The sequence below is a fragment of the Raphanus sativus genome, chromosome 7 (genome assembly GCF_000801105.2).
Source record: "Raphanus sativus cultivar WK10039 chromosome 7, ASM80110v3, whole genome shotgun sequence".
Classification (NCBI taxonomy): Eukaryota; Viridiplantae; Streptophyta; class Magnoliopsida; order Brassicales; family Brassicaceae; genus Raphanus; species Raphanus sativus.
In genome coordinates this window covers 10,586,238-10,640,525 of record NC_079517.1, presented here as the reverse complement: position 1 = coordinate 10,640,525, position 54,288 = coordinate 10,586,238, and the positions used below count along the sequence as shown (strand labels likewise).

Below are 54,288 nucleotides of genomic sequence, written 5' to 3'. Positions count from 1 at the left end.
TAAAATTTAATACTGTATTACTCTAAAATAACAACGTAACGCTAAAAAAGACAGTCAAAAGAGTCCAATACTGTTATTTATCTATTTTTTAATGTATAAGCAAACGGAAGATTCAGTTAAATCTCTGAGTTGGTTAATAAATGTGAAGACTATAAAGATTATTTAACAAAATAATGTTAAACATACCAAATTTAGTTTCTTATTGATGGCTACAAATCTACTCAAAAAGAAAACTGAATATTATTTTCTCAAAAAAAGAAAACTGAATATTTACTTTCTTTATTGATAATTACTTTCCCATAAGTGTCGGTCTTTTCATTAATTGGTTCATTTTGACCGTCATTGAAAAAAGTGAAATGTCTATATAAAATGAGAATATAAAGAGCATGAAAGCTTGTCCAGAGATTAAAAAGAAAAGAGAGACAGAGAGAGAGCAGAAGATAGAAGAGAGAGAATCTGAAGAAAAACACATTTCAACAAACAAAAAGGTTAATAAAAATATTTTATTGATTCTTCTTTCTGCGTTCTTCCTCTTCATCCTCTTGTATTTGTTTAATTGTTTGTTTGATATTTATGTTTTCTCTTCTAGAGATTTGCGTAGTCTTTGTAAAAAATCGAGTTTTTATTATATATAGTCAAAGTAACTTTGTTTCTCTCTGCTCAAGGGTTTAAGCTGTGTGTTCTGGGTTCTTACTTTTTGTTCTTCTCCTTGTTGTTGTGTCTTTTTCTCTTAAGAACAGGAACAGTTAGCGTTTGTGAACGCGGATTTATGTCGGCTGGATTTGAATCAAAAGCTGTGATTTTGTCTTTGATTAACAACATCATCTCTTGTCCGATCTCATCATCATCTTGTTCGAAACTTGGTCTACCTGTTACTTCAAACGCTCTTCACTTCTGCTCTAAGCAGAGGCTTGTTCTCGAGACTCCGTCTCTTTCCATGCGCTTAAGACCCAAAAGGTATCATCTTTTTTTTCATTTATTTTAAGAGATCTTAGAAACTAAAGGTTTGATTTTTATGTCTCTCAGGACTTGTTCTGGCGTTGAAGTGTTTGGGGGTTTTCATATAAAACAGCAAAAGTTTTCTTTTTTCATAGTTCGCTGAGATTTTCAGACAAAACCCATTTTGATCCGAAGAGTGTTGATACAAAGTTTTGATTTTTTTTTTTTAATAATTTTTCTGGGTATTTTTGAGGAATTGGGTTTTTTTTTTGTGACGTCAGCAATGGTAGAGATAAGGAAACAACAGTCTTTGGTTGATACGAAGAAACAAAAGAGAAGCAACTCTTTGTTATCTTTATCAACCCATCCTCAAGATACCCACCAACCTTTGAGAAAAGTTAGGATCATCGTCAACGATCCTTACGCAACTGATGATTCCTCTAGCGACGAGGAAGATGCTACTAAGAACCCTCGTCAAGTGAAACGCATCGTCCGTGAAGTCGACTTTCCACCTCTGGAACCTCGTGTTGAGCCGCCTTCAGTGTCTTCTTCACAAGACAGCACCAAAACCACCAGCAAGAAGGTAGTATCAGTATCAGTACCAGCTGCTCTTCGTCCCAAGAAGCGTGTTGGTGTTAGGCAGAGGAAGTGGGGGAAGTGGGCTGCTGAGATTAGACATCCCATCACTAAAACCAGGACTTGGTTGGGTACTTTCGACACCGAAGAAGCAGCTTATCAGGCTTATCAAGACAAGAGGAAAGAGTACGATGCACTTGTCGGCATCACTAATGATGACTCTGTCTCTGAGACTAGTCAGTGCTCTCGCTCTTCTCCTCTTGAGCAAGACACTTCTGCTTCGGTTCTCACTTCTGTCAAGCCTAACGAAGAAGAGATCAAGATCGCTACTTCAAATAATGTTGATTCGAGCAGCAAGGAAGTGCTGTTCGATTTCAACTTTGCTGATCTACCGATCCCTGATTTTGGTTTCTTCGAGGAACCAATGGCTGCTGGTGTGAACGAGCATGATCTGGACTTTGATTGTTTCTTCACTGATGATCAGCTTGTTGATGACTTTGGTCTGCTCGATGACATTAACGGATTTGGGGACAACGGTCCTAACGCGTTGCCCGACTTCGACTTTGCAGATCTTGGGCTCGACCTAGCTGGTTCTGGTTTCCTAGGCGATCAAAACGCTCCTCAACACATCACTTGCACCATGAAAAGTTTTGCAACTTGAGTTTTTAATGTGAGAAAGAGTTATATTTTTGTTTAATTATTAATGTTTTTTTTTTAGTATTTGAGACATACATAATGTGTGTTCCGGAGAGAAGTAAGATCTTAAGACATAAGTAGCCGGGTTTTGTATTAATGAGTTTATTTTTTATTTAGTTTTGTGTCTTATAATTAAAGATGAATCAAAAACAGTTTTGCATTTCTTGTGTTTCTCTCTAAGTATGGTTTTTGACTTTAATTGCCATTACTACATCCAGCAAGTATTATCGGAGGCTTCTTTAATTTTGTTATTCCATTGTTCTTATCGCCTTACCAGTGGATGTAACGTTAGATTCTGACGTGTGTTGTGATTCTACGAATCTAATAGAAAGGGACAATTCATTTGGCTTCTGTCTTCACTGTCTCTCTGCTTATTCGCCGGGCCATCACAAACACGAGACAGCATTCTTCTAAATTAATTTTATTATATGGTTTTTTGTTATGAATTATAGTTAATATTGTATATGCAGTTGAATGAAATAGTGAAAAGATGAGAGTGGGAATTAAAGAGGGAAATGCACGGAAGTGTCAACAAGGCAGGTGTTGGTTTTGTCAGGTTATTCAATTGAGCTACAAATATAAATAACAGCTGTATCGCATTTTGGAATATAAATTATATTAAAAAGTTAAAGGTGATTGGGAATGAGGAAAAAGTCAAAAGATGATTTTTATACTCTAAACTAAACTTGGTAGTATTTTAGTAACTATCCTCTCCCCACTCTCTTCCACTATTTTGTGGTTGCACATGCGATTGTATGGATCTTTTATGTACGTACGTGTGGCAATTGGCATGTCTCACTCACGTGATCTATACTATTAGAAAGGAGAGCTTGAAGATGATTTTTATACTCTATACTAAACTTGGTAGTATTTTAGTAACTATCCTAGGGCTGGACAAATTAATCGAACCCGAAAATCCAAACCGAATCCGATTCGATAAAAACGAATCCGGATTGATCCGAATCCGACATAAATACTGAATGGATCTTGTTTTATGGTATTTTGGGTTATGGGTATTATCCGAACCGAACCCGAATTTAAATAGATATCCGATAGAACCCGAAATATTCAAAACTCCAAAAAAATCTTGTACCAAACATGATTTTAATTTCTGATATGTATCCAAAATACACTTAGATATATGAAACATCTAAATTATTATCTATTACATAAATGTTGGTGGTTTTATAACATGGAAGTTTATGGTTGAAGATTGCGGTTGAAGTTTGAAGTTTTTATATTTTGGTTTTGTGTTCATTGAACAATGCTTCTCATTTCATGAGAAATTGGTTTTCGTCTTATGCTTTCATTTATTTGGTTTTATTTCTATCGATAGATATGTTTACTTTTTCATTTGATTTTGAATTATTAAGGTTGATGTTCTTTTCTATTTTTGAAGTTTTATTTAAGTTTTTGGTTTTTGATTTCATTAAATAATATGTTTCTCATTTGGTTTTCGTTTTAAATTTGCATCATTCTATAATTGTTTTCTTTGGTTAGTGATAAAATTAATGCTTTTACTTACTTACTTGTATTGCAAGTTACTATTTATTTAGATTTGTATTGGTTACATTTAGTATAAACGATATCCTCAAGAACCGAAAGTCCGTTTGAAACCTAAATCCGATAGTATTTCGGGTTATACCAATACCAAAATAATTTACCAACCCCGACCCGAACCGAAGAGCACCCGAACCGGTCCCGAACCGAAGTTTTAAATTATCCGAATGGGGCTGGTTTTCGGTAACCATGAAAACCCGAACCCGACTAAAATAGAACCGACACCCGAATGGTACCCCGGTTGCCCAGCCCTAAACTATCCTCTCCCACTCTCTTCCACTATTTTGTGGTTGCACATGCGATTGTATGTATCTTTTATGTACGTACGTGTGGCAATTGGCATGTCTCACTCACGTGATCTATACTATTAGAAAGGAGAGCTTGAAGTGCACATGCATGGGCTGAGGTGAGGTGATGAAGTGGAGGGATCTTGTGAAAAGCTTTCTTTAACTCTGGAACATATATTTATATAAATATTCACATTCTCTTACAGATAATCAAAATGAATCCAAGTGTTTTGTGAGTCTGTGAGACTATTAGCTTGACTTGATGCTAAAGAAAATGTATTGGAGTTTGGGCAGGAAGAGATGTAATTTTCGGCCCAAGCCTTTGTTTATCTCTTGATTTTTATCTATCCAAATATGGAGTGGCTTGGTGTTAGACTGTAAAACACTTCCATGCACAATTGGAAGCGACCACTTAGATCATCTGCTAATTAATGCTTCACAACAGCAATACTTGATCAAGTCTTCAAGTAGATTAGAGATATAAATGTTTCTCATATTGAAGCGTTTGCAGTGGTCAAGGTCGATCTAATGCGAATAGTTGAGGGGAGATGCTTTGGTGGCACTGAAACGGCACTGGGTCAGTGAGCATTTACACAAAGAGTTCATCACATTGGTTGTGCCTTCTATGATTGGATCAAACAATCTCTTGAATGTTGTGATCCTGTGGAACATGAAAAAGAGAAGCCGTGTGGAATACAGAATACTCCATCCATCCACGCCGTTCACTGCTTCGTCAAAACTTTCAATCGTCAGATCAGCTTGGAAAGTAGAAGAGTGGGTGGTTCACTCCATTCGGGCTCTCTCTCTCTCTCACCATCATTTATCAAGAAGTTGCTTCAACCGTGACGTATTTCAGTCAAATATATATACTTTGGCCCAAATACTTGAAAGCAAGAAGATAAAATTTTCAAAGGCTCATTGGGCTTGAATTCTTTCTTTTTGCATGCTAATTGTACGTGAAGTAGTGATATAGAGACACTCCGTACTAGTTCTTTGCTCTTTATTCGTGTGTGTTCGGAATCGCGCTAGGCGTGAGTCGGGCGGTCGGTCTGAGCCTAGCGAGTTGTAGGAAAATCGGAGATTACTCGCCGATTACTCGGGGATTAATTTTTAATGATTATTTAATTTTCTGCTAAATTATATATATGAATATACGATTTCCATAGACTGCAATGAAATGTTTGATGGCAGAGTGGTTTCTCAAGTTTGGGTGTTAGCGTCACTCTGCGAGTTCGATACCCGGATCCCGTATTTTACCTTTTTTTTTCATTTTTCATCAATGGCATAAGTGTAATTTTAGTCATCTTCTTCCCCAATGCGTTTTAGGGTTTCTCAGTCGAAATTTCAGAGCCGCCACACCTTTGTTTCACCGATTTCATCAGTTTCTTTTGCGTTTTTCTTGATATTTATGCTTACTACTCATAGATTTAACATGTAGAACTTGATTATAAGCTTAAAATCTCAAAATTTCGAATTTTTTTTCACCACTCCGAGTTATTGGCCGAATAAGACAAAATCGACTCGGTTCCCCTCCGCCTAGCGTTTCCCCGCCGTTTAATCGGACTGTGCGACCGCGTTTTAGAACCTGACTGTTATATGTAGTCATTAAATCAAGTAACAAATCACACTTTTAGATATTTTGCAAGTACATATCATGTGACAAGTGCACTACTAAAACAAGATTTACAAACTGAATTTTAAGCGGATAGTCCACATGTGATATGTAACTTCAAATGATCTATGTAAAAGAAACTAAACCCACCACATAAATGAGACTAAACCAAAATCTTCAAACTTATATATAAATGATGAAGACGAAGCGAGGAGTCTCACTTAGTCTCGTCGGAGGATCAAAGACAACCAATAGAGGAACAACATAAGAAGCCAGAGGAGAAATGACAACCCAATTGCCGGAGAAAGTTGTCAGGGAGAGAGCCGTTAGAGAGAAACATTGAGAAAGGAAAATCATTATCTATTGGTTTCGGATTGTTTTAATAAATAAAAAAAAGAAAGATTGAGAAAGACATGTTAGTTAAGAAATATTTAGGGTTAGGTGATTTTGTGTAATGTTTTAAGTTTAGTTAGAATTATTTTTATTATTTGTCATTTTTTACTAAATCATTGCAGTTGGCTGCACGGTAAAGACTCAGCTAGTTTTTTTAAAAACAAATCAACTGAGTTTTTAGAATTCATTCAGGTGATCTATCTTGTACATAGTAAATGCACTAAATAAAGCATCATAAGCATCTTCATCCAAATAAATCATTTGAATGAACAATAGAACATCATCTAGCAAGAAGTAAATGGAGACTTGTAACTAGTAAATATAACTTTTAGTAAGTATTTGAAATTAAAAAAATACTTGAAATTAAGAATATTTATTATTTTCAAGCCAAATATCAATTTTCGTAATTAAAAGTAAACGGATAAAGCCGCAAGTACTACCTGAAATCTCGGTTGTTTATTTGTGTCCACTCTTAAGTCTTAACTTATCAATCATCATTAGTGTAACATAATTCACAAAAAACTTGAGAAAAATACATCCTAATTTATAAAAGGCATAAATCAGTCAACCTAATAGTATGAAAATAATTCTGAGCAATTTAATCACAAATAATTTGTTTCCTTAATCATTTGAATTAAAGCTAGGGGACAAAAACAAAACGTTTAGGTCAAATCTTTCACCATATCTGTATAATTGATAGAAAACAACATAGATAGGGAAAATACATGGTCCAACAGTGACAAAAAAATTATCATCAAAATCAAAAGAGATGGTTGGGAATATGGTCTCCTTAATCACTGCTACTTACTATTCAGTTTTCTTCAAAATGAAACCAAGGAAAATCACAGCCATATTTTCAGTTTATTATTCACAAATTACTAAATATTTTGAATTATGTTATTTTCGTAAGTTTGATCATGATGCAGATTGTAAAATAACTCTCTATACGAGGAAATTCTACAAGATAACGGAGAATTGATTAAAATTCAGGAAATTTTTTTTCGACAAAGAAAAACAGGTATATTGTCCTTTTAGACTAATTTCAAATTTGTAATATATTTGCCTATAATTCCATTTTCTATTTATAAAATAAATTAAGTAAATATTTTTTCAAATTAATTTTTGTTGGAAAAATATGAAATATTGGTGAAATACCTATATTGAATTAGAGGTATTTTTTGGTTGATAAAATGTTTAAAACAAAATTTAAGATTTATTTGTTTTATTTTAGGTTACATCATCTACGTAAATTGATGTAATCTAAAAATATTTGAAATACACATTATACATTTAACCTATCACTCTAAAATATGTGAACACATAATCTATACATTCCTTGGAAATCTAAAATCGGTGGAAATTGAGTTCAAACATGTTCAATATGTTATGTGAATTCTACGGATAAGTACAAATATTTCAGAAAATATGTGAAGAAAATATTTGGAAATGTTCAATTTTCATGTTTGAAAATTTGATTTTGCACCAAAAATTCGTTTTATTTTTTTATAGATAAAAGATAATTTTCCATATTTGAAAAATATATTTTATATTTTAATTTTTAAGAAATGTAGATTTCTATAAAATTCAAAATTTTAGATTATTTTTAGCAAATCTCCTGAATAATATTCACTAAAATATATTAAAATATTCATATCTATGAGAAATATAAAAATAAGTATATTAGAATAAATAAATACTAAAAGTAGTTATTTATTTAAATATATTTATTTCTGATTTGAAGATTTTATTTGTTTTTATATAGTTAGATGTTATTATAATATCTAAATATATTATAATGAATTTATAATTGTAATTTCGAATTTATAATTGAAATTTAAGGACATTATTGGTATTTTGAAAATTATTAACCTAATGGGACAATTAGTAAGTGAAATATAGTATTTTTGGCCTAAATGAAAATTTTCCCTTAAATTTCTTCTTCATGTCGACATGTCCGTATGTTTTTTGATATTTTGTATTTTATTAGGAAAAATTTGTGAAATTACCTACGGATGAAATGGTTATGTGACTTATATATGTCTCGTCTTGATCTTGAGCGCATTCAAAAGAGATCCCTATTATCAACGACTTGTACCTTTTAATTTTAGTCACATAGAGGCTAGAGCAACTGGTCAAACAAATAACATGTTTACTCATGGGATCAAAACTTGTTTTGAGCTCATTTTCAACAAAATTGATGCTTGATTCGCAAGAATTAAATGATACTCTAGTGATAATGGTCAAATTATCACATTTGAAGATTGGTGATAATTTCATGTCACTAGTGGTTTATCTTTGTGGTCGAAGCATGTTTTGACTCGAAACAACTTGTGGCCTCCGTATAACGGACATATCACATCTTTTTTTTTTCCATATCACATCTTATATTCAAACATATATAATAATCTTGCGTGATATGATATTCATCTAGTAAATATTATAAAGTTGCTACAAGTCATCTAACTTATTTAAAAGGAATCAAAATGATTTACACTTAACATATATAACATTCGTTGATGTTAACATTCACATGCTTGTTCTATATGATAAGTATAGGGTCAAACGCATGTGTCACTTTTGGGTTACTTGCGACAAAATAGGTCTCATTCCCAAGTTAATTAAGTGGCCAAAGATATGGACATATTATATATAGCTTGTTTTCTTTTTGCCAACGTATATAATTGTTTTGATATGCATTTTTCCACGTACAATCAATTCTAATTTCTTCCAACGACAATTCATAAGTATTACTATATTTATGGATATGCCTTACACGTATTAAAAAAAAAGTATGGTATAAACTGACTAGCTAATGGAAGTTTTTATTTAAGTAATTTTGTGTACAATGAAGAAGTGAATCTATCACATATGATAAGTTACATAAGAATATCTTACAAGGAAAAAGTACTTAAAAACATTACGTTTAAAGGTTCACCTATAATAGACTGATCTATGTGAAAAACGTTTAATATCTTTTATGATTCAATGTTAAACAATTGATAGATTGAAAAATTTTAATCAGAGAAATGATTTTAAAACATTTAAGAGTAAACTGAAAATAAATAACCTGACTAGACATTTTAAAACTACTGAAATATGCATGGAGGAAACAATATTCACTAAAACTATAGTTTCAGATACTAACAGTTTGTTTATTGAAGGATTTTTAGGGTGGATTTTTAACGGAATATAAGAACCGTCTTTTTTTTAAGAGCCAGTTCTTAGTTTTTTTAGTTAAAAATTAAGAAATAGATTTTTATATTCTGCTAAGAACTCCACTCTAAAAATCCCCCAATAAACATGTTCTAGCAACAAAACATGCAAAAAACAAAACAAAAAGAATCCGAAAAAGTTGCAAAACGAAGTTAAATGACTTTAAAGAGTTAAAATGGTAACAACATATAAGAATGTTACTAAGTTTGTTATTTTATAAAAAAATGATCAAAATATCTATCTATTATTATAAAGAAGTATCTTTTTTTTCTTTGGTCTTTTTTTTTTTGTCACTGATTTTTCTTTGGTCTCCACATCATTAAGTAGAGTAAGGAGAGCCTTCCACATGTCCTCTTCATTTTATTTTATTTTATTTACGTTTCGATTTTATATGGATTATTATGATTAAATTAGTTGGACTTAGCATTTAGTTATTTTATTTGTTAAAAATCAAAGGCCAATCCGAATGAAAGGAAAACAGCTAGGGTTCGTTCATCGTCTTCTTCAATCTGACTTCGTTATCCAGTGTCCATCTTCATACGGATCTATCACGCCATTAATGGAGTCTCAGGAGGTTGTGTGAGGCAAATCTTCATGCAGAGTATTTGGGTCAAGCTTCGTTCGTGTTGGATCGTTTGAGATTGTTTTCTTCCGTAACTTTACAAGATTCATCAGCTTTTAGAACTATCTTTACTTCTTCAATCCACAACCAGCACGACTAATCATTTAATGCTTCGTATTTCTCTTCCAGTTGGTGTATATAAGGCCAGTCTTCATTCACTGAACATCATCCCCACAATTCCTAAAAACACTATAAACATTTTATCGTGATCGTATCGTGTTCAGCCTTCAAATTGTGTTTGCATTGACAGTGAGTTTCTGTTGTTGATTTGGCGACGGAGAACGAGAATATAGAGATTGAATTCTTCTTCTCAGTTTGAATATCTTCCAAACTATGGTTCTGATGTCTCAGAGGTACTGATAAAGAAGAGAGCCAGAGGTGTCCACACGGTAAGCAATGATCTTTAGGATTTTCTTGCTAATACCATTAATTTGTTTCTTCAATTACTAAAATTATAATTGACTGGAAATTTCCACCTCTCATAAACATATAGAATACATGTTCCACTTGAAATTTGGAATTATTGACCGAAATGTATAATAACAAATGCAAAAATAAGTCATTTACCATTATATTTTGCATTGGTTTGGAAAACGTCAACTATCAATTTCAAAACAAAACAAAAATTCTAAAGCGTCGTGTAAAACAAAACGGAGGGAGTATCTAAGTTTACCCCGAGTCTTGAGAAATAAATTAAGTGCAAGGAACAACGTTTGCCACATGCAGACTGACAAAAGCATCAAGTAATAAATACGAATTTGGTGTTAAAAAAAAACGAATTTTTGTAAATAGTGAGAGTTACAAATTACAACTAATTCATACAACCAGAAAATTCAGAAACACAGAGAGATATACACGTATATATACAAATTGAAGAATAAGTGTTGGTTACATTTATTTATTGTTGCTAAACGTCTTATAAGGTAGTTGGCAGGCAGGCAGCTAGTTTTTTTCTTTTTTGCTAAACTATTAATTTGTGTCTTCAATTATTAAATTTTAATTGGCTGGAAATTTCCACCTCTCGTAAAACACATAGAATACATGTTGTTCCACTTGAAACTTGGAAGTGTTGACTGAAATGTATAATACTGCAGCTAGTTGGTCTTCTCCGTGTATTGATTTTAGAGTATTTGCACCCCATACACACAAAATCTATTTATTTGCATTTCATACCCTATTTCCCCCCCCCCAATTTCTTTCCCCCCATCTTTATCATTTTCCCTCCATTCTATGACATCCCATTTATTTTAGGGTATTGAGCTAATTTGCTCTTGATTTTATCACATCACGTTATCTCTGTGCGGGACCATTATGTTATATACTTTTTTTTGGTAATCCCATTGTGTTATATACTTATTATGGTTTTGATGACTTCGAAAAAAATTATCAACTGAACTAAGTGAAAATTCCCTTAGTTATCCATATTTGCTGAGCATGGTTTCTTACTCTGTCTTTGTTTGTATGGACTATACGAGAGAAAAGAGAAAAGAGAAAAGAGAAAAGAATACACGAAATCATGGGGAAGGGCGCAAGAGATACAACATGATTCCCAAACTCAGACTGATTCGTAATTTCATTTTTTGTTTGTTTTCCTTGCTATTAATGTTTTCTTTTTTGATGATCCTGGTATCTAGATATCCTCGAAAGATACCTGATTAGCATCTAATAACTGTTTACCAGAGTTAAGTAGAAGAGTCCGTCGAAAGCATCTAGAAAGCCACCATTTTCATCTATTTTAATCGACGATGGTCGAAACTCGAATTTAGATGGTAGAACTCATAGCCTTGAGCCTTTTACCATCACACCACAAGCACCCGATTATTGCTACTAATGTTCGGTCACAATAGATACTCTTTGTATCTAGATTTTGTTTTATGTAGACCCTAACGAATCAAATATTTTCAAAGGGTGTCAAAATGAGTTATAACTCATGAGTTGGCTTAGCTCAGCTTGATTTTTCATGAGCATGAACTCTATTTTCTGGGATCATTTATTAAACGAGCTTAATGATCAAGCTGAAATTAGATCACGAGTTATATGAACGATTTTTAATGAATATGAGATGACTCATGATCTTGGTCAAAACTATACTTTATATATATATATATATGACTTTTATTTTTTTATGTAAGAAAATATAGTTTCTATTATTTATTTTCTAAAACTAAAGTGTAAAACCAAAAGGTTTTAAATATATATAAAATGAAATTTTTTAATATCATCCCTCATATCATATATCTTTAAAATTAAAGTATAAAACAAAATATTTCTAACACTCTCACGTGGAATATGTATCTTTACGATTTGAACAGATAAAGATTTTTGAATATGTATCTTATTGTTTTATTTTTAACACAAAATATGTTTTGGATTTTAAATATTTAAAATTTAAATATTATATTATAAGAAAATTTATTCTATATTTTATTTTTATTATTTTTATTTTTATATTTGATCACGAGTTAACTCATTTAACTCATGATCTAAATAAGCTGAGTTCGAATTTACATATTGAAACTCATATAATAAATGAATCGAGCTGAGCTACCTCATGAAAGATCTAAACTCACTATGAACTGAGTTGAGTTCAGCGAGTTAATTCATTTTGACATTCTTTATTTTCACCCACCAACTTCATAGTAAATCTCTTCTTTCTATAAAAACAGTCAGCCAAATTGTAAAATATCTTCTGTTTGAATGAATTTTATAGTGAATATATACATAATCATCAATTGTTGATCAACTTCAAAAAAATTCTCATAAATCCATATTTTCACACACAATACGAAACATACTCATCTAGTTGTATGCATGAACTGTGGTCATTAATATTGATCAAATATGGAATTCATCTTAATTCACTTTGCAGTGGTAGTTAAATTGATTATAAACTCAATGGATGGGCATTTGCAAGTTTTATTTCTGTTAAAAGTAAATTCGACATTTGGAAGTATAACAATGTTTAGATTGTAGGATTTTAGTTTTGAGTTAGGAATTAGAGTTTAGAATTTAGGATTTTGTAAGTTTTATTTTTAGACTTGGGAATTTATTGATCTGGCATCTAGAATCTACTATAAGGTTTATAATTTCTTAAAATATATATTTATTTATTTATTTATTTTGAAAGGCGATGGAAGAACTGTATTAGAAATCGGTGTACTAATGAAACACAGCCTCATTATAATCATATTAAATGAGATGCTCAAGTACATATCAAGCAGTTGGTGAACAGTTCCAAACTAAACTGCTTCATCAAAATTTGTGGGCATTAATGATCTCAAAATGGGGCTACGAAATTCGTCGTAACAATTATGCAGATTCATTGACTATAAAGGTTTATGATCTCAATTTCTGTAGAGTTTTCTCTAATATGGTTATTTCACACAGGTATGATAAAAATGTAAAGATCATGCATTCTTATTCAAGTATGGGATAAAGTTTTATACATATTTGGTAAAAAAGATTTGGGTTTTATTTGAGGATTTGGTGGAATCGTCGGATCTTGAGATTTGTCTGCTTTCAGATTCCAAGTCAAACATCGCAACTACTGTTTGATTTGCCTCATGTTTTCCGAAACATGGATCGCAATTAGATTTGTCTAGTTGCATTTTCCAAGTCAAACATTATAACTACTGTTTGATTTTTCCCTCGTGTGTGTTTCCACTTTCAAATTACTATCGGGTCCAACTAGTTGAATTTCTTAGTAAATAACTTAAATATTAAGATATTAACCGGTATTTCACCGTTCTTTTGTCCATTTGGTTCAGTTAAATAGTCTCATCATGTATTTCACCGTCGCTTTGTCTACTTGGTTCAGTTAAATAGTCTCATCATGTTAATTGTTTGCAGTTTTTCAACTAGTTTTTCGTTTTTGTTTTTTTTCCAGAAACTACTTTTTAATCAATCAAGATTTGTGAGAAATTAATTCTCTATAGGTTAAGAAAACTAGTTTTTAAAATAGCTACCCTTTTCTAAACAGAAACTAAATTTTTTGTTTTCTTTCAAATAACTAGTTGTTGTTTCATGTTGATTATTTTATTTTTTACTACAAATATTATTATTTAATAGTAATGAGCCTTGTAGTTTTCTAGCAGTGTTACCATTATTTTTCATATGTCTCTGGATGTTAGATGTTAATTTAACATCTTAGTGTACCCCTTTCTACAAAATTATTTAGATGTCTGGATAAAATAAAATTGAAATTTGGTTAATCTAAAATAAAAATATATTGTTTTATTAGATAGTACTATATACGTAAGAATCAATGTCATATCAATTTTAATCAAAACTAAGATTAATTTTAATAAATCTAGTATAATATGTGAATGATAATTTACCTAATAATAAATTAATCTTTATATTTTTTTGATGTATTAGTGAACTACAAAATAACTCATAAATTTTTATTTTATCGATAAAATAAATCTTACTAATTAAAAGTTAACAATTAACATAATATGTATACATTTCTGTCGTTGGGAAATTAGTTTTCATCATTTACTATTGCATGCCAATAAACTAAAAGACCTAACCAATATAATACTTTTATTTTTACCTTTTTGAAGTAATGATTTTATTAGTCACACACCCAAAATTTAAAATAACCATCCAATCAAATTTTTTAAGGAATGGATTCTTTTAATACAGACAATAAAGTTCAGTAAAAATAATTTGTTCCACATATATGATAAGAAAATATTATAAAAGAACATTTTTTAAAAAAAATTGTCAATAAAATTAATTATTTAAAAAATGTTTTATGTAAAGTTTACATATTTTTTAAGAGATCTATTGGTATTATTTATTAAAGTGTTATTTATTTTAGTAAGATTAAGTTTTTTAAAAAATAAATTAACTTCTATGTGAAGTTCCTAAAAATAATAAATAACTTTAAAATTAATTAAATTACTAATCAAACTTTAGAGAAAACAAATTATACAGAAATTAAAAAAAGTTCAAAAACAAATAAGAAAGATAAACTAAAAACCAAAAAAATAGAATCTAGAATCACCATTCAAGTTTTTTGAAAAACAAAAATCTATATCAAAAGAACCTATAGAAAAATCAAAAACCAAAATCTAAAGTCTAAAAACCAAAAACTAAAATTCAAAAATAATATAAACAATCATCACCTTAATCTCGGTTTTTGAGTTACTTTTGAAACATAACATTAGGGAGCTCGTATGTATTACCTTGTGTCGGAACATAAGGGAGTACGTGGAACCAAAATATCTGAAAGCTTAGACCAATATCCCCCTAATATCTTTGCTAAAAGGCTCGAGTTTTCTTCTCAAGCTTTAGGATGCAACTAAATTGTTGATTTTTAGAATGAAATGCTGTAGAAAGATTTATTCCATTAATTTCAAAAAAAAATGATTCACCATTTGACATAAATGGATAAAATATTCATCCACCATCAACTCCACAAAAAATAGATAAAATACAAAGATAAATAATTTCATAACAAATTTGGTTATGAATGAATGAAATGAATTTCATTTCTTTTTCCTTCTTCTGTATTTCATTTCTATCATTCTATTTATTTTAATTTCGTCAATTTTCTAATTGTTTTAACAGTTATAGCCTTAGACTTTTAGGTCGTTTTCAGTTTTTATGAAAAATACTTGATTTTTGGATGATGGCACAAGAATTAAAAAATACAATTATCTAAAAAATAAAAATAAAAATAAAAATAAAAACTAATACTACCAATCATCAAACAAAATTATACAATATCATTGGTCACATTGTTTTCAGTAAAATTAAAACTAATATAAAAATATTAAACATCATCTATTTTGAAATATTCAAATTCTTCAACACATCATCTATTTTGGAACGAATAAGTTTTCAATGCTATATATCAACAAGGTTAACTTTTTTTTGTCGAACAACGTTAACTTTTACTTATAATTTTTTTTCTGGTGAATTTTTTTTTTGGTAAACTGGTGCATTTATTTTATGTTTTCAAATAAAAAGATAAGATTCCGTCGCGTTTTCAAAATAAAAACGAGCGTTTCCATCACGGTTTAGAATTGAGTTTCTTTAGAAATGCGCTTCCGCAATGATTCTCCGCATTTCCAACACTACAAAAAAAAGATGATTTAACATCATTTATTTCATATTTTTGCATTACTTATAAATGATGTAAAAGAAATTTACATCATTTATATAAATGACTCTGAAAGTGGTGATGCAAATAATTTGCATCATTCTATTAAATAATTGATGTAAATATTTTAATATTTGCATCAATAATTAAGTGATGTTATTATGTATCGGTTACAAAAATGATATTAAAATTTACATCAGTTTTTAAAAAATGATGTTAGTATTAACATCAACAAAAATAATTGATATTAGCATTAACATCAATTAAAATAATTGATTTCAAATATATATTATTTATTAATTTTTAATATTTTATTAGTATAAAAATATTTTAGTAATTCTTTTAAAAATTTAAACTGATATTAATTATTTTTTACAATAAATAAATTTGTCATTAAATAAAATATAAAAATTATTTGTATTGACTATTTCTTATATTTTCTTCCACTGAAAATATAATATAACGAAGAAGAAAAAGCGTAGCTTTACAAATTGATCAGTAAGATACATGAATTTAGATAAATAAATTGTAAAAATAGTAAAAGAACTAATCATGAAATTTTTCTATCTAGATTCTTCCTCTTCTTGCTTGTTCTCTGTATTTGATTTTCATCATCAATCTTCGATTGTTGTGTGAAACTTGTGTTCCTGCGTTTTCTGGTTAGACAACATGAGGCAGTCATGTACTCTTCATATCTTCAGACTCCTGTAGCTGCTTCCATGTACTCCAGACACAATATAACTCCACAAAAACCCAATTGCTATTTAAACCTAACAGAAAAACGGTATACCAATCTTTAGGAAATAGAGTTGTCACATAATTGAGATTCAATAAAGTTAAAATCTGCTGGTAATACCTTCAAAATCCCAAGAACCGTAGACACACATGCATGTCTCATCACCTTCTTCCTTATATATTATCATCCGTTTTTCTTTACACACCTCAATGTCATCACAATCTGAGATCTCGACAATGTACAGAGAGAAAATATATATAAAAGTTGACTCAATTTAAGGAAGAAATGAATGATTTTTGTTATAAATTTTAAATCGAGAAAAAGCTTAAAATTGAGTGAAGGAGAGAACTCATGATTGAGGATCACAACAGAAAAGAAGATTTTTGGTTGAGGTAAACAGTTATAGGATAAGAAACTAACAAATTTAAAAACAAAAAAAACAATTAAAATCAAAGAATATATTTTTTTTTGGTAAATAAATCAAAGAATATATGGTAACTACTTCACGTAATCTCTGGATTTTGAAGTTTAAAATATTTTTTAACCTGTAGGGGATAGGTTTTAGTGGGTTGTTTATAACTGACTAGTCAACATAATTAATTTTTGATATAAAAAAAAAAAAAAAAAAAAAAAAAAAAAAATTAAGTTTTGATATAAATAAAAAACTGTTAGCATCAGTTTTATTTTGTATCATTTTAATAAGTGATGTCAATAACAAAATAAGTACATCATTTCTATAACTGATATAACTTTATACAATAGCATCAATTTTTGTTAAAGTGATACAACATGCAATAAAAATATGTCATTTTATTGAATTGATGCCAAATAATTTAATTAAACATCACTTCTTACAAATGAGGCTAAATTATATATATTTGTCTCATTTACAAATAAATGATTTACAATACAATCACTTAATTTTGTGATATAAATTAAGTGATACAATTCACCTCTTTTTTTGTAGTGCAAGAACTCCCATTTCCGTAAAAAATGTCTCGGACAGAGTTGTCATGTAATGCCACACATCACTCAAACAAATCATATGCACAAGGTTTCACCACTAACCACTTGGTTTCGTTCGTCATTACTAGTTTTGTATATTAATCAATACTTATAAACAAAAAGTCAAAATGCGAATTATATTAATCTTCAATTTCGAGTGTTGACCATAAACCTGTAACTCTGTGACTAAACTTATGTAACTATAACTTCTCTGACTTTCACGTGATCTATCACGTTGTTGGGTGATCGGTCCAAACTCGCAAGTTACTTTACGTGCAATTTTTCTGTCGGCATTTACGTATATTTTTCAGGGCATGGTTACAACCGTCATTTAATTCATGCGTCAAAAAAGATTAGTACTAATCCTTTTAGTTGGGAAACTTTGTACATAATATATATATATATATATATCTCTGAAAACAATGTTCTCTTGGATTCATATTAATGTAACAGTACTATTTGGCGCCTACTTGCCTACGTGATCATCAAATCAAAGTAGTTACCAAACAATTGATCTCAATTAAACCAAACGCTGACACGTCTCTGCCGGTTTTATTTATTCTATCTCAACAACAATTTTCAAAGATAAGAAAACTTTTATATCAAAGGGGAAACAGTCCTTATCATTTGATCTCATCTCACCCAAGAGAAGTAAAACAAAACATTTTATAATAGAATATTATAGTCAAATAAAGCAAAAATTAAATAGAGAGCAAAACGAGAGCGTTGGGTGACGTTAGACTCTTCATTAACTCTTCCCATCTACCCCTTCTCCTGCTAGCCTTTATATCTTTCACCTTCCCTCTCTCGTCTTCATCAACTCTTCTTCAGAAACATAATAGCATAAGTTAATAAAACAAGAGTACTTACATATTCTTACATTAGAAATCTCTCTTCCAAAGATGTCTCAAGCACCTATGCCAGATTTCTCTAGCTCGGTGAAGCTCAAGTATGTGAAACTTGGCTATCAATACTTAGTCAATCACTTCTTGAGTCTTCTTTTGATCCCCGTCATGGCAATCATCGCCGTTGAGCTTCTTCGGATGGGTCCACAAGAGATTCTTAATGTTTGGAACTCACTTCACTTTGACCTAGTTCAGGTTCTATGTTCTTCTTTCTTTGTTATCTTTATCTCAACCGTTTACTTCATGTCCAAGCCACGCACCGTCTACCTTGTTGATTACTCTTGTTACAAACCGCCTGTCATGTGCCGTGTCCCCTTTTCAACTTTCATGGAACATTCACGTTTGATCCTCAAGGACAGTCCTAAGAGCGTTGAGTTTCAAATGAGAATTCTTGAACGGTCCGGTCTTGGTGAAGAGACTTGTCTCCCTCCAGCTATTCATTACATTCCTCCTACACCAACCATGGACGAGGCAAGAAGCGAGGCTCAGATGGTTATCTTCACGGCTATGGATGATCTCTTCAAGAAAACCGGTCTCATGCCTAAAGACGTCGACATACTAATTGTCAACTGCTCTCTCTTCTCGCCCACACCATCGCTCTCAGCTATGGTCATCAACAAATATAAGCTTAGGAGCAACATTAAAAGCTTTAATCTCTCCGGGATGGGCTGCAGCGCTGGCCTGATCTCAGTCGATCTGGCCCGTGATCTCCTTCAGGTCCATCCCAATTCTAATGCAGTCATTGTCAGCACCGAGATCATAACTCCTAATTACTACAAAGGGAATGAGAGAGCCATGTTGCTACCGAACTGTCTCTTCCGCATGGGATCCGCAGCAATTCTTATGTCAAACCGTCGGTCTGACCGGTGGCGAGCCAAGTACAAGCTTTGCCACCTTGTCCGGACTCACCGTGGCGCTGACGACAAGTCTTACTACTGTGTGTATGAACAGGAAGATAAAGAAGGAAAGATTGGCATCAACTTGTCCAAAGATCTTATGGCCATCGCCGGCGAGGCCCTCAAGGCTAACATCACCACAATGGGTAATAATAACACATATCATTTAATACACTTTAACACCCTAACAATTAATATAAAAGGTGGAAAAGTATATTAAGGGGTGGGTGGGCATTCAACTATTTTGGTTCTTATTCAATGTGAATCTTTTGAATCGGCTCGGTTTAGCTTTGGTTCGATTTTTAAAAACAAACTATACTATAGGTTTTATTATAATAAAAATAGTTTTGTACGTCTTGTCTTTATGAGAATTCGGCGTCTCAATTCGGTTGCATGAACATTTTTAATATAATTTTTCTAATAATTATATATAAATTTTTTTTCTTTTAAAGAAAATTTTGGTCTGGTTTTGATTGAACAGGTCCTCTCGTCCTACCGGCATCGGAGCAACTCCTCTTCCTCTTTTCTTTAATCGGACGTAAAATCTTCAACCTGAAATGGAAACCATACATACCAGATTTTAAGCTAGCCTTCGAACACTTCTGCATCCATGCAGGGGGTAGAGCCGTAATCGATGAGCTCCAAAAGAATCTACAGCTATCAGGAGAACACGTGGAAGCCTCGAGAATGACACTACATCGTTTTGGTAACACATCGTCGTCGTCGCTATGGTACGAGCTTTGCTACATCGAGTCTAAAGGGAGGATGAGGAGAGGAGATCGAGTTTGGCAGATTGCGTTTGGGAGTGGTTTCAAGTGTAACTCTGCTGTCTGGAAATGTAACCGTACGATTAAGACACCTAAGGATGGACCATGGTCTGATTGTATCGACCGTTACCCTGTCTTTATCCCCGAAGTTGTCAAACTTTGAACCAAAACGTCTTCAAGTACGGTTTTGGTAATGGTATGGATTTTTGTGTACGGTTTAGGTGTTGGGATTCGGTTTTTAAGGGGATTGGGAAATGGAAGTTAGAAATAAGAAAAAGCAAATCATAAAATGTTTGTATTTATTTGCTCTGCATATACTTAAATCTCTATTTTCATTTGGGGTATTTTTAAGATTCTCGTGCTGTAATTATAAAAGTTCTATCAAATAAGAATATTTCTTTCTTCTTTTTTTTTGTTCAAAGAATATTTCTTTCTTTATTTATAATTCGAAAATAAGTTCTCTTGTTTTCAGCGTTCCCGCCCATATTGGATTTGATTTGTAATTGCAGTGGTTACCGCCCTTTTAGAACCAGCATTGTCATCTGATTTTTTTTTATCGATTGATGAATTATATACTACGTAGAAGTTAGAACTATTATCGCTTATCTAACTTACTCTGAATTAATTTTTTTTAACTTACTCTGAAATTAAAGATGCAAATGATTGATTTTGAATGACTATCGTTTATTTCCTATATTTTCTATGTTTCATAATAAGTGTTATTTTGATATATTTCACACAAATTAAGAAAATAATTAAAATATATTTAATTTATTGTCAATTACATTTATTTGACTAATATTATTTAAGATAATTAAAATTATTTATAAAATTAATGCAGTTAACAATTAATTTTCAGATGAAAGTAAATACTCCTTCCGTTTCATAATAAGTGTCGTTGTAGAGATTTTTTTCCGTTGCAAAATAAGTGTCGTTTTCGAATTTCAATTCAGAATTTATTAATTTTATTCTGTATTTTATTTTTCTATTGGTCGAGATACATGGGTAGTGATGTTTTTGTATGGAAAATATGCAAAATTTAATGATTTTTTTAATCCGTATGCACAACTCTAAAATGACACTTATTCAGAAACAGAGGGAGTATAATTTACATTAGAATGATAAAATAACATTTTTATATAATAAAATAATTTAGAACGATATTTGTTATAAAACAGAGGAAGTCAATAAGTTATTGGAAACGTAAGTCTATTTTGGGTACCATCATTCTCCAAAAGTCAATCATTAAACAGGAAAAATAAAAAATTATATTCCAAAATCGGCTTATTCTTAGGCTTCAGATAAGACAACGAAAAAAATCCACAAAATAGAATAAGGTTTTGTATAACTACAGTTAAAGAATTTAAACAGTTTAAGGATTGAGAAAAACTTTAAAATGGTTATTTCTTTTAATTATTGTTTTCAGTGTGACAACGTTATAAAGCTGAATTTTGTTTTCTCTCTTGGGCTCAAACGTTATTCAGTTAAATAACATTTAGTTAATCTATTTAGAATTCGAAGAATAGTTAACATATACTGATAAAATGGCCGTCTAGTACCGTAAGTAAATGGAACGATTGAACATGACCCAAATCTAAAAATATTAAAATTTAAGACTTTTTAAAAATAAATATATAAATTTATTCTGTTAAAATATCAATATCACCTATTGATATATGTGTGCTCCAAATATTTTAATACAATTATTAAAAAAAAATATTAATCATTTAAGAAAAAATTTATACAAAGAAAAACAAATATGACTAAAGAAACACAAATATAAAAATTAAATTTCTATACAGAATATAAAACAAAAGATATACCCAACTTTTAAAATAAGGTCAGAATTTAAATCTTTAAAGTATAAAACAAAAGATATACCCAAGTATAATCTTTAATACTAAATCTATTGCTTATAAATTTTAAAAAGTTAAATATATATGAGTAGAGTTACAAAATTTCAAAACTACTTTACTACGTCATTAAATATACTCTTCATATTTTTTGAATAGAGCCCATAAATAATTTGAGACGGAATTGACTGATATATTGATATAGTTAACATAATGAAATCTAAAACTATTGACTGATATATTGATATAGTTTACATAATTAAATCTAAAACTATTGGCACTCATAGTTGGAATTGAATGTAGATTACATTCCGAGGTAGTATAAACTATAAAGTTGTATCACAAACAATGAAAAATATGAAGGTTCATCAAATGACTTTTAACAAATTCAGTTTGCATGTTTTCCAATTCATTTATTTTATAATTTTTTTTTGAAAATATTTTATAAAATTAGTTATACTGCATATTATGGTCTTTATGTTTTTCTTAATACCAGTCAATATATTTTCTCAAAAAAAAAAAATACGAATGACTATATAGTACTCGCTCATGGATAACATTTTTTAATCTGTTACGCATTAAATCGTCTGAAATACTTCAGTAAATAATTGACTTTCAGACCAACACAGCATATGAGTTTTTGTTATCCAATATCCAACATGCAACAAAAATACTTTTGTCTAAAATACTTTTGCAGTGTTTTTAAAATTAGACCGGCTAACAAACCGAAAAATATTTTGAATCATGGTTTCAGATTCGGTTGGAGTTTTCTTGGATTAAACTGAATTTAATAAAATTTTGTAAATGATATGCATATTCTTATAAAGATAGATCCTATCAAATAAAATATTTCAATAAGCATAATGTTTAAAAATCTTAAAATAATAAACTGAAAATGTTCTAATAACACCCTATTTTTACTTTAAAAGAAGAATAATACTGGTTTTATTAACAAAATTTTGTTTTATATAGAAACCAAGGTTTACTGATTCATCGGGTCTCTAGTTCCCAATTTTTTGGCTGTTCAATATGATTTTTTAACTGGTTCAATTTTAGGTAAGTTTTGGCATTAACTCAAACGGGATTGGAGCCCGATTTGCGGTTAAATCCAGTTTGACCGCCGGTATGTCCAGGTTTAAGAACATTGTTTTTTTTTTCTTATAAGAATGTGAAATTTTGTTATATAGATAATGGGTGATGATTGGTAAAGATGTAATTTTAGAAAATTTATTGAAAAAATTAGTCTGTAGAATTTTTGATTTAGCTGTAAGGGATGTACCTTTTAAAATTTATTGGTACATCAATATATTTCCTACAACAAAAATATGGGGACTTATAAAATAAGGCTACTACAACTATTTTTTGGCTCAAACTTTAAAACCTAATATAAAACATGATTGATGATTTTAAAGACCGTAGATAAAAACTAAAAGTTAAAGTAAATTCATATATCCCAACCAATCACCTCCAATAATACATGAAATACAATTAGAATTTGAAAGATCAAACTTTATTCATCTAGAATAGCTAATTTGTTGTCCAAAAAAAAAGAATAGCTAATTTTTTAAACTTCCCAGTGAAAAATGAAGCGGAAGCGTATGGAACTTTAAAAGACTTTTACAGGCTAAAAGGTTTAAACTTCCCAATGAAAAATGATTAATGTTTAGTTAAAAACATAATATCAATATCATCAATATTATTCCAGTAGTTCAAAATTTAATCTTAATGTCGGAACCTGCAACAAGAGCATAAAAAATAGAGTAATGAGCCAGCGAATAGGGCTTATCCCAAAGAAAATTTGAAGGGAAACAAAGCGTATCATGATTGACTAAGTCATGGTCTGGCCAACATCCGATGAAGTTCACTCCATACGCCGAATAACTCCAAAAGCCAAATTAAGTATTCTCATGGAACCTACTACGATGAGGAGAAGCTAGCATTGAAAGCACACAGTGACGCGTTAAGAAACTAACAGAGGTTCTAGGCTCTCAACTCTTGTTCCTTCACACGAGCATGCCATGAAAAAAGATTCCAATTATAGAGGAAGGAAAAAGCAGGGGACAAAGACAATCTTCCTTCTGGAAATATGAAGAACAAAGGAGCCAAAGCTCCAACAAACAAAAGACAAGAAGATCTACCAAATTTTTGGCCTAAGACATCAAACCGAAAAGAAGTTCCCAACGAGCACTTAAAATCTTCCTTACATCACAGATCTGTGGATCTAGATAGGGAAGTTCTAGCAGAGCAACCAACGGAGAGGAGAGTTGGAGAGCTGATGCTACCAGAAAACAAATTAATTCCTATGGAAGATTTCGTCGAAAAATAATTTATGACGAAATTTATATATTTCCATTATTTTTTTAGAAAAATATACAAAATATAATGTTTAATCAGTTAATTACTTTAAAAATTAAAATTTACAATAGTTCATAATAAATAACTTTTAATTATGTATATCTAAATATAATATATTATTGTAAAAACATTTATAAATTTTTAGAGAACAACTTTCAATATTTTCTAATTTGAAATTGTTTTTAGGGAAGTGAAAAAATATTTAGATTTTTTTTTAAACAAAAAAAAATATTTTATAAATTTAAGTGGTCTTTTTAAGTGAGTAGTTTATATGTATCCTTAAAAATGTTTTATGACTGAAAACTTTTTCTAAAATTGAAAAACGTTTTCTTATGGAATCCAAAAAGATTAAAGAAGGTGGTAGAAAGGGTAGCGACCGACGGTTAAAAAGAGAGGCGCTGAGTGAACAAGAGAGGCGCCGAGTGAAATAATTAGCGATCGAATGTGTCAGGACTTGCATGATGATCTGGTGTCAGTTTCGAGTTTTGTGCTTTGGAATCGGGCTGTGTCCACTTCGGCTTTAAGGTGATCTTAATCACAATTGACTAATGGCGTGGAATTAAGGTCAAGGAAGAAGTAAACGGTCCTAGAGATAAAATACTTACAAAAAAACTTCAATCTTTATTATAATTGTAGCATAGATTCAAATAGAGAATGCAATGCCAACTCAATGCTTTACCATATATATATTTTGTCTGGAAACTAAACTATGAATTGTATATATCAACATATATGATTTCCTAGAGATATATATGGGGCAAAGGTTTAAGGTTTATATCATCTTATTTTATTCAATAATCACTCCAAAATCAAGCTTTACTTCGTACAAATGATAAAACAATATAAGCATCGTTTTCCAAGTAGATGAATAAAGCCATGAATCGTACAAGTTACACATGGATCCTCTTATCTTCTCAACAAAAGGTTGATGCCTCTATTTTAATTTTATCTTCTCAGCAAAGGTTGATGCCTTTGTTTTGGAAGTTTTCTGCATATTGATGTGGTCCAGTACAAACCATAGTTTATAGTTATTAATAATACTATTTTGTTTTTTTTAATCACCACTTTTTGGAAACAACTAATTCTGCACTGTTTTTCTTTCACCTTTTCTAGTTTTTCGCCGAATTTCAACTAATTCTGCACTGTTTATATTAAACAACAATAAGTTTGATATTGTAACAAACGATTCTGGCTATAAACCCCAACCTGCATACTGGAAATGGACAGATGACAAATTAAATATTAACAGTACCCCGTTCTCTCTAAAATTTGAAGATGAACATGTAGAAATAAAGGTATGTAAAAAAAGGAAAATAAATAAAGGTATGTAGATATATATGAACACCATAGGTCCATAACTAAATGTCATACGGATTACTCCGGAATTAATTCGCCACAACCAATCAAAACTTTCGCTTTCAACAAAATCACGAGAAGAAATCCATATTATTCAACTTTTCCATAGAAAACAATGAATATATAACAAAACAAAAAAGTAACTAAATCCAAATAAAAGGAGTGATTGGGCAGCGAAAACGACTGGTGGTCCATAAGGATATCCATCTGATTAAGAAGCTGACCAATCAAAACACTAAGAAAAGGATCATCTTCAAAACTCGACCAATCAGAGTCGAGATAAGACTTCTACATGGCCCTAACGGGTAGCATAAACAACAAAAAGTGCATCAAAACTTAACTTTAATCACACTCCTAACCACTGTTCTAAAAAGTGGTCTATGCGGTCGACTATGCGACGCTTAGGCACTAGGCGTTACAAGACTATAACGATTACTTTTTAAACCGTCTAAATAATTACAATATTGTAATAATAAATAATATATAATCTATTATTCATAAATTATAATAGTTAATATATCATCAATATTCTTATGAAATATAATTTTTATCATATATAAATAATAACTTTTACAATTATTTTATATAAAACATTACATATATTTAATATATTGCTATAATATATAAACGCCTAAACCGCTTAACGATTAGCGTTCAATGCTTTCTTGAACACTGCTCCTAGTATACCAAAAAGAACTCACATTGTGTGGGATATATACAAGACTACGACACCGCTAAACTTAACAACTCATTACCTCATAAAAACAAATGGTTAGCCCTTTTTTCAAAAAAAAAAAACAAAAAAACAAATGGTAGACTCCCTTTTTATAGCCACTTCTCGATAACTGAAACCTTGGTAGAGTAAATATATTCCAAGATTAACATATTCTTTTTGCAACTGAGACTTGGCAACTAGTTTATACTAAAAAGTCAAGATTTCTTCTCGTTCATTGATGGGGTTAAATATAGAGTAATAACATGATGAAAAGTTTGGCTAATGCGGTTGGTGGAAAAACGGCAAGGGCATGCGATAGCTGCGTGAAGAAGCGAGCGCGTTGGTATTGTGCAGCTGATGATGCTTTCCTTTGTCATTCTTGTGACGGTTCGGTCCACTCGGCGAACCCTCTTGCCTGTAGACACGAGAGAATTCGTTTGAAAACGGCTAGCGCCGGAAAGCATCGTGGTGACGCCTCCTCCTCACCACCTCATCCAGCCACGTGGCATCATGGATTTACACGTAAAGCTCGGACACCACGTGGAGGCAAGAAAAGCCACACGATGGTTTTTCATGATCTTGTGCCGGAGATGAGCTCGGAGGATTTTGAAGTGGAAGAGCAGCTTATCTTTGAAGTACCGGTGTTGAACCCAATGGGTGATGAACAATGCTTTAAAGAAACAAAGACTGTGTTCCCAATGATGCCCGTATGTTTCAAGAGCAGCGAGGAAGAAGACGACAACACTGAGAGTTGTCTTAATGGGTTATTCCTGACCGAAATGGAACTGGCTCAGTTCTCAGCTGATGTGGAGACTCTCCTCGGTGGAGGGACAGATCGAGAATTCCATGCCATGGAAGAACTAGGGTTAAGTGAGATACTAAAGATTGAAAAAGAAGAGGTGAAGGAAGAGGAAGAATTCGCAACAAGAGAAGTGTGTGATCTAGATGCCGGTAACGAGACTTCTCCATTTGAAATAAGCTTTGATTACGAGTCCTCACACAAGACGGCACTCGAAGAAGATGACGAGAAAGAAGACGTGATGAAGAATCTAGTGGACGTGGGAGTGAATGAGATGAGTGGAAGAATTAAAGAAGAGAAGAAGGAGAAGGTTCTTATGCTTAGATTGGACTACGAAACCGTGATTTCCACTTGGGGTAGCCAAGGAACTCCATGGACCGTCCTCGAACCACCTGAAATAGACCTGGACATGCTTTGTTGCCCAACCAATTCCATGGTACGTATACTTGTCCTATCTGCTGATCAATATAATATTTATACAACCGGATGTTTAATGGTCGAAACGTATAAAAAGTCAGATTTTATTGCAATTCAGGGATAAGTCTCAAACTATCTAGTAAAACATTTTTTTTTACTGGACCGCACCACCGTCTCTTATTATTACATAATAACTTCATAAGGAAATCATTCTCTTATCAACTAAACTTAATTATTTCGTGTATAATTAGGGTGAAAGTGGAGGAGAGGCTCATCATCATAACCACTTCCGCGGCCTAGGATTACACATGAGAGAGGCTGGGGATGGAGGAAGAGAAGCTAGGGTTTCAAGATACCGAGAGAAAAGGAGGACAAGGTTGTTCTCCAAGAAGATAAGGTACGAGGTACGTAAATTGAATGCTGAGAAAAGGCCTCGAATGAAAGGAAGGTTCGTGAAGAGATCTTCAATTGCTGCTGCTCACTAGTAGCTAGCTAAGAAAGATCTTTATGAATATATAATGTATAATTATAGATATCACTGTGTTCTCATCTTAAATTTTGTTGTTGATGACTTTTGGTGATTGTTAGCTTTTTAAGCAATGTTAAAAAAGTTTTGCACGTTTTGTGAGCTACGTATATGTAAATATAGATATTTATCACGAAAATTTTGACTATCTTGTAAGGTCTGGTTTATATAGTTCATGTAACGTGAATTTTGGTTGCTATCAACCAAAACAAACATATGGGTGTGTCACAAATACATTTCTAAATCTCAAACAATATGAGAACATAGATATTTTTTTTTTAAAAGAGAGAACATGTTGGTTATGTATGAACACTAGGTGTTTTACATGTATTTGCGGGTTTAATAATTTTACAAAAAATTAAAAATAGATATATTATTTATTCAAAAACTATTAGAATACATTATTTCATGCTTTTGAAATGTAATAATTAATTAAATATTATACGATAAAGCTTTTTATTTTAACAAAATATCTATCAAAAAAGTTGAAAACATTCATATTAACATAAAACTATATACATAGATTTATATTTATTTTAAAAATATTATGATGTAAATATTTTTAGATAACATAATATATAATATTTTTAGATAATGATGATTATTAAATTAATGAAATTCATTTTAATTCTATGGACAATTGTATATTAACAACTATAATCTAATTATTTATTGAAGATAAAAATAATTATTTATTAAGAGTACTTATATATTATTTAGCTGATAACGTAAGAGCAAAAAATCATTTAAGAAAAAATAATATAAATATTTTAAATTTTTTGCCAACTTTTTCAGAATTATCACAATGAGTCATTTTATTTGTCATAAGAAAATTTATCTTAGAAGATAGATAATTGATTCTATCTTTTTGATATATATATATATATATATATATATATTCATATTACTAAAGTAAACATAATATAAATTTAATTATGATATATCATTATAATTTTTAATTATTCTCAAAATAATGATAAATTGAACATAAAATATGATTAGACCTAAAATTATAGAAAATATGATAAATCAGCAAATTCACTTCTCAAATAGTAGTATACATATTTTTAATTAAAAAAATCTCCAAAATCTTAAAATCCCAACCAAAAACTCAAAATCCTACCAAAATTACCTTCAAATCCTCATAATCTATTTTTAGTTTCCACCAAATCTAAATTTCCCAAATCTTCAAAAACTTCCAATCCAGTAAGCCCCCTAACATTATCCAAAGCAAAGACATATAAAAGAATATCACAAAATGTGATTGTCATATTATCTTAATTCTTAAGTATGTTTTTCTTCTCATATTGATACCATGTGGAAACCCATTGTTTTTCTTTCATATTTTACCCATACCTCAAATCCAATGCACACATTTGTTAAGTTGGTACAGATATGAAATCTCCACTAACATTTTCAGCCTTTTCTTTTCAGTCCATAATCCCACCAGCTCATGCATGAAGCCTAGAAAATTTGCTGAATTTCACATATATCACAATCGATTTGTGAATACCAAACGCGTTTTAAAGCCGATAACGGTACTAAGCTTAGATGGGGCATCAGATGAAATGTATAAAGTAACTGAATAATTGGTAATCTCATCTGAATGGCCCATACATATAAAGTCTAGAGCCTATGGTTGATCAGAAAAAAAAAGAGCCTATGTACAAGAAATTGAGACTCAACCTCTTCATATTGGAAAGAAACTTATAGAAATGAATCATGTATAGTTGCCTACGATAATTTCCACTTGACTGTGACATGTTAGAAAAATGTGGCCATCAAAATTAAATGTGAACTCAAGCTCTTGCCTTGTTTTAAGCCTGTGTTTCGAAAAAAAAGTGTTCCAAAAAAAACAGTGTGGGTGATTGGTTGGGATTTAACTTGCTACTTTTGTTTTATTTATTTTTAAAGCATTAAACTTTACCAATCATGTTGTAACTTTATTTTTGTTAGTCAAAGTCTACAACAAATTACTATTAACTTTTACCAATCATGTTTTAGATTTATTTTAAAGGTACAACAAAAAATCTAAAGCAAATTTTTTTTCTTATGTATTTTAGGTAAAAAACCTACATTCTTATTTAATAAGCTGTAGAAACTTTAAAATGAAAAAGCTATTTATGATATCAAATAAGTTAGATAATCATAATAAATACATTTATAAATATTTTACTCTAATTCTGGGTGTTTTCAGAACTGTTGAAATATTTTACATAACATAAAATATTATTTATATATCACATTTTAAATAACAATAAACTTTGATAATTTATAAAAATCATTAATATAAATTATTTTAGTTGATAAAAATAATTATTTTACATATACATCATATATTTTATTTTGAAATAACTACAACATATAACCTACAACTACAACAAATTTAACTACAGCAAAAGTCTCTGCCAAAAAATCTACAGTAACAACTTTACAGCTATAACCAACTTACCTACAGCTAAATTTTTACAGCTAAATTTTTACAGTCACAGTCGAATCAATCACCCCCAGTGGCTAGCTTTGGGTCTAAAGATGCACCATGCAAAAATACAAAATGGGTGAAGAAACAGAAAATAATTTCTTTTCGTAAAACTACACCAACTCATACCATCTTCACAGAATTGCATGATTTTTTTTTGAGTATATAGATATTAGGATTAACAAATATTTACCAACAATAGTATCAACACATAATTGTGGTCACACATATATATATATATAGGACTCATTGTAAGTGGAAAAGAAATGTTGAGAAAAAATGTGGAAAAGAAATATTTTCTAAAAAAGTGGAAAAGAATATTTTATACAATTCTGTCATTCTAAATAATAAGAGGCTATTAGAAATAAAACAAAGAAAAAGTATATCTTGCAATTTATAAAGGCATAAATCTAAATTTTATAATAATAGAAACTGAACAAACAAAAAAATAAAAAGTAAGAAGAAAAAGGGAGACAAATGTCATGTGAGAAGTGGGTGCACAATTAACAAAACTAAACAACTTCCATCGTCCTTTCCCTTTGGTCAATTTTCTCGGCGCCTCGCATGTTTTCACTATTTACATCTCCCAAACTTCTTTACTGTACTGTGGATGTAAATGTAATTGGTAAACAAGTGGCTTAACTAGGTGGAAATAAAAAATATAGTCCTAGTTAAGTATTACCACATAAAAGACGAGATAGAGAGAAGAATTTTCCGGCCGACGGAGAGCTACCACAGCTACTGTCGGTCCAGATATTTGTTTTTTTTTTCCGTTCTCTTCTTTGATTATTCTTTGTTAGGTCTGTTTTGAGAGGGAGGTTTCATGGTCCTTTTTGTTAGTTTGGTTTCTAGGAGGTGGATGTTTCCTCAGATCCGTCGTCGTCGGCTTTTGTCTCCGGAAGTGGAGGCTCTCTTAGCTTTACGTCGCCGGTATAGGTGGTCTTTGTCCGTGAAGGCGTTTGGTGTTTGGCTCTGTGTGTTTCGAGAGAGGGAAGCGCTCTGTTATGGCTTCTGGGTTTTACTTTAGTGCTATGTGTTTCTGGTTGGATGAGATCTCGATTCTCTCGATGATGACACTCTCTAACAGAAGATAGATCTGTGTTTGGTGTCGTATCCAAGATGAAATCTCGATTTCGATCGATTGATTGATGCTCTCTTGGGAGAAGGGATGGAGGTGAAATCGTTTGCGTCATAGATGCATGTTTTTGGGGTGACCGGTGTTTGTTCAGATTCCGGCGTAAGTCTTCTGGTGGTAGAGGTGAAGTGGTTGCGGGACACGTGTTTGGTCTTTACAGTCGAGGACGGCGCATGTTTGTTTCTTGTTATTTAGGGTTTTCATTGTAATGGACTTATACCCTAATTTTATGGTTGTCTTTTATCTGGCTTTCGTTAGTTGGGCTTTCAGATTGTGTTTGTTGTATGCTGATGGGTTACGGCTTTTTTTAATAAAATTTGATAGGAGAAAAAAAAGGTGGAAATAAAAAAAAAAGTGAAAAGTAGAAAAATATGTTACTCTTGTTTCCTCCTCATTTTAGTTGTGAGATAGTTCATCAAAACCAAGACATTTTTCTTTTATTTTCATTTTCACTTGGTGAACAAAAGTTGGAATGAGAGTAAATTTCAAATCAAGACTAAAATTTTACTCATTAAATGAGTACATACAATCATACCCTATTACTTTTAATTCTATGTTTTTAGCTAGTAAGATAATCTCTAGTGTATTTTTCTTCTTTTACTTTTAAAATAGAGATGAGTGTTACTCCAATGTATTTCTACAAAATAGAGATCTCCAAATATATAGTAAAATATAGAGAAATGCTATTTCTTCTTTTATAGGAACATCTCCAACATATTGCTATTTTCACTCTTTTAATAGTATTTAAAGATGAAATTACTTCAACTTACTTATATTTCTTCTTCTATAGTAAAGATCTCTATTATTTACTCTATATTTAAATATTGCTACTTTAGAGAAATACATTTTCATCTTTATTATAGAGTTCCTCTATTTTAGAGGTGAAAATAGCAAAATACATTGAAAATTATCTAAACAGAAAAAAAATTACAATCTCTATTTTAAAAACAAAAATAAAGATGGATTGAAGTGATTGTAACTCTAAATGCTATTATAGAGAGTTAAAATATGGATGAATTGGAGATACTCTATAGAAGATGTTTTTTTTGTCAACAACAAAAGATATCTTTTCTTTGTAGTATAATATAATACTATGATATTAATATCTTATTCACGTCTAGCTCACTTCTTCAAACCACCTCTTCGGGGTATTTATCTTGTAATATTCTAATCTTTTTAAATCTCTTTGGAAGACGATGAACTTCTGAGGTTATCGGTTTTAGATGCTATAGTGCGCCATATGGTTTAAAAGAATGTAAATTACTGAATAGAGAAAACATGCTTAAACTGTGTTCGAATTAAAAACACAAATTGCTCATATCTATCAATTTTGATATATATATTTTCGTGTTTTCTACAGAGAATAAATTTTTAACAAAAATATATTATATTGCTACTTTTAATCCAGTCCTATTTACTCATTCATATTAGTGGCAAAAAGCCGATCTAATTCGTCTGGTCCATCTCATCGCAAATTGAATTATTCTTTAAGTTCAAAAGTTTGATCGTATAATCTACGAAAAAGATGCATCATCTTTTTTTTAAATATATCAAATTCAAATTGAATCTGCAAAGCTTAAGTTACTGGTTCCTCTAACAAAATATAACATAAATTTATTAGTAAGATGTTATAAAAATCCAGAAAACTCAAAACGAAATTTATTAGTGTAAACAAAAGTTATAGCCGAAAAAAACAGAACATAACATAATTTTAGCTCGTTTGACCCAAAAAAAAACATAATTTTAGCTTGTAGCGATCAAGTAAAAGTTTGCTAAATTATCTTTTCAGCAAAAAGGAACTATTAAAAGAATTGAAATAAAAAGAGATGGGTCAGCAGTTGCAGATGTCAGACTTTCACAGATCTGACGATATTCTTGTAACCAAAAGCTCAGACGATGCCGAGACCGCATGTTCGTTTCTTTTTTGTGCCTCTCCATAACCACATTAATAAATACATCATCTTATCACGAATATATTACTTTTAGCACCTTGGAATGGAGTCATAACTAAGGCTAAACTCCTGGATATTGAATTACTTTCATTTCATTTCAACCTTACAAGTTACAAGTTCAAGACTCCTCTTATAGAAATTTGAATTTTACATGAAAAGTAATAAGTCAGGACTTACAAATTACAGTATCATTCAGAGTTTTTTACGATATTTTACACGAAAGTAATAACTAGACCAAAGCAGATATTTTGAATTAGCCTCCAACGGTCATGTAACACATGGCACTTCAATGCTCACAGCTTTTTGCACTCATTGATCCCTTCTTTTACTTTTCACAGAAGGAATAAGATTCGCTTCCAAAGTAAAATATTTGATATCATTTGAATTCTTTCTTTTTGTACAAATTTGTTTCCTCATCTTCATAACCGACACTCCAACAAAAAAGAAAACTACAAACGAAAATACCCTCCTCTTCTATCTCCATCTCTTTACATAACCATAGAAGAGAACCTGACCTTCCGAATATTAATACTTTACAAAATGACGACAAATACTACATACTTAACCCAAGAAAACTGCGTACTTCGTCACCTATTTACACTCTTAGAAGAAAAAAAAAACTCCAAATGATCGATCTCTTGTACTTTCTCAACTTCACTCAAAGACTCATTCCACACATCTCCATATCATTTAACAACATTTATGTACGACGCACTAACTGGTTTTTGTGAAATTAAATTCAACGGAGTATGTGTGGTTAGTTCTTTGAGGTTTGTGGTTTCTAAGCCAAGGTAGGGATGCTGCAGTTTCTACTGTCCCTATCGAGGCAATCAAACCCTTCGATCCTAACTGCTGGGCTGTTAGCAAAATTGCCTCTAACACATCCTCCTTTCCTCCCAGAGGAAGAAGAAGAAGGAGACGAGGGAGGTTGGCCCAGCGGAGTCGGTATCGGCGAAGAAAAGATTTCATCTCTGAATCGAGCATCCTGTGTTAAAGGGTTAGCGACTCTGCTCGGCGGCGACCCACATAAAAACGGGGACGGCGAGTCTAATACCTGCGTTTGGTAAACTTGTTCCGTACCATAACCATCCTGTCATGAACCACAACAAGAGTTTGATATCAGTACATTGTAAAAGTTTTCATTCAAAAAAAAAAAAGTTTTAAGAGTTATGATGACGCGTGAATGTGCTGTAAATGGGCCCCACTTATGTGCTGTAAAGATATAATTGGAGACGTCTTAATCTAAATCTTCTGTCCTTTTAATTAAAGTTTCAGACAAGTCTCAAACTCAATAAAGTTCACATGTTTTTTAATTATCGAGAACCGTACACGATTATACTCACTTTTATTCTTTTTAAAAAATTAAACAAAAAAATAAAAAATAAATCGAGAAACCGACTTTCTACGGATCTACCAAGACGTACGAAACCAGTTTGGTAAACAGACTTCACCTAACAAGAACTCAAAAGTAGATCATACCTTTGTCAGAATGATATCTAAGATATCAGCCTCTGCCTTGGATTCAACTTGGTGGTTGTAACATCGCAGAGATCGAGAAGGATGGTGGAGAGGGTTACGGAGACCAATACGACGTGGTTTTGGACAAACGACAACAGCCTGGTCTCTTTCCACCACTGACACGGAGTTCCTCAGATCTCCACCCGCAGCGAAAGCGTTTGGTTGAACCGCCCAGTGATTCATCGTTTTCTTTTCTTTTTTTTTTCGATCCAGAAAAAATAAATGAAAATTTGTTTTTACCTGTTCATATGAAACGGTATTAGTCATTATTATTATTATAGATCTGATTAAAAATATCCCTAAACAGTAATCTCCATCACGTAAACCAAAACAAAGATTCACAGATCTAAGCGAGGGCTACCTTAAGCTTAACTGTACAGCTTCTATTGCCAGAGAGCTATGGTGACACGAGCTAGATCATAGATTTAATTTAAAAGGAGAACTGAAAAAAATTTAACTGAGAAGAAAAGAGAAGTTTGGGAAGAGAAAGGAGGATGATGAAGGCGTGAAAAGTGTGTGGTAAGTGTTAGGCGAGAGAGGAGAGACGAGCCATGAAGCAGTGCCTTGCTCATTTATAGGGCCATACTACCTTATTAAAAGTCATTTCAAAATTTCATTACTTTATTGGTATTTTTTCTAAAATCATTTTATATATTTTTCTGTGATAAATATCAACCGAAAGAAATGCGGTTAGGTCTTCGGCCGCAAGAGCGCCCTCCTAGGCTTGGATATGACTTTGATAAAAGCCATATTTTATATATATATATATATTTTAGAAAATTTAGATATGTTTTAGTTAGAAATAGAAATAATATATCTTGTTTTGTTTCCGAAGATTTTATATTTCTTATATGACTAGATTAGCGAGGGGAAATTGGCCAATTTCAATGATTATAGATTTTTTTCGACAAAAAAAAACTATTAGCCTAAGTAACCATCGGTTTAGATAGCCAAATCAGAAGTAGATAATCGACATATCATAATTGAAGAAGAATTTCTCGCACCATGTGCAAACTTATCCATCAATATGTTTTGTGTCCTTAAAATATATCTGATCTTGAAGTTAGGAAAAAAATCTTACTACGGCAAAATTTATCCATGTGTGCAGCAAATGCTGGCCATTGTTCACGTGATGATACCATCTTCACCAGTTCAATAAGAAGAAATAAAATAACAATAAATCGATATAAAGTTCGGTGTTTTTAAGTTGAAAGAAATTAGAAAGAGGTTGGAGAGTTTTAGAATGAGAAACATTACATTTTTATTGCAGTCATTTGAGAGGAAGAGAGAGAATGTGTAAATTTTCTTTATTAGGGAGATAAAAATTTCAATAAAATTAAATATTTTCGATTTAGAAGACTTTCAAATAAGTTTTCTAGACGACTTTCAAGTAAGTCTTCTATACGACTTACTTGAAAATTTTCTAGAAATTTACTATTCGCTGAGAGGACTTTAATATTTTTAGGTGGAAACTAAAATATTTTTAGCGGGAGTTTGAAAACTTTCACATGTCTTCTAACCTATAATACTAATCACCAGTCGATTTCCCTGTAACTCGTATAGATCCTAAACATAACCCTAAACTAATTTGACTAACTAAGCACTTTATAAAATCAAATAAAATTTAAAAATGTTTACTATACACATAAATAAACTCATAGGTAAAAAAATTTCAAAAAAAAACATTAAGCTTTCCAAAATCCAGTCCTAAGAATACATACAATAGTATAACATATGTTGCCGAACCCTAAACCAAATAATATCATGATTCACTGTTTTCACTCATCTATGTTGAAAACAATTCAATTTTATTTTATCTTAATTTATATCACTTAAAACTGTTTATAATTACATGATTTTAATTTTTCACTTATCAAAATATTTTTTAAAAGTTTATAAAATATTTTTAAGATCAATTATACCAGACGACTTTCCTAGACGTCGTCTAGATGACTTACAATATCTCAGAAGACTCATAAAATTTTCCGGGATTATACTCGTACAAATGAGTTATGGTTTTTTGTCTTGTCACAAGAGGATTGATGTAATTTCACAAGACTTTTAAGTTAATTTTGCATTTGATTCAAGTTTGGATATAATTTTGCATTTACAATCAAGTTTTTAGTCATATTTGGCAAATCCCTTTAAAGTTTTACCTCATTTTTGGTATTATTTTTCATATTTATCTTCTTTAGAAGGGGATTTGAGAGATATTTTATCCATTAAAGAGGCAACAGACTCTAATAATCCTAGCTTTGTAAATATATAAATATGGATAATTATTTAATAAAAATAAAAAATAATATTATTTTATAATTTTTCAAATTATAAGTTTCAAATTTGAGCTTTTTATATTTTTTTGATTTTTCTGACTTTTTGATTCTTCATAATATATTTTTCAAATTTTCATTTTAAATTTTAAAAGCTCTTTTTGAAAGTATTTATTTATATATTTATTAAATCCTAAACTTAACCTTTCAAAACTCCACTCTTCAAATCTACATTTTAGATTCAGACATGTTGTTATTTACCTCTTTAAAAATGATGACAAAAGTAAAAATGAAAAAATGTATTTGAAATATGGTAGTTTAAACAATTGTTCCATAAACTAAACTAAATTCAAACCTAACCAAACTGAATATGTACTAAACCGAGAAAATTTAGGTTTACATCAATTAAAGTTCTTTAAACCAAAAAACAACTAACCTTTAAACTCAAATTTAAACTGAACATTCCATTTCTATAATAAAGTATGAGTTATTAAACTGTTATATCTCTAATTACTCAGAAAATATCACTTTAACATATTTTACACATATTAAGAAAATTGTAAAATACATCAATAAATCTTTATTTCATATATGATTATTTAATGAAAATAATTTAAATAAAAATCTATTAGTTATTCAAAGGATAAAAAGTAGATTTAATATACAAATTATATTAAAATGTAAAATAACACTCTTTTGAAAATTAAGAAGTAAATTTAAGTTAACATTCTTTATAAAACAGAAATACTAAAGATCTTGTGGAAGAATGAATAAATATTAAAATACTAAAAAATAGTTCCCGCTATCTTTACATTTTCAATCAATCTAAGGTCCCACCACTAAATCAATTAAATTAGAGCGAAAATCAGAAAATGTTTATTACGACACGATTACTATGGACGATGGATGGAGGGAAGGGACGGACTGTGGGAGGCATCTTACAGTAGATCTTATACCTTAATTATTATTTTATTTCTGCTGTCTATAAATTAATAAAATAGTATATAAAACAATTAATTCAATTTGTTATATCATATACCCACGTTAGCGGTCCCCTTGCTCACATGAGAAATCTCATCGGTATCTGCGATCTTCTCGAATATTTTTTTTGCTGTAATGAATTTTAATGCTCTTTTATTTTTCTCCCAACTTTTCTGCGTATGTTTTTAACAAAAAATATCTACTGATAAAATATCAGCTTCACCGCCTTAAACGCAGAATGCTTTGTTTAAAACGGCATGATTGATTTCCCGTTACCACCAATAAACACAGTTTTTACGATCAATAGTAATTATTTACATTTTGGAACAATAACAGTAGAAATTATATTCCTTTTTACATCAAGAATTGATGCAAACACTATTTAGCAAAGAGAAAATGATGCAAAATTTTAATTCTTGGAAATTTACTTTTATATCATATAAGAAAAAACCTTAAAAATTATAAAAAACAGAATGCCATTCGTTTGTTCATATTCCCATCTGATGCTGCACTTGTCATGTACACTTATTTTGAACCAACCAGTTGTTAATTTACCAAAGAAAATTAAAGCTAAAGAAAATGGTTATAACTCCTTCTCTAATGAATGAATATCGTCAGCATATATTGCCTTTGATTTATGGGTCCCATTACCCCTCAGTATCACACCCCCGCTTGATGAGCATATCGACTTTCATAAATACGTCAATTTGCTTCATATATTTTTTATATATTCCAGATAATGTTTTTTTTCCCTAAGTTCCAGATAATGTTATTACAGAGAAAACACTTCGTCTATTAAATTATAAACTAGATTTTGATTTTAATTTTCTGTTTTGGTTTTATTTATTTATACAAAATGATGTATTTGTAATATTTGATCGTTTTATATATTTGATTAAATTAGGGGTTGATATTTGGATATCCACTCGAATTCGGTTAAAATCTATTCGGATTTGAGATTTTCAAGTTTAAATATTTCAGTTTCATTCGTGTATTTATAAATTTTGGTTCTGTTTCGATTTGGATCATTTGCGGGTTCAGTTCGAATTCGGATAATCTGCTTAAATTATTTTTAAATTTTCAAAATTTATATATACTGTAAATTTCCCTAAATCTAAAAAATAATATAATATATAAATTTGAGTAATGTAAGTCAAAGTACCTAAATTAAAAATTAAAAACAGGTTTAACTTAAATATTTGGATAGAGAATAAATATATATTTAAGTATTTTTGGTTTTTTTTAATATTGTTTATCTACTTTAGATATGTTTACTTTTGACTATTTTTTATATTTCAAATATTTTAAACAACTTTAAAATAACTTATATCTTGGATATTAACTCTAAAAGTAGCTAATATATTCAAGTAATAAATATGATTCAAATACATTCGAATATCTGAAATATTTCGTTTGGACCCGGTTTGGTCTGGTTCTCTAAATACCAAAATGGTAAATCCGTTTGGATATTTATCTAGATTCGGTTCAAATTTGGTAATATTGTTTCGTTCATATTTTTTAACTTATAATTTCTATGAATTTTTTTTTACAATAAAAGTGATTTTTTTCGAAGCTGATAAAAATAAATATATTTGACACTGATTCAATGGAGAAGTGAATGAAGTGTATTTAATTCAAATTTAATTTAGAAAAACATTCTAACTGAAAAAGACAAGTATTAAAATAAGAAGTTCAGTTTAATTCTCAGTGGTATGGAAGTGTAATTAACTTTGAAAACTAAGGAATATTTTTAATGGATACTTCTCTTTTAATAATATAGATCATATAACTCCATCCGTTTCAATTTAATTGATATTTTAAATTTATGTAAAGATATTAAAAATATTTAATTTACGGCTGTAACTAGTAACTATCAAAATAATGGTAGGAATCCCCTATATATTAAAGGAGATGCATTGTCATTTAATATGTTCACATTACGTTTGCCACGTGGCAGCTTCATAACGATTTGAGAACAAATACGCTTACGTGTCACGTGTAGAGAGCTCTCGGCCAAACTCTACATAAATGCGTTCACACTATATATTATTTTACGTTTGTTTCAATATAAAACTCACATGCACGGTTCTACGGGTTATACAAAATTATACATAGAAAAAAAATTTACAAAAAATAATATTGTCTATGCTTATTTTATTTTTACTTAATTTATTTAATAGAATAATATCTTGCATGTGTTATTTTGAAAAAAAAAGTCTTTTAGTGTTACGGTATCCCATATATATTGTTTGGGAACCATTTAAAAAATATGAACCTTAGTTTTATAAAAATTAAAAAAGGACTCCATCCTATATGGCACTTGTGTATGCTTTCCATATCCTATTTCAAAAAATTCTCAAGCACCTTATATAAACTATATTCTAAAAATTATACTTTATAGCATTACATTGGTCGCATATATCTTTCCTTAAATAAAACCTACGGAATTATCTAATGTGATTAAAATATATATACGACAATTAATAATCTTAAATAATAAAAATTTGATAACAATTTGTATACTTCCTATCATTTTTGTTTAATTCTTTATTATTAAAATAAATTACACAATTACATTAGTGATATAATAAAAAATTAGATTTTTTGTACATGTTTTATTTTGAATTTTTCAAAACGAGTATAAATTACTAAAACTTAAAAATCTTTTATAAACTTTTGTGATCAAGGTTTATTTTTTTTTATATTAGGATACAATGATTATAAGACCGTATGAATAAATAATTTCATTTTAATAGATTTATATATGTATATATATATATTTCTTATCGTTTAAATTAAACTATATATCGTATGAAAATACATACTAATATTTTGATATTTGCATTGAACATATATTGAAAAGTTAATATTTTAATTTTGAAATCTTCATTTTTTTAAAATGATTATAAATCATTGAAACTACTAAACATCCACACTAAAAAAAAATCGTTGGTGTAAAATTTTGTTTCAAAAATATGCAAATAATCATAAAATCATATGAGTAGAAACCTCATTTAATAAAATCAATATTAAAAATAATATCTATGTTCATATCATTTAAATTTAATTACATATTATATGCGACAAATAAGAGTGATTGTTTTGATTTATTTACCCTAAAATGATTGCTGAAAAAAGAGTGATCGTTTGATTTATATGCGCACACCAATTTATTACATATAGTAATTTATTTTTAGTTATTTAATATATATAATTATTATTTTATAATTTCATAATCTTCAAAAAACAGAAAATAAATGGTAAATATAAAATATTGCACAATATGATGCGTGCATTTGATATATGCAGTATATAATTTTCATAAGTTTCAGTAAAAGGAATGTTTGTATTAATTAGAAAGATTGGTGAATAAGCGAAGAATGTATAAAATAATTAAAATTTAAAATCATGCAATTAATTTATCAATATCTGAATTATTCGAAGGTTCCACTAAAAATGTATACTAATATTAATGAAGAAAATAATGTCTTAGTGTCAAATGATGATTTGTTTATGTTCTTATAAATTATATTTTTGTAACTAAAACAATATTAGAAGAATCAATTCGATTGAATTAAACAAACACAAACAAAACCAAAATAAAACGAACCAAACACAAACCAAACTAAATTAAAACTGAATCGAACACAATCCAAATCGAAATAAAACCGAACACAAATCAAACCAAACTAATTTGAATTTACTTTGGTTAAGGGTCTCTTAGACTTTAATAAACCAAATCAAACCTAAACCCATATTTTTTTTTAACAAAATCTAAACATGTAGTTAAACCGACATGTTTATCCCTAATAAAACCGAGATATTGCTGATTTGACATAATCTGTCAATATTATATATTTTAAATATTTATCATAACTTTTGTATATGGGGAACCGGTCCAAAAATTAAGGGAACAGGTTTGGGAACGATTAACTAGATACGGACTAGTACGATCTGAACCGTGGTTCCTGATAGGAGATTTTAATGAAATTACGGGAAATCACGAAAAGGACGGGGGAGCGTTGAGACATCCAGATTCTTTTGTACCTTTTAATAATATGATCCGGAATAGTGGTTTACTGGAATTTCCGGCAAGGGGGAATAAACTTTCCTGGCAAGGACGGAGAGGGAAAGGGAAGGGGGCTTTTATGGTTCGGTGTCGCCTAGATCGGGCATTAGCAAATGAAGATTGGCACACTCTTTTTTCATGCTCTTACACAGAATATTTAGGAATGGTAGGATCGGATCACAGGCCTGTAGTGGCTGTTATGGAGGATAAAATCCCTAAAAGGCGAGGGCAATTCCGGTTCGATAAGAGATGGATTGGAAAAGATGGACTAATGGATTCTATTGCTATGGGTTGGTCGAATGACCAGGAGAATGAAAATGGTGATATTGTAACAAAAATTAGCAACTGCCGTCATGAGATTGCTAAATGGAGAAAGGATAACCCCCCATTTGGTAAGGATAAAATTAAGGAACTACAAAAAGCTCTTGAGGAGGTACAGATGGATAATTCCAGGACTCAAGAGGATATTATGGAGGTATCACGGAAATTACAAGAGGCATATAAGGATGAAGAAGAATATTGGCAGCAGAAAAGTCGGAACATGTGGCATGTCTATGGGGATCTCAATACGAATTTTTATCATGCCTTGACGAAACAAAGAAGAACACGCAATCGGATTGTGGGTCTCCATGATAACAATGGGAATTGGATTACCGAGGATAATGGTGTGGAGAAGGTGGCAGTAGATTATTTTACTGAGTTATTTGGTACAACGGCTCCCTCAGATTTTGACAGTTTCCTGGAAGATATAAGACCAGATATTACCCCACAGATGAATCAACGCTTATTAAGACTGGCAACGGAAGAAGAGGTGCGACAGGCTTTATTTATGATGCACCCAGAAAAGGCACCTGGACCCGATGGAATGACGGCATTGTTTTTCCAGCATTCATGGCACATTATAAAACATGATGTGGTAGCTCTGGTAAATAATTTTTTAGTCACGGGGACAATGGACGAAAGGTTAAACATTACAAACATTTGTATGATTCCAAAGACGGATAGGCCTACGAGGATGACAGAATTACGGCCAATCAGTCTGTGTAATGTTGGGTATAAGATTATCTCCAAGGTTTTATGTCAGAGACTAAAAATCTATCTTCCACTACTTATTTCAGAGACTCAATCGGCCTTTGTGGCAGGAAGATTGATATCGGACAATGTTCTGATTGCTCAAGAGATGTTTCATGGGCTAAGAGCGAATAAATCTTGTCAAGGGAAATATATGGCAATCAAAACGGACATGAGTAAAGCATATGATCGAATAGAATGGGATTTTATACAAGCTATCCTTCACAGGATGGGCTTTGATTCTCATTGGGTTAAATTACTCATGGAGTGCATTTCTTCAGTGCAGTATAGGGTTTTATTAAATGGTCAACCACGTGGACAAATAATTCCGCAGAGAGGTTTACGGCAAGGAGATCCTTTGTCACCATATTTATTCATCATGTGCACGGAGGCTTTAATTACAAATATTAAGAAGGCAGAACGGAATAAACAAATTACCGGGATGAAGGTGGCTCGGGCGTGTCCCTCAATTTCTCATCTGCTATTTGCGGATGATAGTCTTTTTTTCTGCAAGGCACAAAAGGACGAATGTCAAACTATCCTCAAGATATTAAAGGAGTATGAGGCAGTGTCTGGTCAACGCATTAACTTTCAAAAATCATCTATTCAATTTGGCCATAAGATCGAGGAATCTTGTAGACAGGAAATGAGAAATATTTTGGATATTCAGAATGTGGGTGGTATGGGATCTTATCTGGGATTGCCGGAAAATCTTGGAGGATCTAAAATTCAAGTATTTGGGTTTCTTCAAGATCGCTTAAACAGTAGGATTAATGGTTGGACTTTCAAGTTTTTTACGAAAGGAGGAAAGGAGGTAATTATTAAATCAGTGGCTACTGCCCTGCCTAATCATGTGATGTCTTGCTATCGGTTGCCAAAAGCAATCACAAAGAAATTAACGAGTGTGGTAGCACAATTTTGGTGGAGCCCAGGAGGCAGCACAAAAGGAATGCACTGGAAATCATGGGACAAAGTATGCCTTACTAAGGAAGAAGGAGGCCTGGGGTTTAAAGAAATATCAGATTTTAACACGGCTATGCTGGCCAAGCAATTATGGCGACTGATCGAGAAACCTACCACTTTGTTTTCTCGAGTTTTCAAAGGACGGTATTTCAGGAATGCCTCACCCCTGGACCCGATCCGCTCTTATTCTCCATCTTATGGATGGCGAAGTATTTCTTCAGCTAGATCTCTGGTTAGCAAAGGACTAATTAAACGGGTGGGAACAGGATCATCCATCTCTGTGTGGAATGATCCCTGGCTCCCAACCACTCGCCCGAGACCAGCAAACAAAAAACATGCTACTAGTTACCCCGATCTCACGGTTGATCAACTTATTGATGCCGATTTGAAAAAATGGAATTCTCAGGCAATTAGGGCTCTCGTGGATCCCCAAGACGTACAAATCATAGAAAGTATCCCAATTAGTAAAGTTCAGAGGGAAGATAGAGATGGATGGCATTTTACACAAAATGGCAAGTATTCAGTTAAATCTGGGTACCAATTAGAAAGGGTGTATCCTGACAAGGAAAAACCTATGTCAACATTTGGACCTACAGTAGATGTTCTAAAGGCGAATTGTTGGAAAATTCGCTGCCCACCAAAGCTTAAACATTTTCTGTGGCAACTGGTATCAGGGTGTATAGCGGTTAGGAAGAATTTACATGCTCGGGGACTTACGGGAGACATATGTTGTGATCGATGTGGAGCTTCAGAGGAATCAATAAACCACGTGTTTTTTGAGTGTCCTCCAGCCCGTCAAGTGTGGGCTTTATCTCAGATACCAACTAGCCCACATATATTCCCGACAGAGTCTCTTTATACGAATATGGATCATTTGTTCTGGAGGGTTTCTCCCAAAATGGAGGATCATCACTTTGCTTGGATATTATGGTACATTTGGAAAGGAAGGAATAATAAGGTTTTCAGCAATTTGGATATTGATCCTAGAGATACACTAAAAATCGCAGTAACTGAAACAAAGAGTTGGGAAGACGCCCAGGTGGTATCCGCACAGGTAATAGATCGACCAAATCCGAGCTTACCGATCATCCCAGGACGTTGGTGTTTCACGGATGGCTCTTGGAAAGACAAAGATGTATTTTCTGGTCAAGGGTGGTATAGCACCCTAGAAGGTTTTGCGGGATTAATGGGGGCAAGGAATGTACGGGCTTCTCTATCTCCTCTTCATTCTGAGATAGAAGCATTAATTTGGGCAATGGAGTGCATGAGGAATTTGCATCAATTTACGGTCACGTTTGCAACAGACTGTTCTCAATTGGTAAAGATGGTGTCTGAACCAGAAGAATGGCCTGCTTTCGATAGCTATCTGGCAGATATCAAGAACTTGCGGGAGAACTTCCACAGCTCAGAGATCATTTATGTACCACGCACACAAAACAAGAAGGCCGATGGACTAGCACGAGGGGCTAGAACTCAAGCGTCTTTTGTTGTGCACATGGATGACGAGCCACCAACATGGTTTACAGAGTCTATATGAGTTTGTAAAAGTCGACGACAAAAAAAAAAAAAAAAAAAATATTTATCATAAAATTCACCCTGCGCAAAGCGCAGGTTAAAGAATGAGTAGGAACAAAATTTAAGGAATGATGAAGAATAATGATTCCTTATCAAAATTAATAAGGAACAAATATGTTCTATAATTCTCTACGAATTAAGGAACGAAAAGGAATAAAAAGGAAATACTATTCCTCACGAATGGTAAATTGGTTAAGGAATATTGAGGAATATAGTGTTTCCCTTCGTTTACTTGGTTACCATTCAAAGCCTACATATTTCAAAAACTAAAATATCATTACCTATACATCTAACTATATTTTAACCAATAAAATAAATTAGAAAATATTATTAATAAATTTACATTAAAATTATAAAACTACATTTATTTTAAAATAAAGTTTTTACTATATAACAAAAGAAATATTATTTTTCTCCAAGTAGCCCATTAGGTTCAGAAAAACATGAGGAACAAAGTGTAACTAGATGGACCATGTCATCTAGTGTCGGAGGCAGATAAGAAGCATATGGGTCACTTGAGCCATATCAAAATTAAAATTTAATCAAATTTAGGTATAAATTTGTATATAGAGTAATTGGCTGAGTTTCAGTAGTTTGACCCCTTTAATATCTTAGCCAAATTCATATATAAAAACTTTTCACCCCAATGGTTTGATATGTAACTAGCCCACTCGTGTTTCTCATTTTTCCGTTATATGAAGTTATCACTTATTGTTTTCTTTTTGTTGTCTCAAACTAAGATAAATGAGAACTAAGTTTGGTTTTCTGTATATATCATTTCATTTGTGTGTGTTTCATGTAGCATCAATATCTGTACACATATACTTGTCTAATAACCCTCGATATATTTTTCCCAAAAAGTTCGCTGCAGATTAGGATTGGGCTTTCATCCAAAATTAGTATGGCCCATTCACTGAAAGATTGGCCCTTATATAGCCTTTCATATACAAATCCAGCAGCTAGGTTTGTTGCATTGTGGAGGGTCATAATTTCTATGGGGACAAAAGTAATGGAATGCAGCCACAAAATATTTATATGCCAAAAGAAAAGATTGGAACTCTTTATCTTCTCGTTTTTTTTTTCAAAATATTACTAATAAGAGGTATCAAATGCTTTAGGCTTATTTAAAGTTTAATTTGTTGTAAAACTAAGTGGGAAAACGTGTTTCTATTATTAATCTCGACCAGAGGTCTTACATATATATATACATCAGGTCGTGTTTATCTTAAGTGGAGCCACAAAATATTTATATGCCAAAAGAAAAGATAGGAACTCTTTATCTTCTCGTTTTTTTTTTCAAAATATTACTAATAAGAGGTATCAAATGCTTTAGGCTTATTTAAAGTTTAATTTGTTGTAAAACTAAGTGGAGAAACGTGTTTCTATTATTAATCTCGACCAGAGGTCTTACATATATATATACATCAGGTCGTGTTTATCCTAAGTGGATAAGTACAACAGTCGATAAGCATTATCTCATGCGGTCGGTACGATCCTGGTCGGTCCGGTTATGTCGATCACAATCTGGTACATAACACTCCCCCTTGATCGACACATGCGGTACTGGTTCGTTGCATGCTTAATGTTGCCTCATTAAAACCTCTCCTGGAAAACCCCAAAACCAATGTGGCAAAATGGGAAACCATGGACAGGAAAAAGAGTACAACACATGAACTCCCCCTGATGAATGCATCACTGTAGTAGACGCATTCCATCTGGTATCCGAGTCTTCCTGAACGTTGAAGCTGCATGTGACTTGGTGAAGATGATCAACTGGATTTTCCTTGAATGAACTAGTGAATGTTGGACGTCTTGATGTCTTTGAAACTCCATAAAGATGTGGTCAGGATGTACATCTTTGATGCTGATCACTCCATGTCTTGGTCGGACTGATGGCGCTTCGAACGATGCTCGGATGGACTTTATAGTCTGCAATAAAACTTTACTTGCAGGTCCTTTTAATGTCCAACGGATATACTTTGGTTATATGGCTTTATCAAAACGTGGACATTCAATATATATTGAGTCTTCTGACCCAAACACATACGAACCACTTCTCTTTATATCTTTTGCCCATTTGGACTTATTTCTCTTCGTATGTGCCAATTGTTTTATCCATTGTAGCCAGTCTTTCTTTATTTCCTTTTGTCGATCAATGTTATGTTATAGACCTTGTCTATACACGTCCATTACCATGAGTGTCTAAGGTAAAACCATAAATAATTATTTGCTGCAATGGAACTCATCAAACTATGAATTCGCAGTCAAATGCACTCATGTCTTTTATACATAGCTATCGATCTTTTCTTGCCTTTAGCAATACTATACTTATTAAGCCACGACCAGGTATGCTTCTGGTCACTATCTTAGATTATGGTTCTCACTTTAGGTGTGCTAACTTAATCATTCACACACTCACACGGCTATGATTTTTCTGCAGTTTTACCATATGTAAGACATAGCATGCTTAATCAATTGATAACTTGTATCATTGAAATCATTGAACCTCTCTTTAGGTTGGTTTGTTATAAACATAACACAAGGAATTATAATATCCTCTATAGGGATATATGGACTGGTTGTACTAATTATTTTCTTAGTCTATCATTCGCAGCTGCCTTGTTTCAGTCCATGAATAGCTTAGGAACAAAACTATTATATGAGAATTTCTTCTCATCTTTTTGATACTTTTATCATTTCTTTATCCAGTGATCAATATGCTACTTACTACATTTCTTTCTACTTATATCCAGACCTTTTCGAATTTGTAGTAGCATCCACCACATAGGAGTATATCTCCTTATAATCTGTTCCTTTGGTCTCTGTGAGTATCCTTGTGTAATCAAGCCATTCCTTGAATACTTTAAATAGGAATATGAACACCTTAGTCCATGTCTCACGATTTCTTTTCCTTTCCCACACAAGACCTATTTTTCACTGGTTTTATCTTATCAGATGGTGTTTCTATATATGGCCAATACACCCATCTCTTTTATAGATTCTTTAAATCTTTCTTTGAACCCCCACGGTTTCCTTTAGTCTATGAATGCATTCTTGTATTCTCGTCGGTTCTGATCCTCGCTTATATCTTTTAAACTCAAGTGTTATTTTCTTATGCATCTTTATCTTTTATGTGTCGACACTTCTTTTATAGTGTTCCATTGTGTTCCAGACATGAACTAATCGATTAGAGATTTCATTCTTACTAAGAACCTTCATTTACCTTGCAGTTTGGCGTCCCAAACTACATGGTCTGGTATTTTAGATGTTTAGCTGCGCAGCCTTATCTCAATGTCTGGTCTGGTTTCTCTTATGACCTCAGATATGTCATTTCTATGCACCTTTCTTTTCATTTCTGAGGTTCCTTATCTTATGGAACATATTGGTCTATCTTTAGACTCTATAGCAACTTGATTATGTCTCTTCTAGGACATTAATTTCGTGGTGCTTAAGCTGGTATGACTTAGTCATTCTTTTTCTTTTCTTTTCGGGTCTAATCTGTCTGGCATTCTTTTAGCTAGCTTTGTATGATCTTTTTTTTGGACGTCTTAAATCATATTCTCTGGTCCGAGGATCTTGCCAAGACAAGGATGGTTAATATCATTCCATTTCTTTATACTTGTACCAGCTTATTTCTTTCTCCCCCTGATGTTGGATAGTCGGATTTAATCATACAATCCGTGAACCTTGCCTTAATCTGATCACCCATATTTGGCTCAAGGTTTCTTATAAAATCGTGGGAGAAAGCTTTCTCATATCCAACATATATTCCCAATCTTATCTCATCTTCTTATGAGGTTCCATCCTAGACGGCACATATTATTGTGGTGGTCTAAACATAATCTCTTAGGATGGTCTATGTCTGGATCATGATCCTTTATCATCTTTAGATGGAAATATCTATGCTCACTTTATATGGCCTGATGCATATTATCATTACATGTAAATCTATGTGTTCCCAAGCATTAGCTAGTGATCTTTGTATCACAAAGAATTCGGCCAAGTTCTATCATGGTAATAGACCATGTCACTCGGATTTTAAGTGTTGTTCATGGACCACGGGAGTGTCATTTCTCCCCCTCATGAACATGCTATAAATCTTTTAGATGCTTGAAACATTATAGCCTATTGAGTTTCCCTTGTGTACATGTTACACAACGTGAGATTCTATGGGATAACTCTTTTGTGCCTTTTCTCGATATCAATCTTTGCATCAATTTTAAAGACCTGGATGGCTAGTCTAGTCATGCCATAAAGTGTATAAAATTTCGTGGTCAACCTATCTGGTTACCTAGGCCTTTTGCCTTTATCATACTGATATTTTAGCATAGTTTAGATCAGTTGGGAGTACAGTCTCGACCATTTTTATGCCTTGGGCAATTTTTACTTTCTTTATAATCTTAAGGAACTTATATTTCCTTTGCCCATTGATTCAATGTGGAAACCATTCACTTTTCAAAATTTTATAACTCAAATGGGACTTTTATTTGGGTGAATAATTCATGTCCCTTTTAGGCAATGCCTTTGGTCGGATGATTTTTAATTACTATACTCATTTTCTAAATTTTCATTTGTCATTTATCAATCAAGGAATTATCAAGCAAATCAAGCAAGATAATATAAGACCAGAATCAACTTTTATTATTGCTATAAGTTTTATAAATGACAAGCAAATCAAATCAAAACATAAAACATGAAATCAGAATGTCTGAATCTTTGATTCTTTAATCAATGTGTAAGCCAACCTCACAATTTATATTTTCATACGGCTTCCTCAGATTTTTCTTATATATCATTTTCATCCTCAATGTTTTTAGGAGGTTTCATATCATTGTCTTGTTTCTCAATGTATGTTTACTGAATTTTATCAATCAGTTGATGGTATCTCGAATTTTCTGCTTTCTTTGCTCAGCTGCCAATAGGCATGGTAATAAGTCTTTATAGGTCGTGAAACCTTTTAGACTTATGTGATAACAACATATCCTTTGAATGAAATGTGGAATAGTTCATATAAAATAAGTCATCTTCTGTTACCACTTCAGCACATAGTTTAAAAACTATAGGTGATTCTCATTTGAGCAGAATGATATTTGTCCACGGATTCAAAATCCTAGAACCTGAGAATCTTTCATTCATCTATGGCCTTTTGCCATAATACCATTGAGAATCTGAAGTTTTTTTTTGACCAGAGGTCATAAGGATCCCTAGTATTTTCATACTGCTCTCTCAGATCCTTAGTGAGATGATAGCACATAATTGTTATGGCTTTATTTTTTTTTCACTTTCAGTTACATAATTACCTTGATTAATCCACTGTCCGAGTCCTCTTGACATCAGGACTACTGAAATGTTCATTTGCCATTTTCAATCAATTATCTCCATAAAGATTTTAGGGTAGTATAATCTGAAGTTTCGAAATTCGACATCTGAAATCACATTATCCAAAACAGGTCTTAATTTATGTTAAGTAATTTTTTTTTTTTTAGAAAATTTTATTATTCATATCAATACTTCTTATCACACGCACCAAAGAAAGAATTTTTTTTTTTTTAATAAGTATTGATGCAAGCAAAATAATCGAAGTTATGATGCAATCTTAAAAAACATTTCTAGATGATCAATGAATCAGAGAAGTTTCCCATAAAATTCTATAAAAAGAAATTTCAGAAAAAGAAATTTCTATAAAATGAAACTTTCTAAAAATTGAAACTTTCTAAAAATGGAAACTTTATATTTTCAAAACTTTCTATAAATGGAAACTTTCTATTTTCGAAACTTTCTATAAATGGAAATTTTATATTTTCGAAATTTTCTATCAAACAATCAAGTAGACAATCGAATTTCAAGTTAATCAAAAAAATAGGGTTTTTTTTTTTTTTTTTTTTTATGAAATCGATCAGATTTAGATTTTAAAGGGGATTGATCGATTTCTAGGTTTTATCGATTTGATCATTAAGATCAAAGAGGTTTTGAGATTCAGAAACCATTGTGGTTTTGATTTTAATTGTAAAACAATCTCATATCGAACTTTTGGTTTAAGAGTTTCGATTTACTCATGGAAGGGTTTGGACCTATTAATCTTTGCTAGGGTTTGATTTGGGGTTTTGCAAAATTTTAATGGTTATTCCTTTATCAATCAACCATGTTCGATTATGAGTTCTTTTAGGTTTCAAAGTTTACCTTTAGAACTTTGAAGTGTAGATTTGGACCACCGAGAGCTGGAACAAGTCGGATCGCGAACTGCATGACCGGAACGGATCAGGAGCTGGTCGCGTGTCTTAGGTTGAGCAAAAACCTCTTGTATCTTTACAAGTTAGTATAGATAGATGAAGTAAATCGCAGAAAATAACAAAGTATAAAGAGAGGCTGCGGTTTAGGCTTTTGATTAGGGTTTTAGGGTAGTTGACGGCGCGGGTTGGAACGGAGCTTGAGGGCGCGTTTGAGATCGGATTGATACGAGGTTTGCGGCGATGGATTCTTCACGTCAAGAGCTTCAATTTGATATATTACACGTCGTCTGGATCCTTACGGTTTGAGAGAACGAACGGTTTGAAGTCGTCGAATGAGTTTTAGAATTTCAGGGTTTTAGGTCACTTGACGGCGCGTCTTAGAATAGAGCGTGCGGGCGCGTCCGGAGTCAGATAGAGACGAGGCCGACGGCGTTAGATTCCTCGTCAAGAGCTTTAATTTGATATATTACTCGTCGTCTGGTTCCTCATGGTTGAAGAGATCGATCGATTTGAAGTTGTGCCAAAATTAGGGTTTTTAGGGTTACTGGCGGCGCGTATTGAAACAGAGCGTGAGGGAGCGTCTGAGATCAGATTGACACGAGGTTTACGGCGTTGGTTTGGTTTCGTCGAGAGCTTCGATTTGATATGTGGCTCGTCGTCTGGATCCTTACGGTTGGAGAGATAGAGCGATTTTAAGATGCGCCGTTTTTAGGGTTTTTGTGGTTTTGGGTAGCTCGGTTTTAGAGAACGTATCGTGCTGATAACGTGTTGTAAAACTAAGTGGGGAAACGTGTTTCTATTATTAATCTCGACCAGGGTCTTACATATATATATACATCAGGTCGTGTTTATCCTAAGTGGATAAGTACAACAGTCGATAAGCATTATCTCCTGCGGTCGGTACGGTCCTGGTCGGTCCGGTTATGTCGATCACAATCTGGTACATAACATAATTGATTTTCTAAGATTTGGCGTGTGTTCTCATCACATTGAGAATGCTGATAACATCGTTCTTTTTTGTTAACAGTAAGCAAAGTTCAAGAGACACAGAGAGTGCTACATCAGTTCTTTTTGTTAATCATATATATTTCTATATCGTTGAGAAGAGAGTTTCATGTTCACTAGCTAAGGAGAATTCGAGGCGAGTCTGAGAAGTAAGAAAGTTTTTGTTGCTATTAAGCATGCTAAAGCATTCACATAAATATTATTTTATTTTTTGCTGTAAGTTTTCTATTCTCCGTAGTCGATTTTTCTTGAATTCAAGAATAATCTATTGATTGATGAGTTGAGATGTATTCAATTCATGAAATATAATATGTATGTGTACTATTTTAGTTTTTAACATTTCATGATAATTAGGAATTAGAAGTGTGTGTGAGAAAATTTGATCCAACAAAGCGAAGCTACTATTGATTTTACTTGTACTTGCGAATAGTTGAATAGTATAAACCGACTAATAGTATGGCACAGTCGGTCCAGAAAAATGACCACGCCTAAAGCCAAATTTATAAAAATGATGCCCTTAGTGGCGTCGAACCCAATACCTCTTAGTGTCATCCTATAATATTTGGCATCCCAAGTCCATACTTTACGGGCTTAACTTCATGGCCGGACCTGAGTATACATAGCTTCAATATGAACATAATTAACATCTAGCCTAGACTTTTTCTCTTGCTTAATTTGAAGTAAAATCAAATATTATAAA

General features: G+C 31.6%; 4 protein-coding genes and 1 long non-coding RNA gene across 6 annotated transcripts; 3 read left to right on the top strand and 2 right to left on the bottom strand.

Moving 5' to 3' along the window:
• The first annotated feature begins 354 nt into the window (after positions 1 to 354).
• On the top strand, positions 355 to 2,376 carry LOC108817374 (ethylene-responsive transcription factor ERF118). 2 transcript variants are annotated; one of them, XM_018590040.2, is made up of 3 exons: positions 355 to 488; positions 741 to 957; positions 1,027 to 2,376. In XM_018590040.2, the coding sequence occupies exon 3, from the start codon at positions 1,223 to 1,225 to the stop codon at positions 2,174 to 2,176; it is 954 nt and encodes a 317-aa protein (XP_018445542.2). In that variant the 5' UTR covers positions 355 to 488; positions 741 to 957; positions 1,027 to 1,222; the 3' UTR covers positions 2,177 to 2,376. The 2 variants fall into 2 exon arrangements, with proteins under 2 accessions (XP_018445542.2, XP_018445543.2); XM_018590041.2 differs by having other exon boundaries at positions 367 to 488; positions 736 to 957.
• A 16,159-nt stretch (positions 2,377 to 18,535) lies between these two features.
• Positions 18,536 to 20,726, top strand: LOC108814457 (3-ketoacyl-CoA synthase 6). Its single transcript, XM_018587037.1, has 2 exons — positions 18,536 to 19,698; positions 20,034 to 20,726. The coding sequence occupies exons 1-2, from the start codon at positions 18,654 to 18,656 to the stop codon at positions 20,480 to 20,482; spliced, it is 1,494 nt and encodes a 497-aa protein (XP_018442539.1). The 5' UTR covers positions 18,536 to 18,653; the 3' UTR covers positions 20,483 to 20,726.
• Positions 20,727 to 23,853: 3,127 nt separating this feature from the next.
• On the bottom strand, positions 23,854 to 24,467 carry LOC130497412 (uncharacterized). Its single transcript, XR_008936389.1, has 2 exons — positions 24,311 to 24,467; positions 23,854 to 24,173 (listed from the first exon to the last, which is right to left on the bottom strand). It is a non-coding gene; the product is annotated as an uncharacterized LOC130497412 (long non-coding RNA).
• Positions 24,468 to 26,637: 2,170 nt separating this feature from the next.
• LOC108814894 (zinc finger protein CONSTANS-LIKE 6) lies at positions 26,638 to 28,488 on the top strand. Its single transcript, XM_018587537.2, has 2 exons — positions 26,638 to 27,833; positions 28,066 to 28,488. Exons 1-2 carry the CDS (start codon positions 26,862 to 26,864, stop codon positions 28,297 to 28,299), a joined length of 1,206 nt encoding a protein of 401 aa, XP_018443039.1. The 5' UTR covers positions 26,638 to 26,861; the 3' UTR covers positions 28,300 to 28,488.
• Positions 28,489 to 34,255: 5,767 nt separating this feature from the next.
• LOC108814115 (uncharacterized) lies at positions 34,256 to 35,973 on the bottom strand. Its single transcript, XM_018586610.2, has 3 exons — positions 35,786 to 35,973; positions 35,386 to 35,664; positions 34,256 to 34,996 (listed from the first exon to the last, which is right to left on the bottom strand). Exons 2-3 carry the CDS (start codon positions 35,605 to 35,607, stop codon positions 34,688 to 34,690), a joined length of 531 nt encoding a protein of 176 aa, XP_018442112.1. The 5' UTR covers positions 35,608 to 35,664; positions 35,786 to 35,973; the 3' UTR covers positions 34,256 to 34,687.
• Between the last annotated feature and the right edge of the window lie 18,315 nt (positions 35,974 to 54,288).

Bases quoted from the DNA above. Each gene is read 5' to 3' on its own strand.
- LOC108817374 (XM_018590040.2), top strand. From the start codon at position 1,223: ATGGTAGAGATAAGGAAACAACAGTCTTTGGTTGATACGAAGAAACAA.
- LOC108814457 (XM_018587037.1), top strand. From the start codon at position 18,654: ATGTCTCAAGCACCTATGCCAGATTTCTCTAGCTCGGTGAAGCTCAAG. The intron at 19,699-20,033 runs GTAATAATAACA...TTGATTGAACAG, and splicing joins GGCTAACATCACCACAATGG to GTCCTCTCGTCCTACCGGCA.
- LOC108814894 (XM_018587537.2), top strand. From the start codon at position 26,862: ATGATGAAAAGTTTGGCTAATGCGGTTGGTGGAAAAACGGCAAGGGCA. The intron at 27,834-28,065 runs GTACGTATACTT...GTGTATAATTAG, and splicing joins GTTGCCCAACCAATTCCATG to GGTGAAAGTGGAGGAGAGGC.
- LOC108814115 (XM_018586610.2), bottom strand. From the start codon at position 35,607: ATGAATCACTGGGCGGTTCAACCAAACGCTTTCGCTGCGGGTGGAGAT. The intron at 34,997-35,385 runs GTATGATCTACT...GGTTCATGACAG, and splicing joins TAGATATCATTCTGACAAAG to GATGGTTATGGTACGGAACA.